Raw genomic sequence first — 72089 nt, forward strand, 5'->3', positions numbered from 1 at the left:
TACAATAAAATTACAATATCAATTGGATTGAATAACATAATAATATAAATCAACATTACAATCATATATTTTTATCGATATACATTGAATTTTATTATCATACGAGATTAATTACGGACTATATCATTACAATAATAGATTTAAGGAAGCTGTTATTATAGCCAGGGTAAAGTAAAGAAACGTCGATATGAATTATACACTTCAATCAGCTCAATGAGAGCTACAAGACAAAGCGATCATTCATTTTCACCTTCGTGTAGATCTATAATCCGGACATTGACATTGCAGACATGTCAAACATTGATTGAAGCTTGTTTGTACCGAACATTTCATAAGAAATTGAGATTTAACATGCAAATCTTAATAGAACTAAAGATCTGGTCTGTTTCTAATGGTGAATACATCAATTCATTATTTAAAGGTATTTTTGAAAGTACGAACAGAAACTTACGTAAATGACCCACGTTCAGCTAATCTTTATGATATTAACATTTAATCAGATGAAAGAATTTTTTTTTAATGTTTTGTTAAAGTGTGTTTCTTGTATATAAATGTAGGTACAATCTTCGTTGCTTGAACGTGTTGCACATAACTTCAATTAACTTATTAACACTATAAATCAAAATAATACGTTTGGTTTCTTCTCTAACTATAGTAAAATTTTATCGAATAAAACGGCCTTATACAAGACTATATTTTTAAACTGTTGATGACGTTCATGTAGCAAATCAACCCAAAGTACAGTCACCGATATTAGAGTGTAAGAGAAAGATCAACAGTATCTATATAAGTAGATAGTTGATTTAATGTGTATTTATATATTATTTTTTAAATGAAATAGTTAAATAAACATTTTATATTGAACATCTACATGTATATGACATTGAAATAAACAACACATATTCTTCTCTCAGGGAACAACCATTTAACTTCAAAAGGGGGGAGTATAGTTTTATTCTTAATGTTCTGATCCCCAATTTGATGAAACATATATTGTGGTCAAGCAGATGGCAAAAATAACATTTATCATGCCTTATAATGTTAGATAAAAAAAAAAATGATTGATAGCGTCGAAAAACTAAAATATAATATTTCTGACTCGGTCATTCAAATTTAACACCTCCCATTGATAAATTGTTGCTCCCTAAACATGGTGTTGCGATGTAACATGTTGTTTATGCTGTCTCACCACTTTTTATACAACGAAATGGTTGCCAATATTACATTGATGCCTATTCCAGACGTAAAAATCTGGCATTGCAGAGTGGGTGTTTTTATTCGCAGACACGTTCAGACGATATTGGGAAGTTTTATCAAATACCTCGTCTAGGGCACACTCGGCGCAGTCTAAGGCGGTTAATAAAACACTGTTTTCCCTTAAAGAATTTCTTTTGCATTGGAAAACTGCAGCTTCTTTGCAACATATATAACCTGTTTCCAGTGGCAGTTTCCATCCTTCCTCTTGTTCCAACTTTATGTATTGTAAATTTGTTTTAAATGCATGAACTATTTGCCCCTTCTTCTCATGTGATTGTATACACTGCAATTTCAAGTGGATGTTTCTTTTTCTACATTTCTATGTGGGCTTGATCAGTAAAAGGAATTTTCGATTTAAAGTTTGTTTTCAGTATGTTATTTTAGATAGCTGAATATTAAAGAGGACGAAGGATGCAAACAAATGCTTTCCCAATTGTTTGTGTTATAAAGGAAAGACAGAAATAGTATGATTTTACGGAACGGGGAGATTTGTATACAAACCTATTCCTACCAAATGCAACTGCGTATTAAAACAACGTGTGCTCACAGGGTACAATGTAAGACAATCCTGCTCTACCATGGCTACTACCAGGAGAATTGTACATTGTCAGAACAAATTTCGGTGTTTTTAATTTAACTATTTTGTTGTTTTTAAGAATAGGAGATAAAAGCGGACTCGCTGATTGAGTCAATATTAAAAAAGCCATTATTCTATATATCACTGAAATAGATCTGGGTAGTAAAGATTACTGGACTTTTGAAAGTTCTGTGGGATTTACTTTAGACAAACCGGGAAACAAATAGCTTTATTATGATACAAATTATTGCCAAAAAAGGCACGCAGACTAGTAGTTTTCAATTTGGATGACAGTGATGGAAGCGTTAGGATCAAGAATAGCCTCATCAAAGCAAATTATGTCTGTACACAATACATAGATACGACTGTGGTAAGGTTATTATCTCATCAATGAATACACCCACATTTTGATTTCATTTGGGATTATTTCTTTTATGAATTACCTTAGATGATACACATACCACGTGACAGTGACATACGTATAGTAAGTAATTATATCGGTTGACAAACATTCGTTACAACCAGCTATCTGTGGATGAGAAGGCGGTCAAAGGGTAAATGATTACACATCTTTTAATTTTGAGGAGGTACCCAACACTTTCACTAAAATTAATTTGACTCGTTTAATTTTCATAAAATTTTGTCAAAGTATTACTTTGACTCTTTAACAAAAATATAAAAATTTCAAAAATTTTGAACCAACCGTTTTGTCCGAAAAATTACACTGGTTATATAGCAGTTTGACAAACACCAATTTTGATCATTGAGAAGCTTAATATTCCCTATACAACACAATGTAATTAATTAAAAACGTTTAGCTGATTTTACAGAGTTATCTCCCTGTAGTGTTAGGTACCACCTTAATGAATGTGTAGGTATACATTTGTATTTGTCATGCCGTAACACCTTCTAGTCTATAACTGACCATCTCTCATTTTCTGTGCACAAACAGGAAGGGAGTGTGATAAGTATCGATCACTATTAAACACAATATATACTGATTTATAGCATGTACATGTACACTATTGCAAATCTTTATAATATATCCATAGCCTCTCATTTTTTTATTTTGAATATCCGTTCATGCGACCCTCGGCTCAAATTTGATTAAAAAATCAGATCTATCTTGACTCGCTTATACAATTTATAAGCATAGCGAAAGCATATTTCTTTCTTTAAGTTACTTCGACATATGTGCATGTGCCGGTCCCAAGTCTGGAACCTTCAGCGATTAATTATTGTTTTCTAGTTTAATCACATTTTAATGCGGGTGTAATAGAATCTAGATATTTAATATGTAAGAACTTGACATACCGCTAACCAATTTATTTTCGCGGATTCTTTTTCAAACTAAGTTTTCTCGTTTGAATTGTTTTACATTGTTATATCGGAGACTTTCATAGCTGACTATGCGGTATGGGCTTTGCTCATTGTTGAAGGCCGTACGGTGACCTATAGTTGTTAATGTATGTGCCATTTTGGTCTCTTGTGGACAGTTGTCTCATTGGCAATCATACCACATCTTCTATTTCATATTGGTGTATTAATTAAATTGTGGTTTGAATTATTCACAACTTTGTGTTCGCAAATGTCGTGTAAATAAACACACAAAATATCCAATCATTTCAACTAAAATCAAATATTTTTCAAAAAATATTACCAAATAGCTATTTGACTGATTTATATCAAATAAATACCATAAGATTAAGAAATGTTTAAAGTTTTATTGTTTATTGGGCATAATATCATTCATGCTTATTTTAATTTTCTGAAAACAAGTTTGCTATGTATTCTAACCAAATCAAAATCGTAAAATTTTGCATGTTTGTTTCACAAATGAGATAATGGAAACGAACCTTACAAAATGTATGGCTAAATAAACAATAAAACTTCAGTCAGCTCTGCATCTTATGGTACCTCTTTTAGAAAAATCGCTCTTGAAGTTATTTGGTAATATTTTTTTGAAAAATATCGATTGTAGTTGAATGATAGGACATTTTTCGAGTGGGAACTCACTTTGTCCTTACACTGTACATGTCATTTTCGAGAAGAAAAAAAAACCCGGCCTGTGATTTACAGTATTGTATTAACACCAGTATATTGTAATATCTCTCCGTATATGTCACTGCTCTACATTCTTGTGTTGTCTTGTTTGATTGCTGCTTTATTGACATATACTCTTCATCTTCTTTTAATCATTTGTCAATTTTTTTTAACTTTCCCTATTACATTTTGTCTAATTTTATATTTTGAATGTGTTTGGTTGATCTATAAACGATCATTGTACAAGAGATGAGTACCGATAAATCTGAAAGAATGTTGTAGAGCAACTAAAGGTAACACATATTTAGAAACTTCTGAATGGATTGAAATTTAAAATGCATAAATAGTATTCTTGTAATAGGGATTACACCAGATCTTGTTTATTCCTAGTTGACAAAATATATCTTGTGGGGTCTCACTCAATTGTTCCCAGTTTAACACTTTGTTTTATATTATATTCCAAAACTATATTTGATTAATTTCCTTAATATTACTGTTCCTTTCCAGATACTTTGAAAACAAAAAAGTACTTACATTTCAACATATATTATTTTTGGTAACCTCTTTAGAAGTGAAATAAATCGACACTGCTTTAAATTGCACAGGATAGTCACGTTCTGTCACAGATTATGCAATGCTATCGCTTATCATCACATTTATCGTTAATTTCAATTCGAGTAAGTGTATTTCATCAACAATTTAACCATCATTACTATTTATTTGCTGATTGTGTAGAAACTAAATTTGGAATAAGGTGGCCATCTCATACTCCATTCCAACAAGATGTTTTTAACTTCCATTGCGATCGATACTTTGACTTCCATCCTAATTCTTTTGACTTACACCATGACGCTTTATACTTTCATCTGGATACATGTTTAAACCATAACGATGAATAAAACAACAAACATGGAAACTTCAACATTTTGATACGAATGGCCACTAAAAGTTTAGTAAATTCAAAATTCCAGTTTGTGTCTTGGGGGCGATTACTTAAAATCAACAGGCCTCAAGAAAACATATTTTGCCACACAATAATTTCTTTGAAGTTGATGATTATTTTTGTAAATGATTACCTGGGAAAGAAAGTTTTGTACTAATTGAACAAAGAGATACAAGGCGATGCAATTGTTAAGTTTGACAATAAAAGACTAGCCCATCGTTTATAAGCGTTTCACTTATATAACCGTCTTTCAAGTCAAAACACAGAAATGCTGACTAAAGGTTTTGCATAGAAAAGACACATAATAAATTTGAATATCAGATTAGTTTTGTATTAGACTTACTCTCAATATATTATCATTTTAAGGGAGTGTTAAAGTGTAATGCTAAATTTGCTAGCGCCAAGAGATATCTATACCTAATTTACGACAGTCATTGTTTAATAAAACATACAAAAATAATTAAATAGTAATAAATGACAATGTTATTCAAATGAATTATGCAATGATAAAAGAATAATTTCAAAAACTTTGCCAAGGGAAATGTTTCGGTCACAAACTAGGTCGCAATATTGTTTTCTATATATTAAAAAAAAAAAACTCCCTAACGTCTCTTAATTTTGTTCTGTAGTATTGTTTGAAATAACCCTTAAAAGACAGTTTCAAGAAAATCATTGTCATGCACATATCTTTTTTTTGTCTATGTTGAGTTCAATGAAAGTTCGTGTGTATTAATAATGATTTCTTCTGACAGACCTGCTCTAAATATATATATAAATAAAAATGTGGTATGAATACCAATGAGTCTAAAGTGTGAGTATGGACGGATGTTGCTTGACCGCTTCTAAGGATATGCAAGCTACAAACGAAGTTAGTTTTATCGTCTAAAAATTAGAATAAAAAAGCGAAATAATGCGTTGAATTAAATATACTTATCATCATATCTCATAAAACTACGTTCACAAGTTTATTAAAATAAAAAATCAACCCACAATATGGATACCGTTTAGGTAGAGATACCCTTCCTGTTTCTGACGGTGACATGATAAGAATTCACTTCAAGCAAAAACAACTTTGAATCAGGTCGGATTTTAGTAAAAAAAAATATGGGTTATTTCGTGGCGGCCAGTTTTAATTGGCGGAGGAAGCCGCATTGCCCGGAGAAATCCACCGACCTTCGATTGCAAAACTGACAATCCTAGTCAATTACAATTGAAGTCGAGTGCACCCACACGAGCGGGGTTCGAACTCACAACCTCAGTGTTGACTGGCTAGTGATAACTACTTAGACCACTCAGCCACCGAGGCCCCAAAATTAATGTTAAAAAAGTAGTAAATACTCGTCCGTGCATGATGGAATTGTAACTTATTTCATCATTACTTTAGGGAATTATTGGATATAGTTTGCACAAACAAACACAAAAGTAAGAATTTGTATTTATGCCAAAATTGCTAGCCTTCAATGAAAATTGTATTGCTAAAATGGATTTCAAAGTTGACAATATATTTCCCTTTCAAGATCCAACCAAAAAAAGATGGCTTCAGCATAATAACGTCGCTGTAAGGTGTCAAAACAATATAGCATAATTATAGCTTTTCAAGATGTCATAATTATTTGAACTAGTCGGCTTTGAACAAGGTTGACAATACACGTCTATACAGCTACTTTCAGGATATGTTTTCTTATTGAGATTTAAGTGTGATTATGATGGTCCGAAGCAGTAACAACAGTACCTTACTATTCATGGCAGGTCTAGAATAAACTAGGGATACTAATCAGATCAATATTTTCTCTTCCTTATGTACATGCTATATTTGGCACTGGACATTAATAACTTCACTTTTGAAAGATTCATTTTCTACCAATTGTTTTAAAGCTCAAATACATCGAACGAATAGATGAAAACTGTCACATTCCTGACTTGGTACAGGCATTTTTTTAAGTAGAAAATGGTGGAATAAGCGTTCAAACTCAATGATCAAAAACAAACTCACAACGCCATGGCAAAAGAGGAAAAAGACCAACAGAAAAATAATACACACAAAACACAATATAATAAACCAGGAGTGATCTCAGGTGCTCTGGAAGGGTAATCAGATCCCGCTCTACATATGGCACCCGCCGTGTAACTTATATCATTACAATCCTGACAAATTCTAATTCGGTAGGTCATATTTGTGAAAAGGGAACGGGATTGTAGTTATGACATACGGAATAATCCGAAATAATCTGTAAAACGGTTTTTTTGGTTGGGTTCGTGTTGCATTTCTATGTTGTGTCGTATGAACTATTGGTTTTCTGATTGCCTTTTTTTTTTAGACACGGCGTTGTCAGTCTATTTTCAATCTAAGAGATTGACTGTCCCTCTGGTTTCGTTCGCCCCTCTTTCGTAACCAATGTAACGGTCAACCAACTTGTGATGATTTCAACTTCACTATTTGGAACTCTTGGTTTAATAGCTTTCTTGAGCATGTGAGCAGCAACACTCTCACAGGTAAATCATGATAGGAAATACAAGCCCGGAAATATCGTATCAATTTGGAGATATATACTCCGTATGCAGGCGATGCTGGAATGTTGCAACATAAAAGTTTAAAATTCACAATTATGACAGTAGCATAAAATTTCTTTATATTGAAAACGATGTGTGAACAAAACAAACAGACATAATAGGTAAAAGAGTCCATTTAGGAGCATAGCACTCAATATTGTGTTTAATCTTAATAGCTATACAATCAAACAAATATAACAACTATAAAAAAAATAAAAAAAACATTTGAATTGGCAAAAGAACTAAAGTCAGTTAAATAACTGATTGAAATCTTTGCATTATAAATCATAATTTCATGTATATTTCTAATTTTATACAGGCTAAGCCAATACATTTCATAGTATAAACAAAACCTTTTATTTTATTATCATCTTCAGAAAAATTTCCAAACAGCTAGTAGATTCACTTACGAAATCTAGACGTGATTATAAAACAATAATACTTTATGCCTTGGATAGATGAAAATATACTGTGTACTATATATTTATTTTCATTACAATAAATAAATTTAAAATTGTTGTTTAGATCACATTCTGATTGTATTTAATGAGGATTTTTGCTGAGATAAACTATAGATTGATGGAAATTCTATCTATATTGATGTTTTAATGTTTTCTGAAAATGCATTTAATCTGACATGATAATTGAAGTTAATCCCAAGATAATAGTATAAGTATAATATTTGATTCTGTTTTCGAAATTTCGAAAGCTAAATGGTTTTTCAAGGTTTTACAAAATCTTGTATCACTATTTGATTTAAGAAAGCTAATTCTTTTCTTTCTCTTTATATACTGGTTGCTTTGTCATAGAGTATTTGTTACAAACCTGTTCTCTTTAACAATTAAGATATAACTCTATACCAAATTTCTCTAGAATTAATCTATATTTACAGAAGTAGACTATTGTATGTAATTAATATACTCTGCATACCATGTCATGCATATTCCTATTCAAGCATGATATAGCGAAATTACAATTGATTTAACTTTTCCTTAGTATAACAAACAGTTTACTTGTAACGACAAATATAGCTTGATTCGTTCTATTTACTTTTTTGAAGAGAAAATACGATTAATTTTAAATCATATGACACATAGGTATTTAAGAAACAAAAATGTTTCTGAATCCAAAAAATACAGAAATAGATATCAATTATTGACTTTTAATAAGACCGATACATTATATATAGACATGTACAGACTGAACGGACCGAGGACGAAATAGGAGGTTAAATATCATATAACACATTCATATATAACGTTTTAACTGATCGAAATTCCTTTATTTATAAATTACATATTTAAAAAGTTTATTATTGAAATATTCACCGTCAATGTATATTTTACATTGTATTTTGGAAAATATTTGATATTGACCATCAAAGATGTTTCACCTTAAATTTTGTAAAACATGTTATATTGAGCGAAAGCATACGTCTATAAATAGAAATATACATAAAACACTCTGAATTATGTGATTGTTATAATAAATTAATAAAGACGAATGGTCAGTACACCATATGTAATATTGATAAATATGAAAAATACACTCAGCGTTATTATACTATTGAAGATACATGTTTTAATCGATTAATATCAGCTTACGTAAAAATATATTTAACGGTTCCTATGAACAAAATTTCTGTTTATACAACGACAGTAGAGGCATAAAGAGAGTAAAAAAGATATATGCGTCAATGTGCTTGTTTTCGAGATATTAGCAATTGGAATTTGGCAGGAAAATGTTCTCTCTTGATTTTTCATAGCTTTATCATTGAACAGTTAAAGTTATCAAAAACTAAAGATTTTATAAGACTTTTTACAAATGGCTTATAATCTAAATGTAAAAGATTCATAAAACGAAAAATGGGGTCCATGGGCAAAATCTTTTAAGGCATTCAAATAAAACCAGAGCATTTAAAAAATCTGACAAAAATTCCAAAACATGACAAACACACATCCTTAAGTCTGTTCGTCCGTCCATCAGTCCATCCAATATCTGGTTAGTCTTTTAAATTGAAGTTGTTTACGAAGGATGTGCTGTCATATCAGCTTACAACTTAGTAAAACAATTAATTTTGAATTAATTTCATAAAAATGTGTACAAAATTAAGTTCAAGATTAAAGTTTCACGCTCCACTGTTCAGGCTACTATACATGCTATATATTTTGTGTAAAGTAGTCATCGTAAAGATGACCTCATCTTGAAAGTAAATACACTTGATAAAATCAATTGATATAATTGTTCCCATATTAAAACTTTGCTATCAACATTGATAAAAATGAGATAATACGAGTTCGCCAACATGTAAAATCTCATATTTCTGTTGATACTATATGAATAATGTTACGCACCTGCATATTAATATGTTTTTTTTTCTATCAAATACAGTTGAATGCTTTATAAAACTTGTTGTTCGTTGTGAGCCAAGGCTCCGTGTTGAAAACCGCACTTTGATCTATAGTGTAAATTTATACATTTTGACTTTTATTGGGAGGCGCCTTATAGGCACTCATACCAATTTTTCTTTTTTTTTTATATTAATGATTGGATTAAAGACACGACTTTGTTGCATATCACCTGAGATCATCACCGGTTTCTCATGAGGTTCATGATGCTTATTGGTGTTGTTTTTTAACATTCGATTTATGAGTTTGAATGTTCCTTTGGTAAATTTCACCTCAATATTAAGGGGGTAGACCTTGGTTCAGGGAGATAACTCTGTAAATCAGTTATGCGTTTGTAAAAGTCAAGTTCATCAATGTATTTTAAGCATTTACCTGAAACAGATTGAAAATAATCTATGTAACCTAGAAGCTTAGAATATATTTTTGAAAATGGTTGACACAAACGTACTGATGATTTTAAGAGTTATTTCCCTCAACCTAGGTCTACCTCTATAAATACAGTATTTACACATGATCTTGTACAAAGATGACAAAGTCACATGCACTTTGACAATATAGTACTGACATTTGCATGGTGTTGTTAATGAAATGATAGCAAGTTTGTAAATAGCATAGTAAATTACTTAATCAAAGAGAAGATGCTTCTGTTTCTGTTCTAAAATATACTTCATTATCAAATGTTATGCATTGAGAGTTCCGGATGAAGTTAATCCAGATATGCGCTTCAAAAACATAAAATGTATAACGTACTGTTTTATTTTGTTTAGAACGGATATTTCAGAAACGATTGTTGATTGGTTGTTTTTCCCGTTGTTTAGTTATATAATATTTTTTTTGTGTGTTGTGGAATGAAAATACAGAAACATTTTGTCTACAAATAATCTGATACGAAATTTATGATTCAAACAAAGACAACATCAAAGAAATATTGTTCTCGTAAGCTTTGAGATACATAAATTATCATACAGATTAACGTTTGTACTTGTTAATTAGAATTTCCCAGTAGTGAGTCACACTCGGTCTGGTACTCAAATACATTTTTAGATAAAAGTACACTTTGAAATTTGACAATCAATCTGCAAAAATTGGGTAAACATTTCGACATATTAATCTTTATTGGATACCAATGACGTAATATCATAATTTAAATTAACAATAGTAAAAGAACAAGGTATTAAACGCAATGTAGAAAGTCATGGTGACCATTTTAAATAACGCATACGAATCTTTTATATGCTCATACAAATAATTTCAAATAACAGTTTCATGTGCAAAGTTAAATTCTTATGATGAAAGACTGTTAAAATAACCGAATTATATCTTGCTACATCCATAATCATATATTTTAATATTGCTGATACATATGGCCCGAGACCACAATTAATTCCTCTATCATTTCTTTATAACGTTTTGTCGCATCAAAAAAATTTTGCCTATTCTTTTTGTCTAATTTTTTGTGTGTGTAATGTACAGTACTAGTCCAAAAATATATGCAATTTTCAGAAAAATTGCATCTTTACATCTTACAAATTTGACCAATACACATCCATATCCCTATAGGCAAGTCAAGAGATGTTCCGAAAAGTGTAAATATTACCTTTTTGCACCTGGCCTAATCACTCTTTCCTTATTAAAATTTTTTAAAATAAAACATTCAAAAGTTTATTTCAGCTCTATTCTTTCATTTCCACCCCAGAAAAGCTAAGAAATGAATGAGAAAGGGAAAGAAAAAAAATAAAGAAAAAATTCACTATAATTAAAGGGAACTATATTCGTGAACAACGAAAAGCGGGGTCATTAATTGTGGTCTTGGGCCTTATAGATTCTACCACTCCATCGAGTGTGATACGATATTTATCCACTCGAGACAGTTAAATTTTCAAATTAAAAACGCGAGGCTCGCCGATCATTTTAAGTAACTAAAATAACTGTCGAGAGTTGATAAATATCGTATTACACGGTATTTGGTGGTTGAATCTGTTTCTCTGATGATTTTCAAACAATACGCAGGCACAATTATTCCTTCTTTGCGACTGATCTGCAAAACATGTCTTGAACTTCTTATCACTGAGGTAGATGTGGTTGGGTAAGATATCTTGACATTTGAAAGTTCTGTGGCATATAATTTAGACAAACCGGGAAACAAATAGGTTCATTTTGATACAAATTGTTGCATAAAATGGCCCGCTGACTAGTAGTTTTCAATTTAGCATGACATTGATGGAAAAGTTAGGATTAAGAATATCCACCAATTCTCATCAAAGCAAATTATGTCTGTACAAAATACATAGACATGACTGTGGTTAGGTAATTGTAAAATCAAAGAGTACACCCACATTTAATTTCGTGTAGAATTATTTCTTTTATCAATTACCTATAGTAATTCATTCAAATGATACACATACCACGTCACAGTAATATACGTATAGTAAGTAATTATATCGGGTGACAAACATTTGTTACAATAAGCTATCTCTAAATGAGATGGCGATTAAGGGTAAATGATCACGCAGTTTTTTTAATTAACAAAAGAGTGGGTAGATACATTTCATGCCGTAACATATTCAAATCTATACATGATTGTAAAATAATATCATCTCTCATTCTTCCGTGCACAAATAGGAAGATTATATGATAAGTATGGATCGCGATTAAATACAATATATAATGAATTAGCATGTACTGTTGTACACTATTAAAAACCTTTAGAAAAAAGTAAAATCACAAAAATACTGAACTCAAAGGAAAATCTAATTGGAAAGTCCATAATCACATGCCAAAATCAATTGACAAAACACATAAAAAACGAATGGACAAAAACTTTCATATATAAGAATATATCCACAGCTTCTCTTTTTAATTTTTTTTTTATTAATTTGAGTGTATGAGATCCTCGACTCAAATATAATTTTAAAGATTCAGATCTAAACGGGGTTTGAAATATTCGCAGCTTTACGTTCGCGAATATCGCGTAAAGAAATACAAGTCATTCGCGAAAATATGGTAATTTACAATATTGTATCGGCACCATTATACTGTTATATCGCGCTAAACATGTTGTTGCTCTTCTGTTTGTGTTTTCTTGTTGGGTTGCAGCCTTATTGACATATACTCGACATCCCATTTTAACATTTGTCAATTTTATTAACTATTCCTATTACATTTTTGTTTCTGATTTCATAAATGTGTTTGGTTGACGTATAGATTATCGTGGTACACGAGTTGTGTACCGATACATCTGAAAGAATGTTGCCCAAGAACCATACTGTATATAAAGGGAACGCATATTAAGAAACTGCTGAGTTGATTAAGATTTAAAATTAAGGTATAACAGTACCGTAGTTAAAGATTTGCCACCGTCAATTGTCGATTTGACGGTCGCATATACAGTTTTACTGGCGACGCGTAGAGGAGACAGTAAAACGGACATTTGCGAACGTCAAATCAAAATTGACGCGGGCAACTCTTCAACTACAGTACTGTTATTCCGATTGTAATGCATTAGAAAAAGAAATAATACGTTAGAGCTTGACAAAATGTATAAATTTGACATACAAAAAAAGTCCGTGAATCGTCATGAATGATTTTGGCACAAAGACGTTGTAGCTAAACGTGACGTCATACAAATTAAAACTTAGAAACTGGAGGTTATTAAGTTACTTCTTCGATTCACATTCGGATAAAATCACATTAAATGGAGAATTCGAGGTTGGTGTTGTGATGTTTTCGATTATATTGCAGTAATCGAACATATGTTGATCTAATCAATTCAAATTGGCGGGTCCCTCCTTAGGTATGCCTGGTCAACTGTGAATTTGACGTTAATTTTAAGCCATGAAAAAAAAAAAAATTGTGAAGATTGCATTAAATGTACAATTGTCTTTTAATAGGGATCACAAAAAAATTAGTTATATCTGAGTTGAAAAAAAAATATATGTCGTGTCATAATTGATACTCGATCAATTGCTTTCCAGTTAAACACTATGTTTTGTACTGAATTTCATTACTATATTTGATTAGTTTTCCTAATATAAACGGCTTCTTTTGGGATCATTTGAAAACGAAAATATTTGTTTTTTAACACAGTTTTGATTATCTCCAAAGAAATGAAATAAATCGATACTGCTTTAAAATGCTGAAGACACGTTCTGTCACATATCATGCAATACTTATAGATTAGTACATGTCATTTTCCATATTGGCCCTGGTATCAGCCCTAGACGCCCATATCAAGCCAGAGGGCTTTAGCCCGAGGTTGAGAGCTGATACCAGTTCAATATTGAAAATGACATGTCATAATCTATTTATAACATTTTTTCATGCTGGAGAAAAAAGAAGGCATATATCAAATTATTTTTAATATTTTCAACACAAATAACATTTAACTAAAAAAAAAGTGTATCACAGTGCATTAACAATTTGTATCATAGTGAAAAAAATAAAGTGATGTGAATAATTCAACAAATATATAACAATAATCTTATTTTTTAGAGTTGTAAATGTTAATTGTAACGTTTCCAATAGAAGCTTGTCGAAGAATAGAAAATGTGGAACCTTTTCCACTGTTTATTTTTACATTTTTTTCTGCAGATTCAAAAATTTCTATTGTTTTGCAGACTTCATTTAATTCAATACTGTCAAAAATATCATCCTCAGGAATATCTGCAGGTTAGTCTTCAAACTAGTGTTTGAAGTTGGTTCTTCTGGTATTAATCCTCGGCTTCCTGAACCAATATCAGATAAAATATTAAACATAGTTTGCTTTTGCTGTAATGATGTTCAACTATTCTCCTTGACTGAAGCAACATTCTTATGGCCCGTCAACTGTATGACTGTAGTAGCCTCCACATTGGAGTGAAGAAGTGATGACACTGTAGTCTTGCGAACACTATGGTTAACTTTTCTTCCTGTAAAACCACCTTTCATAGACATTTTTTTGCTAAATTTCCTAGAGTATTTTTACCCAATGGCTGCATGGTAAACCGTGTTTGTAAAGCATTTTCACTGGCATCAGGTTGTATAATCCGTTTTATACTTAGATAAGAGCGACTGTCTGGAGTCAGAGCATCCTCAGGGCGGCGGCGAATATATTGCTTAAAAGCATTCACTGGACAGTGTGGATTACCTATTATAAAAAAAGGAAAAAAATCAAGGACATGTATCATGATATCATATTACATTAACACAATATTTACATTTCTAAAAAAAATATTTTAAGGTGAATTATCGTTAGTGATATATTTCTATTCTTTTCATTTTGTTCATGTTTCCGTTTTCTTTGACGCGGGTGGATAGATATTTATGGATATTTTGTGTTTTTTTTTGTATTCTTTTTAAAAGTACATGTAAGTTATATACATGATTTATGTATGAATTAATCTAGCATACTAGTGTTGTGGTTCCTGTATTTATCATTTACTGTCAATTTTATATCAATATTTAATAAATTGATAGAAAGTAACCTCGTGTTGCAATCATTTTAGATGCAAATGCTCTACTGTTTCTGTGCTGTCCTGGTTTTAGTCAGCCTTTCATTGAATTCCACATATTGCTCTCCACTCGCTGTTGTCATCATATTTATGTCTCCAAATAACATGTCAGTGTGCTCCTTCCTTCCCCTCCAACCAAAGTGCAAAGTATTATTTAACCATATGGTATTAAGTAGTGCCTCAGGGTTGCCTAAAAGTAAGAATTGAGAGTAAAGATTAGGATGATAAAAAAAGGTACACAATATAGCTAGAAGTTGTTTACATTCAATAATGACACTATATAGAAGACTGAAGCACATTTTCCAAAAAAAAATATACCAGTTCACTGTCTTGAAACATGCATGACAAATTACAATGTATATTGATGTTTTCTAACATGTCTTATTCTGTGAAAGCTAAATGATATATTTTTGAAGCTGATAACATTATTATTTTATGTACATGCACAGTCACAAGATAATATTGCATAAACCTACCTGTTTCTAGGAGATTCTGTTGAAATATCATATCTATTTCAGAGGATGAGAATGAATCAGCTTTCAGCTTTTTGTTTCCCAGTCCCTGTGACTTCAAGTGCTTTCTTTTTGCGGATAATACCTCTCTACTGTGGTGAAATTCCTTATCTTTAAGAATATTTATTCCACTCTTTTTCATCAAGTGCCTATTAATTGATGACTGAATTGACTTCAGGCTGTCCGGCTTATACTCCTCATTTTTCAGAGACAGGACAAACAAATAAAATCTGGCTAAGCTAAGTACTGATTGAGTTCAAGAACAGATATATCCTCTATTGTCCGTAATTCGTTTTCTCCTTTAACCATTCAGTTAATAATTTTACGTCACTTTTAGTTTTTCTCTTTGTGTTATCATTTTCCGTTTCTTCAATGAAATTCCTGGTATCATCATTCGATACTGTGATAAAACTCTCATTGTCTGCTTCTGTTGCCATCTTGTAATTAGTATTTGATTGACAGGTTACTGGAAGTCAAACTCGGGGCAAGATATGAGTTTTTGGGGGGCTGATAACAACCGTTGCCTTCAGGCTATTATTGGCCATGCAAAAACGTACATATCAGTACACAATATGTGATGATATTGTTTATTATCACATTTATCATTCTGATATTTTTTTGTTCAATTAGAGTTCACTGCATCGACAATTACACTAGCATTAGGTCTACAATTTAAGTGCCGGTTGTGTAGAAACGACATTTGGAACGAGGTGGTCTTCTCATAATCTCCGTTCCAACATAATGGTGTTGACTTCCATCATGATACTTTTTATTTCCATCGCGATACTTTTAATTTCCATTGCGATACTTTTGACTTCCATCATGATACTTTTGACTTCCATCATGATACTTTTGACTTTCATCATGACGCTTTTGATTTCCATCATGACTAGTTTGATTTCCATGCGATACTTTTGACTTCAATCATGATACTGTTGACTTCCATCATGATACTGTTGACTTCCATCATGATACTGTTGACTTCTATATGATACTGTTGACTTCTATCATGATACTGTTGACTTCCATCATGATACTATTGACTTCCATCCCGATACTTTTGACTTCCATCCTGATACTTTTGACTTTCATCCTGATACTTTTGACTTTCATCCTGATACTTTTGACTTCCATCATGATACTTTTGACTTCTATCATGATACTGTTGACTTCCATCCTGATATTTTTGACTTCCATCATGATACTTTTGATTTCCATCGCGATACTTTTAATTTACATTGCGATACTTTTGATTTGAATCATGATACTTTTGACTTCCATGTTGATACTTTTGACTTCCATCATGACGCTTTTGATTTCCATCGCGATACTTTTGACTTCCATCGCTATACTTTTGACTTCCATCTTTATACTTTTGACTTCCATCGCTATACTTTTGACTTTCATCGCTATACTTTTGACTTCCATCGCTATACTTTTGACTTCCATCATGATACTTTTGACTTCCATTATGGCGCTTTTAACTTACATTCGGATACTTGTTTAAAAAAAAACAACAAAGATGGAAGCATCGATATTTTAATTGACACGAACAACAACTAAAAGTTTGGTAAATTTCAAATTCCTTTAGAAAATTCAGGAGGTAAATCGGATAAATATGTGAAATGTACTAAACGGGTATTAAAAAAATAACGTCCATCCATAGTTAACCAGACACTTCACCTGGATAATACAATGAAGAAAGAGGCTAAAGAATACATTAAATCAATAAGGAACGACCATTGTACTTCGATGGAGTGATGGGGGTTATGCTTTTCTCCTTAACAGATATGTTGATTCCAAATTTCATCTTACAAAAACAAAGAATGAAAGAGTGGACGTTGTAGTGTATTTGTATATCCCAACATTAAAAAAACATAAGGTGCTGATCTGAGAATACTCGCAGTTACTGTAATCTAGCCACTAACAAATAATAAAAAAATCATGCATCTTAGACTAAATTATCAGTAAGAACACATCCAATATCCAATGGATTTAGTGTAAAGACGTCATAAATAGTCAGAGAAAAACATGATTATGTGTCGTGCCAAGATACGTGTGTGTATCATATATACTAACCCTTATAATATATCCATAGCCTTTTATTTTTTATTTTGCATTTGCGTTCATGAGACCCTCGGCTCTAATTGAAAAAAGAAAATCAGATCCACCTTAACTCGCTTACACAGTAACCTCCCAAGAAATGAGAAAAATCGATACTGGTTTAAAATGTCGAGGACACGTTCTGTCACAAATTATGCAATAATATTGTTTATCATTCTACTCATCACTCTGATATCTTTCTATCTCATTTAGAGTTCACTGCATCAACAATTTTTGCACAATCAGGTATACAATTTACGTGTCGGTTGTGTAGAACGAAATTTGGAACGTGGTGGTTCTCATAAACTCCGTTCCAACATGATACTTTTAATTTCCACCATGACGCTTTTTTTTAAACTTTTTTTTCATCGGGATTCTTGTTTTAACAATTTTGATTGATAAAACAACAAAGATGGGAGCATCGATGATTTGACACGAACGGCCTCTAAACGTTTAGTAAATTCCAAATTCCCATAAGGGTTCCGAAGGTAAAGCGGAGAAATATGTGAAATGTATTAATCGGATACTATAAAATCAACGTCCAGCCATAGTTAATCGAACACTTCACCTGGAGGATGCAATGACATAGGGCCCTTGAAATAGGAGGCGCAAAATACATGACATCAGTAAGGGAACGGTCAAGCAGATTATCAAAAAAATATTCTGAATCCAGATTTCCCCTTTCTTATAACGTTTTAATAATTTTTATAATAATAATTTGATTGAAAGAGTAAAAAATAACTAACTGAAAAATATTTCTTATCAGAAAAAAATACCATAACCGCCTAGCCCCTTTTGACGTTAAATTTTTGTTCCCTAATATTCGGTATAAGTTTTAGGAAATTTTGCTAAACAATGCAGGGATCAGGACTGTTACAAAATATTTAAGAAAGTATGAGTGGACTGACAAATGAACAGGCGGGATGATTTTCCCATTAATGGTTAGACAGTGTTTATGTGGGGGACTACTTAAAAGAGAAACAGGCCCCAAGGATTTGCCACACAATAATTTCATTGAAGTTCTTGATAATTTTTATAAATAATTACCTGGGACAGAACATTTTGTTGTACATGTTGTAATAAAGCAAAAAGATAGAAGACGACGCAATTGTTAAGTTTGACCTTGATAGACTAGCCAATCATTTATAAGAATTTCACTTATATAACCGTCTTTCAAGTCAAACACGCAGACTTTACATAGAAAAAGACTAGCTTTGTATTAGACTTATTCAATATTTAATCATTCTGTGAAAGTGTTAAGGTGTTATTCTATATTTTCCAGCGCCAATGGATATCTATACCTAATTTACGACAGTCATTGTTTAATAAAACATACAAAAATCATTTAATAGTAATAAATGACAATGTGATCCAAAGGAATTGTGCTATGATAAAAGAATAATTTCAGGAACTTTGCCAAGGGATATGTGTCTGTCACAAACTAGGTCGTATAATTTTTTCTAAAAGCTATTTACCCCAACGATTCATAATTCTGTTCTGTAGAACTTTTAAAAGACAGTTTCAAGAAAATTATTGTCATGCACTTTTTTTTTGTCTAAGTGGTATTTCATAAAGTTCATGTGTATAATAGTTATCAAAGGTACCAGGATTATAAGTTAACATGCCAGACGCGCGTTTCGTCTACACGAGACTCATCATTGACGCTCACATAAAAATAGTTATAAATCCAAACAAGTACAAAGTTGAAGAGCATTGAGGATTTAAAATTCCAAAAAGTTGCGCCAAATACGGCTAAGGCTATAAATAATGATTATCAGACAGTCCTGCTCTAAATATATACAAAAAAGATGTAGTACGAGTACCAATGAGTCTTAAGTTTGAGTATGAGCTTGTTTTTGCTTGACTGTTTCGAAAGGTAGACAAGCCACACACGAGGTCAGTTTGATGGTCTAAAAATGAGAAGCGGAATAATGCGTTGAATTAAATAATCTTATCATATTTCATAAAACGACGATAACAAGTTTATTAAAAAAAATTCAATCCAAAATTTGAATGCCGCCTAGGTCGAGATAACCTTTCTGTTTATTAGGTGTCATGATAAAAATGCACTTTAAGCAAAGAAAATTTTGAATCAGGTCGGATTTGAGTCAAAACAAATATGAAGTCTTGAAAGGTTATTATACTTTTTGCTTTGACGTTTCACAACCCATATTTTCAGCTTAACTTTCTTAGAGAATTTACCGCTTTATTCAAACGTTTAGCTGATTTCTACTAAAAATGCTTTCTTTTAGTAGTATACAATAGATTTTTGCCGGATAATTTAAAACAAACGTTCAAAAAATTCGGGGCTGTCAAATTTTACCGAGTTTGGTGCAAAACATTATTCATACAAACAATAATAGTTATCACTAGGTACCACGATTATAATTTAATACGCCAGACGCGCATTTCGTCTAAATAAGACACATCAGTGACGCTCAGATCAAGACAGTTTAAAAGCCAAACAAATAAAAAGTTGAAGAGCACTGAGGACCCAAAATTCAAAAAAGTTGTGCCAAATACGGCTAAGGTAATCTACTTTTGGGGGTTAGAAAATCCTCATCGTATTAATTGGGAGATAAATACCCCGTATGCAAGTGCTGCTGGAATGTTGTTACTTAGAAATGGAAAGTTCACATTTGGAAAGCTGAAATCATCTCTTTTGTCGTAAAGTTTTGCTTTCAACCAACCCTCATTGCCAATTTCTAGATGTAAGTCAAGATATGAGGCCGACGTAACTGTATCTACAGTATCCTTTATCTCTGGTTCGATGGGATAGATGCTTTCGACATAGTCACCATTTTTTAAATTATTTAGTGAAAGCACATCACCTATATAGCGGGGAGTAGAGTTAAAGGATATTGCTTACTTCTTGTCTTTCTTCTTAAGAGGTACCTGCATGAAGTCAGCCTCATAATAATAAAGAAACATTCGGCAAGTGGAATGCCGACAGTCTGTTGAAAAACACGTCCTCCGAACGTAACAACTATGTTGTCAATCAAGCAATCAAGCATCTTGATAATATCAGTTTTAGAGGTTTTTTTGTTTGAATCAGAGTGATCCTTTACAAAGTAGGATTTATCCCTCCCTAAGACAGGATACTTGTATCTACGTTGGTCATTCTTTTTTATGAAACAAAGCAATACCAACTCTTTCAATTTGTCTTTTAGTTTGGAATGTGGAATTCTTGTGTAAAGAGTAGAAAAGTGAAATATTTTAATTCTGTTACAAGATGAAAGAGAGTTAGCTTCGGAATTGATAGACCCATTCAGTTTCTTAATTCTGATTTGTATCAACGACCTCACTGCCTTAACTCATTCGGAAAGAGTGTCTACGTCTTCCTTCTCGCGCTTAGCTCATTGCCTGGCATAATCCTCGACTGAATCCATCAAAATTTTAAAGTGGTATTTCCAATTGATGGATTTAGGCTCACGATATTTCGGACCTTTCGATAGCACATTTTGTAGAGAAGTGATATTAACAATGTTGAGGTCACCGGTAATAACGTGGCCAGCAGCATTATATGTGAATTGGGAACTAGCACAAGTGCAATCAGGAGGTTTAGACTTGATATATTTTGCACAAACAAACACAAAGGTAAGAATTTGTATATATGCAAAATTTCTTGCCTTCAATGAAAATTGTATGGCTAAAATGAAATTTAAAGGTGAGAATAAAATTTCCCTCTCAAGATCAAACAAAGATGGATTCAGCATAATGACGTCGCTGTAAATCTTCAAGACAATACAGCATAATTAAAGCTTTTCAAGATGTCATAATTGTTTGGACGAGTCGGCTTCGGACAAGGTTGACAATGCACGTCTATACTGCTACTTTCAACATAAAAATAAACTTCCCATGAGCTTTTGATTACACCAAAAAACTTCATCTGTTTTCTTTTTGAGATTTAAGTGTAATTATGATGGTACAAATCAGTAACAACAGTACCTTAATGTACATGGTAGGTCTAGAATAAACCAGGGATAATAATCAGATCAATATGTTCTCTTCCTGATAAACATATATTTGCCACTGGACGTTAAATCTGCCCTTTTGAAAGATTTTATTTTACTACCAATTGTTTACAAGCAAAATGTAAAAAATGTAAAATATCAAAGATACCAAACGCCAAGGAAAATTAAAAACGAAAACTTTTAAACTAATGGCAAAATCAAAAACTCAATCGAGTAGAAAATCTTGGGTTACACCTTGTTTTGTAGCTATCTAAACCTTTTACTTGTATGACAGTCGCATACAGCTCTATTGTATTGGCAACAATTTGTGACCTAAACAAACAGACAAAATAGGTAAACATGTACAAAAAATAGGGGCACATCACTCCAATATGATAATATTAAGTTCTATAAAAACAAACAAATATGTGAACTTAAGAAATTGATTAAATTATTTCTTTATTATATACCACATGAAAATCTCAAGTGTCTTGTTAATTTTAAATAGTTCAAGTTAATAGTATTATAGCATAAAATAAAACCTTTCATTTTATAGTAATCTTAAAAAACATTTAAAACAGTCAGTTGAAAAACATGATTCACTTATACAATCTAGACGGGATTATAAAATAATAATTCTTTGCTCCTTTGAAAGATATAAATAAAACGTTTTATAAAAGTGCAATCCATCAGGCATGATAATTGACGTTAATACGCAATTTAATAGTATGCATATTTGGTTTCTGAATTAGAAAATAAAATGATTTTACAGCATCTTGTTATCACTGTTTGATTGCCTTTGTACTGGTTCCTATTTGATACAGTATTTTTATCAAATCGTTTTCTTCCATAACTAAGATATCATACTATATCAAAAAGTAAATTTAAAATTATATACCGAACTCCGAGGTAAATTTAAAACGGAAAGAGTGTAATTGAATGCAAAAATAAAAGCTCAAACGCATCAAACGAATAGATGAAAACTTTCATATTTCTGGCTTGGTACAGGCATTGTTTTATGTAGAAAATGGTGAATTAAACTTTCAAATTTATAGATCAAAAACAAACTGACAACGCCATGGCAATTGCAAAATAAGACAAAGACAGACGGACAAATTATAGTACACAAAACACAACATAGTAAATCAAAAAGACCACACCAAAAATATGGGTTGATATCAGGTGCTCTGGAAGGGTGAGTACATCCTGCTCCACACATGGCACCCGTCGTACAACTCATATTACAAAATTGGCAAATAGTCTAATTCGGTAGATCATATTTGTGAAAAGGGAACGGGATTGTAGTTATGACATACGAAACATATCCGAAATTATCTGTGAAACGGGTTTTTTGGTGGGGTTCGTGTTACCTTGTTTATAGTTTTCTATGTTGTGTCGTCTATACTATTATGTATCTGGTGGCCTTAAAGTGTTTAGCTTTTAGCTATGGCGTTGTCAGTTTATTTTCAATCTATGAGTTTATGAGGTATCTTTCTCCCCTCTTTCGTAACCATTGTAATGGTCAATCAACTCGTGATGGTGTCCGTAAAATTTACGAAGGGAGGATTTCAACTTCACTATTTGGAATTCTTGGTTTAATAGCTTCCTTGTGAGCATCAATCCTCTATCATAGAAATCTTGACAGGAAAACGAAGCCCGGGAATGTCGCATCAATTTGGAGATATATACTCAGTATGCCGGCGCTGCTGGAATATTGCAACATAAAAGTTGAAAGTTCACAATTATGACAGTAGCATAAAATTCCATTATAATGAAAACGATGTGTGAACAAAACAAGCAGAAATAGTAGGTAAAAGAGTCCAAAATAGGGGCACAACACTCAACATCGTGTTTAATCTTCGTAACTAAACAATCAAACAAATATAAAAAATATAAAAAATCAAATATAGTAAAATAACTGATTAAAATTATCTCTGCATTATAAATATAATGTACATTTCATGTATATTTCTAATTTTACTGTATTTTTTTTTAATTTTACTCATTTTTAGCTAACCTGGCCCAAAGGGCCAAGTGAACTTTTTTCATCACTTGGCGTCCGTCGTCCGTCGTCGTCGTCGTCCATCGTCGTCGTCGTCGTCGTCTGTCGTCGTCGTCGTCCATCGTCCGTCGTCCGTCGTCGTCGTCGTCGTCGTCGTTAACTTTTACAAAAATCTCTAAAACTACTGGGCCAAGTTTAACCAAACTTGGACACAATCATTATTGGGGTATCTGATTCAAAAAATGTGTGGCGTGACACGGCCAATCAACCAAGATGGCCGCCATGGCTGAAAATAGAACATAGGGGTAAAATGTAGATTTTGGCTATAACTCTGAAACCAAATCATTAAGAGCAAATCTGACATGGGATAAAAAAAATTATTAGGTCAAGATCTATCTGTCCTGAAATTTTCAGACCAATCGGACAACTGATTGTTGGGTTGCTGTCCCTGAATTTGTAATTTTAAGGAAATTTTGCCATTTTTGGCTATTATCTTGAATATTATTATAGATAGAGGGAAACTGTAAACAACAATAATGTTCAGCAAAGTAAAATCTACAAATAAGGCAAACATGACCAAAATGGTCAGTTGACCTTTCTAGGAAGTTGTTGCCCTTTATAGTAATTTTTTACCAATTTTTTGTAAATTTTTGTAATCTTTTACAAAAATCTTTTCCTCTAAAACTTCTTGGCCAAATTTAACTATACTTCGCCACAATCATTATTGAGGTATCTAGTTTAAAAATGTGTGCGGTGACCCAGCAAACATACCAAGATGGCCGCCATGGCTAAAAATAGAACATAGGGGTAAAACTTATAACTCTGAAACCAAAGCATTAAGAGCAATTCAGACATTGGTTAAATTGTTTTTCAAGTCAAGATCTATCTGCCCTGAATTTTTTAGATGAGTCAGACAACCAGTTGTTTGGTTGCTGCCCTGAAGTGATAACTTTTAAGGAAAATTTTGCTGTTTTTGGTCATTACCTTGAATATTCTTATAGATAGAGAGAAACTGTAAACAGCAATAATGTTCAGCAACACATGATGACCAAAATGATCAGTTGAACCCTTAAGGAGTTATTGCCCTTTATAGTCAATTTTTAATAATTTTCATAAATTTTATAAATTTTTGTAAATTTTAACAAAATATTTTCCTCTGTAACTAATGAGCCAAGTTCATTATGCATAGAGATAGTTGTAAGAAGTAAGAATGTTCAGTAAAGAAAGATCTACAAACATATCACCATCACCAAATCACAACTTTGACATTAATCCATCTGTGCCCTTTGTTAAATATGCACATAGACTAAGGTGAGCGACAAAGGCTCTTAAGACCCTCCAGTAATTGATGTTATATTTGTTATTCTTTTCATCGGATTTTGTCAAATGCTTAGTTCGTTTCTGTGTGTGTTACATTATAATGTTGTGTTTTTGTTGTGTTGTTGTTCTCCTCATATATTTAATGCGTTTCCCTTAGTTGTAGTTTGTAACCCGGATTTGTTTTTTTTTTCTATAGATTTATGAGTTTCGAACAGCGGTATACTACTATTACCTTTACTTATATATGCTAGTATCTAATAGTATAAACAAAACCTTTCATTTTATTATCATCTTCAAATAAATTTCAAAACAGCTAGTTGAAAGATGTGATTCACTTACGAAATCTAAACGTGATTATAAAACAATAATACTTTATGCAAGATAAAAATTAAACGTCTATTCTGTGTCCTATATATTTATTTTGAAAACAATAAAATAATTTAAAATTGTTTTATAGATCACATTCTGATTGCATTTTATGAGGATTTTAGTTGAGATAAACCAAAGATTTGTGGATGCACTATCTATACTGATGACTTTATCTCTTCTGAAAGTGCATTCCATCTGACATGATAATTTTAAGTTAATCCCCAAGATAATAGTATAAGTATATTTGATTCTGTTTTAGAAAATTAAATGGTTTTACATCATCTTTTTATCACTGTTTGATGTAAATAAGCTAATTCTTTTCTTCCTACCATTATACTGGTTCCTTTGTTATAGAGTGTTTTATCAAATTGTTCTCTTCCATAAATAAGATATCATACTACATGTATTATCAAAAGGTAAAGTAACCGACCATACCGACCTTCGAGGAAAGTGTAAAACCGAAAGAAAAGTTCGTAATCAAATTCAAAATTTAAAAGCTCGAACACATCAAACGAATGGACAACAACTGTCATACTCCTAACTCGGTACAGGCATTTTCTTATGTAGAAAATGGTAGAATACACCTGGTTTTATAGCTAACTAATTATCTTATGTGTGTGACAGTCGTAAAAAATCCAATATATATTGACCACGATATGTAAACAAAACACACAGACACAATCAGTCGAATTTTTAAAATTGGGGTACAACACTCAAAATTGTGTATAAATCTTAATTCGTGATTCACTTACGAAATCTAGACTTGATTATAAAACAATGATACTTTATGCTTTGTAAGATGCAAATGATACTTCTATACTGTGTCCTATATATTTTTTTCATTACAATAAAATTTAAAATTGTTTTTTAGATCACGTTTTTTTTTTTTAGGATTTAAGCTGAGATAAACTATAGATTTATGGAAACACTATCTATATTAATCAATTTATGTTTTCGGAAAGCGCATTCCATCTGACATGATAATTGAAGTTAATCCCAAAGAGAATAGTATGCGTATACTATTTGATTCTATTTTCGAAAACTAAATGGTTTTGCAAGGTTTTACAACATCTGTTTATAACTAGTTTTTTTTTTTTTTTTTTTTTTTTTTAAATGTCCTGTACAAAATCAGGAAAATTAGTACGTTTCGGTGTGTGTTACATTTTAGTGTTGTGTTTCTGTTGTGTGGTAGTTCTCCTCTTATATTTGATCTGTTTCCCTCAGTTTTAGTTTGTAACCCGGATTTGTTTTTTTCTCAATCGATTTATAAATTTCGAGCTGCGGTATAAAGTAAAATCACAGAAATCCTGAACTCCGAGGAGAATTGAAAACGGGAAGTCCCAAATCAAATTGCAAAATCAAATGATAAAACAAATCAAACGAATGGACACCAACTGTTATATACATTTGTACCTGACTTGGTACAGGCAATTTCAAACGTAGAAAATGATGGATTAAAACTTTTTTTTTTAGCGATAAACCTCTCACTTGTATAACAGTCGCATCAAATTCCATTGTATTTACAGCGATGCGCAAACAAAACAGACATAATAGGTAAGAAAGTCAAAATATGAGTCTAGCAGTCATCAATGTATCACAATCTAAATAAAAACAAACAATTATTTAACACAAAAGCACAAAATGCATCGATCAAATTAAAAAAAAACACATGCATTGGTTGCCATGTTTGACGTCATAAAATTTAAACGTCACGTAAGAAGAAATATAAAATAATGTTGCCATTCAATGTTTTTCCACAAAAAAAAGATTTAACATTTTTACCAGTATTGCCTTTATTTGTAAAAATTTAGCAAATGTAGATTGATTCATAACTTCTGACTTTTTTGATGAAAAAAAACGAAACAAATATATATCTATTAATTATTGACTTCTGACGAGGTCAATACTTTATATATAGACATATCCGGACTAAATGAACCGAGACGAAATACTAGGTTCAATTATTTTTAATTTGATAATTATAATTTTGGACTAATACTTATGGTATATCTCGCCTCTACTTATAACTACAGTATTTGACATACAAAGACATATACTTTCAAAGAAGCTAAATGATCTATATGTAAGATGACAAAATCACGGTCACTTTTCCAATATGGTATTGCGTGGTGTTGCTATTGAAAAGAATTCGACTTTGTTCTAAAGCTTTTGAATATAAATAACTTAAATAATTACTACATTAAAGAAAAGATTCATTCAAATTTGAACTCTTCAACTGTTTTGGTTCTATCATTTACTTAACTTTTGAATAGTCTGCATTGAGCGTTCCATATGACGTTACTCTAGCAATGTAAACTGTTTTATTTTGTTGAGAAACGCAATTTCAGAGACAAATACTGATTGGCTGTTTTTTCCAATTGTTTTGTTCAATAATATCAAATTTTACTTTTGTGTTGTGGAATGAAAATAAAGATAACATTTTGCCTACAAATAATCTGATTTGAAGTTTATGATTCAAACAAAGTGAACATCAAAGAAATATTGTACTCGTAAACTTTGAGATAAATAAATTATAGTTCATATTAACTTTTTTACTTGTCAATTAGAAATTCCCAGTAGTGAGTCACACTCAGTCTGGTACTAAAATACATTTTTAGATAAAAGTACACTTTGAAAATTGACAATCAATCTGCAAAAATTGAGTAAAAATGTTCAACATATTAATCTTTATTGGAAAAAATGACGTAACATAATGATTTAGATTAACAATATCAAATATACAAGGTATTAAACGCGATGTAGAAAGTCATAGTGAACACTGAAACAGATTTGAATCTTTTATATGCTCATACAAATAATTTGGAATAACAGCATTTCATATGCAAAATGAAATTTATAATTTAAAAACAACACCAATGAAAACCTGTTAAGATAGCCAAATTAGATCTTGATATACCGAGTTCCTGCTATAAGAAGTCTATACTAGATCAGCTTCGGTTGTTATGGGCCGAATCCAGACTTAATTGGCAAGTTTTGGTTAAATTATGTTGGCCTGTCGGACAGATTTTTCAAGCCTTTGTTGTTGTAACTCTGGTTAAGCTTTAATTTTTACTACAATGTATGTAAACAAACCTTTAATTGAACAGGTGAACTGGCAAAGCCGAAAGAAATACTTATTATCGGCGAGAGTTTCATACAATATCAATGAGGTAAAAAGAACATTAATGATTGGAGGAAAGTGTAAACAAAAAGGAAATATACTGTCGAGAATTAATACTGAAGTGCATCTGCACAAAGTTAATACAAATGGAAATAAAAATTGGCAACATAAGTTGGGTAAAACTATTTTCAAATATTTGGACAGGGTCCATTAGAATATCGATACATGATAAAAAGTAACCGATGCAATTTATGTTTGTGTTTTTTTCGCACAAGTGAAACGTATACATCAGTTTTTCTCATTTTTTTCTATAAATCTCAAAGATTCTGTGTAAGATCTGGCCTAACTATATGTTTCAGTAGTCTTGTCTCTAATGCCCTTCAGCTTCGTACAAACAAATATGTTTTTTAACATTTTGATTCGATCGTTACTGGTGAGACGAAACGTGTGTCTAGTGTATTAATCCTGGTTCCTATAATGAGTTAATTTTCCACATGTACTATAGATTCTTTAAGTGAAATTGCCTGCTGAACTTTTGCGCATAGCAACATTTCATGACTTACATAGTTACTTGTACTTAGCGTTTAACTACTTACAATTGTTCACCTGATACATATTCTATATGTAAATCCCATGCACATATCGAAATTAAATCTAAAAATACAGTTAGTTAAAATAGTTATCAAAGTACCAGGATCTGAAAGAAAGGATTCACCCACATGTTCGCATACATAATTCCTTTTAAAGGTAAAGATACGATATTTATAATGTGTCATGCTATCTATCTTAAAGGCAACAAAATGTTAAATAGTCTTTTTAGATCATTGTGTTTATAGCATTATAAGCATTTTATTAGAGATTCAGCTAAGATAACTATTTATATTGATGGCTTATGCTTTTCTTAAAGTGCATTTAAAATTTACATTAACACAGGGGGTAAACATTTTATGAGATCTTATCCCTCTCCTATACGTCTAGCCAAAGTAGAAAGTAAACGCATTACAATACGCACATTAAAATTCACTTCAAGAGAAGTCTGAGCCCGATGTCAGAAGATGTAATAAAAGAAAATAAACAAAATGACAATAATACATAAATAACAACAGACTACTAGCAGTTAACTGACATGCCAGCTCCAGACCACAATTAAACTGATAGAAAGATTATGTCTTTATCATATTAATATCGAGCACAATCCCTCCCGTTAGGGGTTGAGTATCATACTATTATAAAATATATGAGAGGAACATAACCCGTGTCATGCGAAAAACTGTTTTTAAAAAAATAAATGTGTTTAGTTCCGATCCAAAGACCCAATAAGTGAATCAAATTAATGCCAACATATGCAATCTTTAATGATCTGACAACAGTATAGTAACTATATCCCTTTTTAACAAGTCTGTTTACAGGTTTTGCAGGTTTATAAGGTGAATACTGACATTTTTGTGCTTTGTAAAGAATATTACCATAAAAGATCGGATGTGAAATACCTGAACGTATTAGATGTCTTCATGTTGAATTATATTTACGAATTATTTCCTTATACCGATGATAAAATTAAGTATTAATGTTTTGACGAGTTTGTGATATCGAAAACCCTGGTGTAATAATTTTTCAGTAATAATTGTTCAGTAATAAATAAATTTCTCTCGCTAAAATTTAATACGTTGTTGCATACACGAGCGAATCGTACAAGTTGAGATATATAAACACCATAAGATTGTGACAAGGTAACGTCACCATCTACAAATAGATTATTAACGATAGGAAATGACAAATCATGTCTTTTATCATAAATTTTTGTATTAAGCTTCCCGTTAATGATATGGATATCAAGATCGAGGAAAGGACAGTGGTCATTGTTAGTATTAACTTTATTCAAAGTAAGTTCAACAGGAAAAATTTCTTTAGTATACATACTGAAGTCGTCATTATTGAGGTCCAAAATATCATCCAAATATCTAAAAGTACTGTTAAATTTTTGTATCAAATGTTGTTTCGATGGGTCTTTGCTAATTTTAGTCATACATTGTAACTCATAACATTACAATAACAGGTCCGAAATAAGTTGTGCACAGTAAGTCCCCGATGCAATTCCAATAACTTGACGATCTACGGAATCTCCAAAGCGAAAAAAAAAATGTTATCATGGGTAAATTATAGCGCAGATATAGTATAAAAGCATGTCCAATTGACATAGTTCTTTTGTTTATTGCTACTAAAAAATTACCTAAAAGAGTTTGAACATTTGTACCCGCATTCTGACTATTTAAATGCCCAGTTGATAAGGGATGTGCAGTTTTTCTTAATACGAATATGAGGCAAAGTGGTATATAGGGTAAAAACATCAAAACTTTGAACAGATTCAAAATCACCAATATATGCATGCAATTTATCGACGAGTTTTTGACACTCCAAAAGTAATTATTCCACTATTATTAAAGGCCTTATTTGAACAATTTATTAGCAGGTTTTTTATTATACCAAGTGACTAGTAAGTAGAATAGACAATTAAGTAGTGGAACATGTGCTTTAAGATGAAATAAATCTCTATTTGTAAGGTGTTTTGTGTATTTTCGGAAGCCAGGACTTAGTGGGTACTTTCATTGTATTTGGTTCTGTTTGTAAAGAAGTAGCTAAAAGTTTGTGTTTGTTACAGATGTCGTTTTCTTAAAATAAAGTCAGTTGGAATGATGGTCAATTAGTGAATAAACTCATCATAGATACCAGGACTAAATTCTATATACATGTACACGCCAGACGCGCGTTTCGTCTACAAAAGACTCATTAGTGATGCTTGAATCCAAAAAGGTTAAAAAATAAAAGCCAAATAAAGTACGAAGTTTAACAACATTGAGATCCAAAATTCTTAAATTTATAAATATAACAAAAAGTGCTGACTACTGGTCTTGTCATACCCTCGGGGAAACAAATCTCCACCAGCAGTAGCATCGACCCAGTGGTTGTAAATAAACTCATCATAGATACCAGGACTAAATTTTATATACACGCCATACTTGCGTTTCGTCTACAAAAGACTCATCAGTGACGCTCGAATCCAAAAAGGTTAAAAAAAAAGCCAAATAAAGTACGAAGTTTAAGAGCATTGAGATCCAAAATTCTTAAAAGTGTAGCCAAATACAGCTAAGGTAATCTATGCCTGAGGTAGAAAAGCCTTAGTATTTCAAAAAATTCAAAATTTTGTTAACAGTTAATTTATAAATATAACAATGTCAATGATAATTCATGTCAGCACAATAAGTGCTGAAAACAGGGCTTGTAATTTTTCTTTTGCACAACCTCAATATAAAATTAACGTCAAACAAGAATGATATTATTAGCAGATTTATCAACCGGGACAAAAGTATTTTTTGAATCTGATTTCAACACCTGAATTGCTTTGCAGCTTTTTTTTTTATCACTGTTTTAAATGTGTCATTTATTACATTTCTATAATATAATATATGGTTCATCTTTGTCATAGAATATTTTTGTCCAAGTTTCCCTTTCTTTACCTAAGACATTATTCTTTACCAGATATTTTTAATTACAAATCTCCATTTATCTAATTACGAATTTAATTTAGATTACTGTATGGAACTTATATACCCTACAAAAAATATCATGATGCCGCCCAATTCAAGCATGCACAGTGAAATTACAATTGATTTCACGATGCTGGTAACTATCAAAAATGTACTTGCAACAAATAGATTAAGTCGCGGTGTTGTGGATACTATGCGACGTGCAAACGGTAGTGTTGGGGTATATTTTTTAAAACTGAGACGACTCTCCACAAGAAACCAAAAGAAATAGGTCACAATACGACCTTGAACAATGAGCAAAGCCAAAACTGCATAGTCAGCTACAAAAGTCCCAAAAATGATAAATGTATAACAATTAAAACGATGAAACTAACGGCCCAATTTGTGTACAAAAAAATGAACTAAAACAAATATTTATTTAACATATAATTACATGGCACTCCAATATTATACTCATTATATATGATAAAGATATAACAGCTATGACACCAAAGAAAATGTTAAACAATGAATAGAAAAAATACAACAAAGTTTTATAACACTCTTAATTAATGGCAGCAAAATACAATTATTTTAGCCGAATGTTCCCTTTTAAATGTTTATTGGGTTGAGCGTGGATCTTGCGCACTTTTCTCTTTTAGCATATACCCTTTCACAACATATTTTTTTGTCACAAGTCAATAAATATTTGGTTAAGATTAAACTAAAAGATGGTTGTGAGATCTACACGATGGAAAACTTATGGAAATGTCATGTTATTCGCAGATGTTTTCGTTGACGAAAACTTGTGTCTAAAGGTACATTTCAGTGTACAATAACTCACCCGAACAAACAATACACATGAAATGCCTGATTTTTAAAATTACTGGTTTTGACGACCTTTAAAGACACGTTGTGGTCTTTGGTTTAGATGACAATGTCGCTGTCACTTACAATGAATTTTCGGTTAAGGTCACACCAATGGATAATTGGTAAATCGAAATACGAAAGAAAGTATATGGAAACGGCATATTTTTCGTTTATGTTTTCTCTGTCGAAACCGTTTCTGACTAAAGGTACATGAGATTTAAAATGTTTAACTCATCGGAAGACGAAATACAGATACCAAGGCCTTCATCTTCATCCTCACAGATTGCATTACTGTATTTGACATATACTGACGACGTCCTTTAAAACTGCTTTATGCTCTTTGATTAAGATGGCAAAGTCAGTGTCACGTTAACAATATGGTGATGACAAGCGAGGTGTCTGACAATTACAGGTGTACTATAGACTTGAGTATACATGACTTTTGAGTACAGAATTTAATACTTTTAAAATAAGATGTACTTTGTTTGAATTTTAGGCTCTACAACTGTTTCGGTCTTTCAATATAAATAATTAGATGATGTTTAAATGCCAATGAGACAACTCTCCATCCGAGTCACAATTTTTAAAACAAATAAACAATTATATGTCAGAGTACGGTCTACAAAACGGAGCCTTGATTCACACCGAAATACAAGCTAAAAAGAACACCAGAATGACTAGTGTAAAACATTTCTAACAGGATAATCAACGGTTTAATCTATATGAAAACGAGACGCGATAACACGTATAAACCCTAACATCAAACAACCAACACTGAACAACTCGCTTCTGACTGTACATAGATGCATACACATGCTGAGTGTTTCAAAATGCTAACAGGCGCTAACCTTCACCCTTTCCTGAAAAAAACACTGTATAATATAATAACAATTGAGAGGGCTTTACTAAAGAAAAAAGAAATATAACAAAAACAAGTAAACATACACTGAACAGATACGCCTGATCTATAAAACAATGTAAATAAAATATAAATTAAAAAAAGACGCAGGAAAAATGTCAATATGACGAGTCTGACCTGATGCAAAATGGCAAGAAATAAAATATATCATGCACAGGTAAATATAGATATAATATCATCATGTTGTCTTAAGGGAATGGATTTTTTTTACAAATTAGATAAATTTAATGTTTTCAGTACGAGTACAGCAGTGACAATATATCGTCAGACTGAATACTAATCAAAAGTGTTACATATAGAAAATAGTGAGACGAGATATAACACAAAATAAGTAAACATTAAATTACTAATTGGGTCAACAGGTCAAATTAACACGAACATGTATATTATATACTTGGTTTTCCCATTGTCTGCTTTGAGCGATCCTAGTGAAGGTAAATCTAGAAATGCACTTCGAACGCATGAATTTCATAAGATTTTATTATTTATCTTTTTTTATTTATTTATTTTTTATTAAAGAAATATATTTTGGAAACGATTAGTGATTGATTGGTTTTATTATTGCTTTTTATATATATTGAAATTATTTGTGACGTTGAATGAAAAGTTAAGATTATTTTCGCTTACGAACAGCTGATTGGAAGTTTATGATTCAAATGATCTAAACATCAAAGAAATAATTGTCCTCGTAACATGTTCATGATGAAATGATTATTCCGATCAACAATTTACTTATCAGTTAGAAATTCTCATTCTTTACAGCCAGTTTGACGCTCGGCTATATTTGATACTATGAAAATTCAATATGCTTTGATATTGGTAAAAATTCTGACAAAATGCCGCCAAATAAAATAACGTACACAGGTAAATAAAATAAATTTGTTGTAAGGTATACATGGAGGTTGCATTTTGGTAAATATTGACAATGCAATTTCCCATAGGAACATCCTTTACGGCTAAAACTGTACCACCTTTTCTATGAAGTTTTGAAAAAAATTTTATCCTAGAATTGAAAGTTCATATGCACCACATTTTTTTTCAAAGGTCAAAATATAGGGCTGTGCGGCATATTTTTAACATTTATATGCCTTGAACTTCTCAGAGTTTAAACTAACACTAATTTTCTTAACTACCCATACATCGAATGAAAGGCTACCATAGATTTCAATGTAAACAATATGCACATTTATATTTACTGGTAACATTCCCAAGTTATGTCTCTGTGAACACAGAGAGCATAACTGGGAACCAGTATGTACACACAATTAATTTTCTATGAATATTCAAGATCTCCCCAAAAGAGGCGTATTTAAAAAGTGCAACCTATAGATAATATTTTGATATAGTAAATTATATTTATAACATGTAACGATAAAAATTATCGAAAATAGTGCTGACGTTCATATGGACCATAAAAACGAATACGAATCTCATTTATGTAAATTATAATTAACATATAAAAACCATTTCATATGCAGTGTAGTGTTATACTTTTACGAATTATGTAATATTTCAAGACTAGTAAGAAATAAATTATATCTTGGTTGAAACAGTTCTTGTTAAAAGAAGTCTATATGGGATTTAAGATAAATAGGGTGTTTTTCCTCAATTTGAGATTTTGAAAAAAAAATGCATAACAATTGGGTTAGATATTATTCCATTAAAAAAAAACTAAAAAAAAAACTATGATATAGTTTTCTTTATATCGCACAAAGTTGGGGTTTCCCTGCATAATATATACAAATTATTACAATTCTGCAGAACCCGTAGCGTACGTACGAAAACGCCTCGGTGACCAATAAAGAGAGACGAAAGATACAAAAGGAACAGTCAAACTTATAGGTTAAAAAAAAGAAATCAATAATTTATTCTAGAAAAAAGAAACATAAAGTAAACAATATTTTGACTAATTATTAAGAGACTCTTTTGATTTTGATGTAGACACCCCCTAAACCATCTACCTTAAAAATGGAAACTCTGAATGTATATCGCTTTAAGTACACGTATCAGCGGAAATTATTGATTTATCTGCCAGTAAAAATAATATAATAAGTGGGGCTATAAGAACAAATATGTCTATAATCATACATACTGTTTGAATATTTGTAAAAACATATTTCGTAAAACTAACAAATATGTTTTACTGATAAGTTCAAACTTGTCAAACAATTAAAAATGAAAAGTCTTATAAATAACGTTACAGATGGGTGCGATCCTATCCTTGACAAAAGTTAACTTGTTGGAGCAGACTTGTTGACTGCTTTCTAAGTTAACTTGAGAATTTGTAAGCAGACTAGCAAAGTGACTTCTTCGTTTGTGGACCTACGGTCTGCTTTTTTTGGACTGCTGCAGACCTATCGACAGGTAACCTCCAGACCAGACCTGTGGACAAGTCTGCTTTTAAACAGTCCTGAGGACAGTCCTGCCCAGACTAGACCTGTGGACAAGTCTGCTTTTGATCAGTTCTGGAGACAGGTCTGACCAGGTCAGTTTTGGTCGATGTGGTCTAATGATTTTGATTCACAAGTCAGCATGAGTTATCAAAACTACTGACATTTTGTTACGTATCAATATTTTGAATAAAAGGAGGACATGCTGGCACCTTAAATTTATGCGAACAAAAATGTGTCGGTATTGTATTGCAATATTGCTGTCCATTGTATTATACATTGAATCCTGACACAAAAAAATGGCTGATTTACTATGCGGGTATACAAATTGAATGTATGGTCAGTTTTGGTCCATGCAGTAAAACAGTTTTGTTGTACAAGTCAGCATAAGGTATAAAAACTACTGAAATTTTGTAACGTATAAATATTTTGAATAAACATGATGAAAGGAGGATATGCTGGCACCCTAAAATTATGCAAACAAAAGATTGTGGGTATTGTATTGCGATATTGCTGTCCAATGTATTATGCATTGAATTCTGAAATAAAAAAATATGGCTGATTTACTATGCTGGTATATAGATTTACAAATTAAAGTGCACATATAATCAGTTTTTGTCGATGCAGTCAAATATTTTTGTTGTACAAGTCAGCATGAGGTATCAAAACTACTGAAATTTTGTTACGTATGATCACGTATGAATTTTGAATAAAAGGAGGACATGTTAGCACCCTAAATGTAGGCAAAAAAAAATTTGTAGTCATGCGTTTCAATGATGTTTTAATTTTTTTGGCATACATTCTATCCTAAATTAGAATATTGATGATTGTGGCTACATGAATCAAGGACGTATAACTAGCATCTTATATACGTCCTTTCATAGATATACATAAAAAAGCGGAAATAGTGTTGATTTAGATAGGTATTGGAATACATATTCAGTGCCCGTTCATTGTAACCAAGATCTTTTTTAAATTTATAGATTGGCAGATCACATATAAATTTGTGTTACAAGCAACGTTTTATGCGTACTCTATTTTCAGATATTTGTATTTAATACTGTTTATTTAACAGAAGTATTAATTTCACTTTATTTTCGATGTTTTTACTACGAAACAAAGATATTAAAAAATATTTTGAAAAAATCGATGTAGAGCGGTCCTGGTTACAAGTTAACTTAGTGTTGAGCAGACCAGTCAAAAGTTAACTTGGGAACAGGTCTGGTTTCGATCGGATTTGTCAAAGCAAAAGTTAACTTATGTTTACTTTACGGCAGAACTGGTTTCGAAGTTAACTTATGTTAACTTATAACAGAACTGGTTCGAAGTTAACTTATATCAATAGCAGACCTGTTTCCAAGTTAACTTTCCAAGGCAGACATAAAAACAGTCCTAGGATCAAGTCCGCTTTTCAAGTTCACTAGATTTTGGTTCTAGGACTGGTCAGAGCAGTCCTAAATACGGTCACAGGTTAACTTTGACCAGTCCAAATGACTGGTTATCAAGTTAACTTGCTGTACAGGGTAGGACTGCACCCATCTGTATATGTATTAAAACAAACAAAATTAATAGTATGTAGGCAACCAGCAGAACACAATCAAATCACAAATTTCAATTGATGTTATTGGTGCGTAAAACGGGGCGATTATTTCACAAACTAAATGATACCAAGTTTAAAAGTTTGTATGCTAGACGTGCGTTTCGTCTACATAAGACACATCAGTGACGCTATTATCAAATAAGTTTAAAAATGCCAAATAAATTAGAGTTGCCTCATTGGTAAGCATACCACATCTTCTTCTTATTTAAAGTTTTAGGAGTTAATAAATAAACTTATCATATAAACATGGAATTTAAAATCAAAATCAGCGCCAAACGCGCGTTCCATCGACACAAGATTCATCATGGACGCTCAAATTAAAACATATTAAAAGCCCAAATAAATTACATGTATATGTGTACCTCAATTTTGTAATACATTTCATATAATTTATATTTACTATGGCCAATATTTTCAAAAAAACTGCAATGTTATTTCATTTGTGTCTATTTAACATTGCATAAATGTGATATAAAAATGTTTAAAACCTGCCATCATCATATATAAGTAGCTGTTATTGAAACCATAACAGCGGCTTATGCTTATATTATCCTATGAAAAATTATCGATGAAACCCGAATGTGACAAAAATGTCCAAAGGCAGTCACTACGATACTGGCTCGTGACTTCGAAAAGGCGTATTCATAATATGAAAGGGTCAATCAAACTCTGAGTGCTCAAACCGCGCGCTAACCAACGACAGAGGTGTTAGAACACAACAAAAAAACACGCAGTAAAAAAAACCGAAAGGGTTTGTTCGTAGGCAAACAAACACCGAAACAACAAGCAAAACACAAAATATACAAAGTCCTGAACTAGGAGTTATCACAGTTTGTGTCATCTAGTTTGAAGCCGATTTCAACTAAGAAATAAACCATGTCTCTCCAGACAAAATATCAATATTAATAACAGTACATATCAATAAACTCATCATAGATACCAGGACTAAATTTTATATATACGCCAGACACGCGTTTCGTCTACAAAAGACTCAAATGAGTGCAGTCTATAAATACTCATAATAGCTGAAAGGGGGTTTTATTTTTGTCTCATTAAATTATTGTGTCAAACAGTTAAATTCTTTTATTTATTCTTCAACACAAAACATTTACGTCAATAGAAATGTTTTCTCATTTCCCGGTTCTTGGAATTATAGTTTTATTGGAAATATATGTGTTCACTTTTACACGACTACAATTCAGTTATTAAAACATAACGGGATCTGGTTCTTTGACAGTTTAACAGCTTATTGTTATGAATACTATATTTGATGTACAAATATTCTTTGTCAATAAAAAAAAATTAAACAAAATATCAAAACTTCCTCGTAAATATAAATAAGCACTAACGTAAGAATACAAAACTGTCAAATAAATTTGAAGGGAGCTAAAACATCAGAGCAATATTATCAAAAAATAGACAGAGTACAAGATAACTCACAGGCCCTGAAGCTAGTTCATAACTATAACAACTAAAACACAACAATGTTTCTCATGAATTTCAGTGTCTTTCTCTCCGACCACCAGATTTTCTAAATTGAATTTCTTTTCATCTGTGTGGTTTTGCCAAATGAATTGATTTGATTCAACAAGACAAATATAATAAACGTTCTTAATCATCTTAATCTTTTCTTGGTTTTCAATAATATTGGATTGTCTCTGGTATCTGTTTATTAGTAGAAAGATCATAAGAATGATTAAGTTTATTTCCTATCGGTCACTTTCTCTGATCCTTTAAGTCAAAAGATAATTACTAGTTTGTAAAGATATAAACCTTCGGATCAATACGTATAATAGACAGAAATATCAATCATAACATGACGTCACAATTAGCGAAAATAGGTCAGGTTCAACTGTTGACCTAAAACAAGAATGAACGATATATGAACAATTAACATAATTACAAAGTGTTGACGTGCACAGGGATATAATTTATAATATGGATGTCCATTGTAGTTAAACTTGTTAACTCATCTAGTCAACAATTTTATACCTGCTTTCTAGAATTTGTCGTGTTATCAATCTCTGGTTTACGATTTTATTTATCTGCTGTTTGAATTTTGAATTTTTACAAAGTAACATTTATATTAATATGTTGAAAGAAGACAAGTTGTTACAAAGATAAAAGTATAATTTTCAGCACAGAGTATACCTTTTTTCTCTTTTTTGTTGTGTAATCTGATGTGAATTGCTTAAAATATATTTATGTGTCATGGAATATTAGAGAAGTTTTAGAGAACATCATATTGAAATAAGAAATAACTAGTATGCTAGTAGCAAAATGTCTAGCATCTGAAAACGATATAAATGTATCTACCAATAAAATTTTATTTTTCTAAATATAAAGGAGTAATATTAATATTTAGAAATACATTAGATTTACATAATATCACCAGTGCACAGATATTTCATACAGGTTCCATAGTTTTCATTGTATTTTGAACAACCATGTGGTGTTATAAACTGCTTTATTATGTCAAATGAAACACAACATTTACAACTATACTGGTTTTCCGTCACAGCTTTTTTTTATCAGTTTAATTGAAAACAGATTTTGCAGTGAACCCTGTTTTCTGAATTGGCACTGCCTCCCACGCGACACGTCGAAAAACGGGAGCAATGATCGGGTTTTAAAATAGATTGGTTAAAATAACTAGGCATAGTAATTTCTTGAAATATTATCAAACAAACGGTCGATTTAACTGGAGAATAATTATTTCCGGATAACATCATCGAAATGTGTTAATAAAACTTTTCATTGTCACTTTCTTTGCAGTTTATAGCATTGAGACAAACAAAAAAGTGAACCATTCGCAAAATGGCTTTGTTATAACGATGATTGCAAGGTGTTTGAGCTTTCGATTGTGCCATTTGATAATGGTCTTTCCGATTTCAATTTTCCTTAGAGTTCAGTATTTCCCCCCCCCCCCAACCCCCCCCCCCCCCCCCCCCCCCCGTTCATTTTATTTTACACTTTAAAAGCTTCGTGTACAACTTGTTTTCATTTCAGGAAAAAAATGAATAAAACCTCAAATCATTCTTTAGTTATATGTATCGTGATGCATAAAACTTTTTATCCCCTGCTATTCGATTGGATTGAACGTTATAAAGGGGAGAAATGTGAGAACTAAAGTTTTTTTTTTTTATGTTTATTTTTTTCATATTTACAAAAATAAAAGACTACTTTCAAAAAAGAAATATTCCCGTACGTAAAGATATTTCACCATAGATATATTGTTAAATGTAGTTTAACTGTGTGTATAATGTTTGTTTGTTTATTCTACATTGTCTCGAGGTACACGGAAAAAGGTTTAGATCTCACTAACATGTTTAACGCCGTCGCATTTTTGCGCCTGTCCCAAGTCACGAGGACCTGACCTTTATTAGACTTGTATAGGTATTTTTTTAATTTTTAAACATTTATATGTTTAGAAGATGAGTATAACGTCCATTTTCTTTGAACTAGTACACCTGTTTATTTAGAGGCCAAATGAGGCCCAAGTGAGAGTGCGGAAATTTCTTATTTAAGACATATTGGTGGCCTTTCGATTTTTGTCTGCTATTTGGTCGGGTTATTGTCTTTTTAACATATTCTCAATTTTCATTCTCAATTGAAGAATTAATGACACAATCATGATGTAATAGGCATACATTGTTGCTTATTTCAATTAACCAAATATTTTTTCAAGGATTCACACTGATATCCTGATACAATGTATTTGCGTTAATTAATCCTTCTGCATTATATTTTAAAAACGAATGTGCGAGGATAAATCCTATTGCATTATATTAAGAATAAATGTGCGTTTATTGTTCCTACTGCATTGTATTTAAATTGTTCGTGCATTTATTAACCCTACTAATGCATTTTAATTTTATGTGCGTTGAGTAATCCAGCTGCATTATATTTGAAATAAATCTGCGAGTATTACCCCAACTGCATTATATGTAATCTACCTTAGATAGAAACTTTATTGCTAGTCTCCTATTTTGACATTGCACACTTACATACTAATTGAACAAAAGCCATAATTGAACAAAAGCCATTTGAATTATTTGATGGATGTAATGGAAGAAGGAGCCAAATGCATCTGCGAACAAAACAAGAGATAATTTTTAAGATAAGTCAATTAAGTGTCACTGAGTGATTCCTAAAACAACTTGGCAATTTCATTACATTTTTATTTGGCTCCTGTGATGTTTGAATCAAATTACACAATTTATCACAATATATAATTGTCTCTGCTACCATATTTATTACCTTTTTATTGACCTGCATGCATCTATTTCTGTTTTAATCTTAAATGATTCAACATTAAAGTCTTATCAGTCCTGTATTATAGTTAACCATTTTCTGTTTGATAGGCAACACATACAAATGACAAAACTAATATAAACTCACACCCTTTAGTTTTGCAGTACTATATGCATATAAACGGACTCAACGTTACAATAGATCAAACAAATTCAACATAGAAACCAGGATTGAAATTTTGTGTTTACGCTAAACAATGCTTCGTATTCAAAAGACTTATCAGTGACGCTCGAATAAAAAAAAAATAAAAAGCGAAATAAACGCGTTTAACTATATGAATATTTAAATGTTTAAAAAAAAAAACATTTCTTGCATGTTGATATTAATCAATATCTAAATATACAAGATCATTTGCCATTATAATGTTTGAATATTTTCCCTTTCTTTATCATCATTGTTCATTTTTAATTACCTTTTCGTTTGTTATACTTAAACGGGTTCTTTTTCCAAAGAAAGCAAAATTATCAAAAATATTTCATAAAAATCCCCAGATAATTATCGTAATTTGGTAGAGATCGATTATAATCTAAGATAGTTAGTTGCTTTGAAATTACTGTTAATTGACAATCTTTCAGTAGCATCTCAAAACATCTACATGACGCCACTTGGAGAGGATTTTTTTCTGACTACCATAATAATTACCCTTACAAATAATCTCCCCATGTTAAATCAAGCCAATCATTATCATTAATTTTTCAATCAAATATCAGGGTCAATACTTGTAATACATTCAAGATTTAGAATGTTAAGAATTTGTTGAGAAAAAGCATACTATTTTAATTTAAATCAGAAATTGTCAAGGTAAATCATAACACAAGTCATTCTTGTAGAGAATGTTGAGTAATCGTTTTATGCAAATTAAGACAAAATTTATTCTTATGAGACTTTTGTTACATTTGTTGAGATTGAACGCTTCAGTCATCATGTAAACTATCAAAAATAAACATTACATAAGGTTACTACATAAAGGCAACAGTAGTATACCGCTGTTCAAAACTCATAAATCTATGGACAAAAAACAAAATCGGGGTAACAAACTAAAACTGAGGGAAAAGCATTAAATATTAGAGGAGAACAACGACACAACATTAAAATGTAACCCACACAGCAACGGACTAAGCATTAGACAAAATCCGATGAGAATAACCAATATAACATCAAAACCTACCTACTGCAATTTTAATTGTTTTATGTCTGTGTTATAACGATTGTTTTCTATTCGTGTTAGGTGTTTGAGCTTTTGGTTTTGCATTTGATAATTGATTTCCGATTTGAATTTACTTTCCATTTATTTTTACTTTTACAATTTTCCGGTATTTGTGTAAGACAAATATGCTAGTATGAAAATTGTTATAAAATGATTAGCATTTGAATACGTTATTGATATCTTTGCCACTAACATAATAATTTTCTTAGTATCAGCGTTAATAACTAGAAACACATTTGATTTACATAATATTAACATTTCACATATATTTCATACAGTTTTTAATGAAATTGGTTATACCAAAGCACATATTTCAATAAAAAAAGGTTGATTTAACTCGAGAATTTTTTTCCCGGATTTCATTATTGAAATGTAGTATTATAACTGTCGAATGGCACTATGTTTGCAGTCGTATGACATTGAGACAAAATAATTTATAATCGTTCACAAAGTGTTAATATGAAGTGCCAACTCGGGATTTCTATAACTAGCTCCAGTGAACGCTTCAATTACTCTGCAATACTATCAAAAGAAGCATATTCGTGTACAACTTTTGTTCATTTCAGAAAAAAATACATAAAACATCTTATCAATCTTTATTGATATGTATCGCCATATGTAAAACAGTTTTATCAAATGCTATGTGATTAAAATTGAACATTATAGAGAAAAAGTTGCGAAATGTTGAAATAGCTAAAATGAAATATTTATAAAATTTGAATAATTGAAACATATCGATAGGTAAGAAATAAATTTTATCAGTTATTTTTAATGGATTTTTTTACATATTTACAAAAAGAAAAAAAAAACAAAGTTTCAGAGTGAATAAAACTTAATCCGTTTATGAACATTGTAAACGGAGTATACATTTATCAGGTATACAAAGTAAGTATTTGTATGTTCTTTGGTTATTTGTTTCCCAAAAAACAAACACAAACTAATCATGGGATTCTTCTTACATCCAATACAATATCTCATTTGTTGGTGAGGTTTTGTCTCTATATCCGCACGAAGAGATACTTCTCGTAATACATTAAACAGATTACGATAGGAAAAGGTGACACAGAAATGCAGTACAAATCTTACAGTGTAGCCTGATTTAGCTAACAAAACGTATTCTGAATATTCACTCTTTGAAAGGCTGATAAAATGTATAGACATTGATTAACCCTACTAAATTATGTTTCAAATACATGCACGTTTACTAACCCAACTGCATTATATTCAATCTGTCTCAGATAGAAGCTTTAATAGCTAGTCTCCTATTCTGACATTGCACACTTACATATTAGTTGAACAAAAGCCATTTAAACTGTTTGATTGGTGTAATGGGAGATGGAGCCAACGCATCTGCGAACAAAATAAGAGATAATTCTTAAGATAGTCAATTAATTGTCACTGAGTGATTCCTAAAACAACTTGGCAATTTAATTACATTGCTATTGGGCTCCCTTGACATTTGAATCAAATTAAACAATTTATCAGGATATATAAATGTCTCTACTTTCATATTTATCACCTTTTTTATTGAATTGCAAGCATCTAGTTTTGTTTTAATCTTACAAGATTCAACTTTTTAACAAAGTGTTATGAGTTCTGCATCATAGTTAAACACAGTTTCTGATTGTTAGGCAACACATTCAAATGACAAATATGAACTCAAACCCTTTAGTTTTGCAGTACTACATGTATGTAAAACGGAGTCAATGTAACGATAGATTAAACAAATTCAACATAGATACCAGGATTGCAATTTTGTGTTTACACCAGACAAGCTTTTCGTCTTAAAAAGATTTATCAGTGACGCTCGATTAAAAAAAACAGGAAAGCCAAATAAACGTGATTCAACCATATGAATATTTAAATGATTACCTCAAAAGAAAAACAAACATCATCTCATTGTAGAAGAGTTTTCATTTCTTGCATATTGATAGACTTCAATATCTAAATATAAAAGCTCATTGGCCATTATAATGTATTGTAATTGGCCCTTTTTTATCATCATTGTTTATTTGCAATTACCTTTTCGTTTGTAGTACTTGAATGTTTTTTTTTTCCAAAGAAAGCAAAATCATCAAAAATATTTCACAAAATTCCCTAGATGATTATCGTAATTTGGAAGAGATGGATTATAATCTTAGATAACTAGTTGTTTTGAAATTACTGTTAAGTGACAATCATTCAGTAGCATCTCAAAACGTCTGCATGACGCCACTTTGAGAAAATGTTGTTTTTTTTCTGACTACCACAATAATTACACTTAGGTATAATCTGCCCATGTTAAATCAGTGCAATCATAGCCATTTTTTTTTATTAAATGTCAAGGTCAATACTTGTAATACATTCGAGATTTTGACTGTTGAGAATTTGTTGAGAAAATGTTACTATTCTAATTCAAATCAGAAATTGTCAAGAAAAATTAGAACACAAGTCATTCTTTAGAAGAATGTTGGGTAATTGTTGTATGCAAATTGAGAACAAAATTTGTCTTTTCAGACTGTTGTTATATTTGTTGTGATAGAAACGCTTTATCAGACTTTTTACATTTGTTTTGATTGAACGCTCCAATCACCTTGTAAAATACCATAAATAAGCTTTCAATAAGACCTGTTGGTGACCTTCTGCTGTTGTTTTTTCTATGGTCGGGTTGTTGTCTCTTTGACACATTCCCCATTTCCATTCACAATTTTATTTTACTACAATTTTACCTTTTTATGGCTGTGTTATAACGAGTGTCTTCCATTCGTGTTAGGTGTTCGAGCTTTTGGTATTGCCATTTGATAATGGAATTTCCTATTTGAATTTTCTTTAAAGTTTGGTATTTACAACCCATTTATTTTTACTTTTACATTTTTCTGGTCTATGTGTAAGACTCTCTAAAAAAAGAAACAACAAATAAGCTAGTAGGAAAACTGTTATAAAATGTTTAGCATCTGAATATGATATTAATATCTCAACCACTAAAATAGTATTTTTCTTATTACATAATATTAATATTGCACAGATATTGTATACAGATTCCATTGTTTTGATTGTATTTAAACCTTTTGGTGGTATTAACTGCTTCATTATGTCAAACAAAACACAACATTAATAAAAATACTGGTTTTCCATTTTTGTAACACAGTTTAATTAAAACAGATTTCGCAGTGCTCTCGTTTTCTGCAATGGCACTGCCTCCCACACGACACGTCGGAAAGCAGGAGAGATGATAGGTTTTTAAATGAAAGAGGTTATAACAAAGCACATATTTCAATAAAAGTTATCAAACAAAAAGGTCGACTTAGTTCGAGACAATTTTGTCCGGATTTCATTATTCAAATGTAGTAGTATAACTTTCGAATGCAACTATGTTTCCAGTCGTATGACATTGAGACAAAATAATTTATAATCGTTCACAAAATGGTGATATTTCGTGCGTACTCGGGCTTTCTATAAAAAAAACTGCAATGAACGCTTCAATTACTTTGCAATACTAACAAAAGAAGCAAAAGCAAGGTTTCATCAATTTAAATTTTATTATGGCTGTGTTACATATATTATAGTTGATTTTTGTCATACGTATAGAAGAGGGACGAAAGATACCAAAGGGACAGTCAAACTCATAAATCTAAAACAAACTGACAACGCCATGGCTAAAATTGAAAAAGACAAACAAACAACAGCACACGTGACACAACATAGAAAACTAAAGAATAAACATCACGAACCCCACCAAAAAACTAGGGGTGATCTCAACTATATATAAGGTGTTTGAGATTTTGATAAAAGACTTTGCGATTTGAAATTTCCTTACGGATTGGTTTTTACCTTCCATTTGCTTTACTTTATACTACTTCGAGCTTTATGCAAAACTTATGCTAATTTCATTAAAAAAACATCATATCAATCTTTATTTACACGCTTCGCGATATATAAAACAGTTTTATCCCATGTCATGTGATCTTAATTGAAAAGGTATAAGGAAGAACGTTGCACAATGTTGATGTAGCTTAAATGAAGTATTTATACGTTTTCAAGAATTGAAATATATACAAAGGTAAACATTAATATTTTGTTGGTTATTTTCAATTTTATTTTTCATATTTACAAAATTAAAAGATTTTTTTTCAAAATAAATAGATCTTTTTTCATTTATTGTAAATGGTACGCGAAGTGTTAATTGAATAATTATGTGGACGCAGTTTGACATTTTATGTTCTTTGGTTACTTGTAACCAAATTGCAAACACCAAACTAACCTTGTGATTCCTCTAGCAGCCAAAACAAACTCTTCTTTTATAGCTGAGGCATGGTCTCTTTGCCCGCACGAAACAATATTTCTCATATTACACTAAACAGATAGTGATACAAATAAGTGACACAATTATGACATAAAAGTAATGCAGTGTTGCCTGCTTCATCTAACAAATCATTCACTTCTAGGATTCACAATTTTTACTCTGATAAAAAAAATGAATGCGCGTTGATTAACCCTACTGCATTATATTTAATTTGTGTGTGCGTTGACTAAAATTACTGCATGACATTTTATAAATCTTCTGTGCCAGAATTAATCCTATTGCATTATATTTTAAATGTGAGGCAACAAATACAAATGACACATATAAAGTCAAATCCTTCAGTTGTTCAGTACTATGCATCGAAAACGGAGTCAAATAAACTCACCATAGATACCAGGAATACAATTTTGTGTTTACGCCAGACGCGCCATTCGCCTTGAAAAGACCCATCAGTGACGCTCGAATAAAAAAAGTAAAAAAGCCAAAACAACCTCGATTAATATTTATTTCAAAAGCAAAAAATAAAAAAAAACAACATCAAATCATGAAAGAGCAAGAGCTTTCATGTGTTTCATTTTAATTATGATCAATATCTAAATGTAAGAAATAACAGACCAGTATAATGTATTGTAATTGGTCTTTTCTTTATCACTTTGTTCATTGTTAATGATAAGCGGGATTTTTTTTCTAAAAAAAACAAAGTTATCAAAAATATTTTACAAAATTCTCTAGATAATCATAGCAATTTTGGAGAGATCAATTATAACCTACGATAGTAAGTTGTTTTGAAAGTTCTCTACACTGACAATCAGGCAGTAGCATCTGAAAAGTCTGCATGACGTCACTTAAGAGATTTTGACTGCTGACTACTATAATCATTACACTAAGGAATAATATTCCCTTGTTAAATCAGTCCAATCTATTAGCAATTAGTAATCTATTAAACAGCAAAGTCAATTTTAGCAATTCGTTCGAGAAAAAATGTATTTGAACCGAGTTATACTACTGTTGCATTCTCTCGGATGACCATAGAAATTAAATGTGTGGTGATTAACCCAACTGCATTATATAGAAATTGTATGTCAATGATCAACTCCACTGCATTATATCTAATTTATCTTAGATAGCAAAAAATTGAAAACAACACATTTAACTATTTCTTGCGTCCGACGGGCTTTTCTGGATTTACCTTCATCCGGAACGCTCAAAGCCAAACATTTGAAATCCGAAGATGTATAAATACCGAAACCGTTGAAGAGCTATATGTCAAAAATACATAAAATAAAAAGCCAAATTCATCTAAAGCCAACTTTGCCTGAAGGATTTATAAACGGACAATTTTAGTAAAGTTTGTTAAATCATGCCAGTAACAAAGTACTGACTACTGAGCTGATTATATCCTCGGGACTGATAGTCCACCGGCAGAGGTATCGACCCAGTGTATCTTTTAGAAGCTTTTATAGCTAGTCTATTATTTTGACTTTGAAAACTTAACAACTACTAAACTAGTTGAAAAAAGGCCATTTTACTTATTTTATATATGTACTGGAAGAAGGCACAAAATGCATCTGCAACAAAACAAGATATAATTCTTAAGATAAGTTAATTAAGTGTCACTGAGTGATTCCAAAACTGCAGTAGGGTTAATAAGCACGACTTAGCAATTTCATTACATTGTTGTTTTGCTTCTGTGACGTTTTAATCAAAGAACACATATATTTACATCAATGTCTCTAGTTTCATATTTATCATTACCAGTTCGTAATTATTGTTACACATTTTCTGCTTATGACATGTATGAGGCAACAAAGGACAAATTTAAAATCAATTCATTTTTCTATTACTATTATCGAAGACGGAGTAAATGTTCCGACAAATCAAACCATGATTCAATAATATAAATATTTGAATGTTTACTTAAAAAAAAAAAGCATCAATTCATGTCAGATCAAGAGTTTGCATTTGTTTCATGGTGATAATATTTAAATATAAAAGTTCATTGGCCTTTATAACGTATGGTAGGATCGACTTTGAAGAAGGGTTTGACATCGACGACCCAGACCTACTGCGCACACCACCACACACATCGCCCGTCGTCAACGAAGACACCAAAGAGGTAATACAAGCAGCCATACTAGCAGCACGACCTGATACTCCGTACCAGCAACGCCAACGCAGTCGGAGTAAAATGAAGGCTAAAGGACAAACAGACTCCGGTCTTTAAAATAGGTTTTTCCAGTCCGCAATATCCAGCCAGGATAGCCGGACGTGAAACATCCACATATCGTCATAATGTATGGTAATTGGTCATTTCTCTCAATCACTACTGTTCATTTTTCAATTACCTTTTCTTCGTAGTACTTAAACGGTTTTAATTTCTCACACAAACTTATAAACAAACACAATATTTAAAAATCAATAATTGCTAGATGATATATACAGTAATTTGTTAAACAAATAAGTCTCATTGATATATACTTGTTTATTTCATTGCTGATAATTTGTGATTGAGCTGGTAAATAACTAATGTTAATCTATCATAATGATGCTTACCAAACAACAATCCTGGATGTCTGGTATTAACAAACTGGGACTTTTCACTGGAATGCTGGGCTAGTGAAGTACATTGTTAAAAGCAGAAAGTGCAAATTTTTGTTGAATAAAAATTAAAGAAAAAGAAGATAACACTCAACCACATCGTATGCATCAATTGCAATACTGTTGCTTTACTTTTGTAAAAGAATGTTTTAGTTGATTGTCTCTTATCGCCAACTATATCACACGTCTTCCTAGTTCGACTTGATATAGGCAAACTAAGCGCTTTTGTATTGTTTGATTTTCATTTGGGTGTGCATGCTTTTGTTAATTGTTCAAGTTTTATTTTTACAATGTATCCTTCAAATTGTTTCACCATTTCACTTTGAGACCATGTTATGTTTTAGTCTATTATTAAGAATGATTATCTAATAATTGGAAAGATTTTGGCGTCACAATAACTGGTTTTGTACATCAATTTTTTTGTGTAAAGGGTATGTGCCAAGCCACTAATGTAAGAGCTAATTGCCAAGTTTACCACTAATCATTTTGTTCGAGAATTTCAACATTAAAAACGTATAATTTGATGACCTCACACTATAAACATCTATCTTGGTTTTTTTTTACTTTATTAATATTTTTTTCTATTTTTAATATTTTTATACAGTTGTTGCGTGGTTCTTTTTCCCTAATCGCAAAACTCAAAGCAACAGTGTAAAAAATATTCAAAAATCAATATCTTAAGTACATTTAATACTTATTTAATAAAAAAGCATTTAAACATTTGATTAACATTTGCTTAATAAAGATATATAAAGTTATCTAAATTTGATATTTTTTATTCTAACTTAAGATAAAGGTATCATTACATAATAAAACTGAAAGCATTTCACGGAACATCAAACACTAAGTATTATATTTTGTACTGACTATGTTTTCTTTTTATTAGAATTCTTGAACTATGAGAGTTAATCTTTAGAATATTTTTTATAATCAACATATGAATAGATACTGAAAACTAAATATAAAGAATGAAATACCGGCAATGAGCTTATGTCGTTCAACATGTACTTGTAATAACTTTTGATTATTAAACTCCTCACATTGAAAACGAAATATAATATAGAACAATAGTTAATTGTTGTATGATATTCGATATTCATCTGTTTTTAATTTTTCATATTTTTGTAAATAACAGGACCGGGAGATTCTGATAAGAAGGATGACACATAAAATTAGAGAGACCGGGTAAATTACAATAAGAAATGAAGAAATAGAAACAACAATTCATCCAAATACTACATATTAATCAAAAATATGGTATCAAGTGCAAGGCTATATTGTATAAGCATACTAATTAATAAAAAAATAATTGACTAGGATTGTCAGTTTTTATATTGAATTTCGTTGGTTTTCTCTGGGGACTTTTTCTTCGTCCACCAATAAAAACTGATTATAATGAAATAGCACCAGATGACAATATAATTGGTACACGTTTACAATATGACCCTGTATATTTTTTTAATAGATTTTACAGACATGTGGGTGCATGTCTAACCCTAAATTGACGGTATATACACGGGCTACCTTGAATTCCTAATCAAATGGCAAAAATCAAGTTTAATCACATCAAACGATTGGAAACAGAAATTAACCGAACCAAAACCAAAATAATTTAAAAATTGTATATGCTTCTCAAAGTGACAACCTTCTGTCCTATGGTTTTGATGTTATATTTTTTATTCTCATCTGATTTTGTCTAATGCTTAGTCCGTTTTTGTGTGTGTTACATTTTGATGTTGTGTCGTTGTTTTCTTCTTATATTTAATGCGTTTCCCTCACTTTTGGTTTGTTACCCCGATTTTGTTTTTTGTCCATAGATTTACGAGTTTTGAACAACGGTATACTACTGTTGCCTTTATCTATGTTTAGTACATACTATCTATGTTTAGTACATACTTTAACGCAAAAAGTGACTTTTTTCCGTTTTGTATTTTTTTTTTTTTTTTTTTTTTTCACTTAACTCAGCTCTTACATTTGACTTGCAAGGTTTGCTTGGTTCTGGCACTGCTTGAAGCAATCGTCTAATTAGGGGGATTTTGGCGTCACAGAATCTGGTTTTGACCATTAATGTCGTTTGTGAAGTGCATATGCCAAGCCAGTTATGAAAGAGCTAATGCCAATTGTACCAATTATCCGCGTTTTACAAGATTTTCAACATTTAAAATGGATAATATGATGACCTTACAATGTGAAAATCTATATGTGATATGATTTACTATTTAAGTATGGGTTATCATTCCTAATGAAACAATACTTCTTGTTATACAATTGTTGCATTATCTGTTTTTCATAATTGAAAAAATATCTGGGTAACAATAAGAAATATAATTTATCTATAATAAGAGTGCTTTAGCACTTTAAAGATTAATTTAATTAGTTAAATACATTACAACAATTGATTTACATTCTACCGAGGTGCACGTGCTTTATAAAGATATATAAAGTTATTTTGTATTCCTAATCTTTTTTTGTTATTTAGGATTCTAACTTAAGATAAAAGTATCATAACACGATAAAACTGAAAGCATTTCACAGAACATCAAACACTAAGCATTATGTTTTGTACTCAATATGTTTTCCGCTGTTTATCAAAATTCTTAAATTATGAGAATTAATCTAATAAAAATATGTTTTACATTCAACACATGCATAGATAATGAAGACTAAATATTAGGAATGAAAACCTGGCAATGCCGTCGAAATGTACCTGCTATATATTTTGTATGATAAAACTCATTCAATATAGAACACTATAGGTACCGTATGGCCTTCAACAAAGAACAAAGTCCATACCGCATGTCCAGTAAGAATATGATCTCTTGTTAAGGATAAACCATACTCAGTGCGAGAACATTTTCAGTACGTCTTTGTAGGAGAAAACTTGAATCCACTTTACGTTTGTATCAAAGTTTCATCACGTTTGGAAATCTTGTGGGGACTAAACAGATTATATGCGTTGATATTTCAATCAATACGTCTTGCTGCTATTGGCAGAGATAGAATTACATTTGTAAGTTGTACAATCTGGTAGGACTTTGCTATGAATATATTTTAAAAAGTCTTTATGAAAACGATAGCTGTGTCGTAGAGTTGTAAACAACAAATTGCAACTAATGTTAAAATTATCAATTATAATATCGGGTTTGTAATTACATGAGAAGAACGAAAGGTGCCACATGTGCTACTGAATCGGCTTATAGAGCACTTGAGATCTACCCAAGTTTTTGGTGGGATTCGTGTATCTTAGTCTTTAGTTTTCTAGTTGTGTCTTATGTATTAGTAGTTGTCTGTCTATTTTTGTTTTTACCCATGTCAGTTTATTTTCAATCAATGAGTTTGACTGTCCCTCTTGTATAGTTCCCCCTATTTTATAAATGAAAATTTAACAATTAATCATTTTTATTTTTAATGTTATCAATTCTTATGTGGTTGTTATTTTACCTTTGTTGGGGTCAACCCTTTTCGAGGTATGGCATTTAATAAACAGATGTCGGAAGACCTGACCATTACAAAACGTCAAATTTAATAAAATTTTGTTAAGATTGCCTCGTTTTTCCATTGCTTCTATGTGACAAATACAATAGAAAGAATACAATAAGCGACAACAGAAGTTACTTAGACCATTATGATATTGACAGAGAGTTTAATGATTTTGACATTTTGTAATATTGACATTGTCAGTATATATTAGCCATCAAAGAATACCTAGAATGACTATGACGCTACAAAAGATATAAAAAAAAACATGCGTGGTTAATGACGTATAGTGTCAAATTTATTTATGATGCATAATCATAATAGAGTGAAAAGGAAGAATCATTTTCAAACAAGGTTAACATAAAAAGTCTGACTCGTGCAAACATGAATTCCATATTAACATGATCAGCTAAACATGATGGTTTAAATGAACGGGGGGTTTCATTTTTAAGGACAGCGACCTCATTTTCCCATATCCACGTCTTTACCAAATTATTTAGATTTGAAAATATATGACATGATAGAATTTCTAGTATGATACAAATGTACAATCAATCTATTTCTGATGTATCAGTTTATTTTCATTTCTGTCCATTCCCATAGAAACTTACATAACATGCAACCAATAGAAATTATCAAACGTATTGAAATAAAAAACCTATCCTTAATTCGGTTTCTAGTATACTGAATGAATGTGCGTGTTTTAACACAGCGTGTTACTTTTTCTTTTTGTTTTATGTATCATGCAATGTTTTTACCAAATTACACACTTCCATAACTTTGAATTGCAAACATAAATATACGGTTAAACAGTGCATCTCGTTGACATATTGATATTCAATTATTATCTATACTTTCCAACTTTAACCGGAAGTACAATTGATTTCTGTTTTAAAAGGCATTTTTTTCAACATAAATTGTTCTTATGGAAAACATGAAATAGTTATTAAAAGTCAGCAAGAAAGTGGCCACCGTTGTTTAGTTATGAATAAAAAAAGAAGGATGGACTATTACACCTTGGGATGATTATAGATAAATTTAATTTTCCTATATTTGACAATATAATAATTTGTCAACGTTAGACGTTTGAGGTAAACATTCAAATTAATCAAACCATTTACAGATTGCTGAACGGTGTTAGTTTTGTTCATTGTCCAAGTCCGTACATTGACCTAAAGAAATTACAATTCACGTCATTTGATGGAAATTTGTCTGGCTGTCAATCGTGGTATATATTATCATTTATTATTGTATGTAGAACTGATTCAGTTATTGCAAATCTTATGTTTCAGGACATAACGGTGAATACACTGATTTTAAGTTGTTTAGTTCTTAAATAGAAGAAATATAATCAATTTTACATAGTATAAATGCAGTATGTTTAATGTATGTCAAAGGGTTTATCTTCATTTTATTCTTATTAAAATCCATCTTGTAGTTATTCATTTATTTTCAATGTGATACACTATTTTTATGTTGTAAAACTTAATTGAATACCTTTATTATAGTAGGTTTGTTATGGAAAAATATGAACGCAGTTCTTTTCTAAATTATTAGTTTTTATAAATTTTAAACACATAGCAAAATATAAAATGTGCCCCAGAAGTATATTTTGAAATAGGAATTGCTGAACATACAGGGACGGACCAATATGAAAGTGTTTTATTGACAGATTTGTTTTGCCATGGGGTTGTCAATTTGTCTTCAATTATTATTTTAAACATCTCCTAGTAATCTTTAGCTGCCGTCTGTCTCTCTTTTGAACACCAAAATGTGGTCATTGTTAAATAAAATAGAACATTTTAACACGAAACATGCACGGAGATTGACAACTTTTATGGTGGAATAAAACAAATAATTACTTGTTACATGTGTATCGGGAAGTTTTTAAATATGTTGTAATAAAATCTGATAAAACAAGGTTATGCTTTTCACGTTCATACAAATGTTGAATTAATTCATTATAAAAGAGGGAAGAAAGATACCAAAGGGACAGTCAAACTCATAAATCGAAAATAAACTGACAACGCCATGGCTAAAAATGAAAAAGACTAACAGACAAGCAATAGTACTCATGACACAACATAGAAAACTAAAGAATAAACAACACGAACCCCACCAAAAACTAGGGGTGATCTCAGGTGCTCCGAAGGGTAAGCAGATCCTGCTCCACATGTGGCACCCGTCGTGTTGGTTATGTGATAACAAATCCGGTAAATAGTTTAATTCGGTAGATCACATTCATGAAAGGGAAGGGGTCTGTAGTTACGACGCAAGGAACTTGTATCCGATATCATTTGTGAAACGGTTATTCCATAACGGTCAACCAACTCGTGATGGCGTCCGTAAAATTAACGAAGCGATGATTTCAACTTCACCATTTTGAACTCTTGGTTTAAAAACTTCCTATATCAAGAAAATCATAATAGGAAATGCAAGTACGGGAATATCGTATCAATTGGGAGATATATACCCCGTATGCAGGTGCTGCTGGAATGTTGCTACTTAGAAATGGAAAGTTCACAATTGAAAAGCGACAACTAAACCAACAATTTACAATTACACAAAGGTCTTGAGAATATTTATATCATTCTTCAGAGATTACACATGTGTACACATTTTGAATTAATTTCCGAAGAAAAGCGACCACTACACTGACAATGTTATATTGACAATTATTTTGAGAGTATTTATTTATCTCTTCTAGATAACTCAATGGTATAATATTATAATATTGGAATCGAAACAATATGTAAAAACATTAAAATTACAGATACCTACTATGATTCTGTCTAAATAAAGAAATTTTCAGATAACTCTATATGTGTGTGACATGAATCGATATATCGATAAAAATGAATCATTTAATTTAGCATGTGTAATCTTAAAAAAAATACAACCCTCAAAATATTCCTTGTTCAACATTGGCCGTTTAAAGTAAAAGCGAGCTTGTGAAATGTTAAAATATTTGTTTTCGGTAATAAACATTATTATATATTGTACTGCTTCCTTTTAATGTTTATGTTTATATTACAAGTTATTTAGAAGTGCATCATACACCTTTATAAAATTACTACTTTTCCAAATCATTTCGTTCATGCATTTAACATTTTTAAAGTTTTTTTACACATATTAAGTGAATTGATTAAGTATTTATATTTGATAAGCACTAGCCTATATTCTTTGACTATTAATTTATATCCGGCCTGCTTTACTTCAAACATAAGTGACTAACGTAATCTTGGATGTCAAGAGCATTCGATGTCTCTTGAGATATGTCATTACCAGTTTAAAATGTATCTTGTTTCATTTCTCCACTACACCAGTAATTGATTTTTTAAGAAATATAGGGCTTTATACATGTTATGTGTGCTATTATGTAGGTTGACAATTATTCAAATTAAGTTTTTATTGACATTTTTGATACATGTTTCTAACATTTTAGAAACAAAATGTTATGTAAGGTTTGCTATTTTTTTTGTTGAGAAAAACCAGAAGTACAGTTGATCGCAAAATATACACCAAAAACATGCAGTTGCAAGATAAATTCTGTCTCCTTTTTTAATACTTATTTACTGAACAGATTTGCTGCAGTTTAAAGCGAACACCTGCAATAGAAATGAATTTGTCGGACGCTCAATCCTTTAAACAGACTGATTCAGAAAGGATGTAGTTACGATACTGTTTTCAGATGATTATAATATACACATGGAAAAAAGTATTGCAACACCAAATTGAAATTGAAATTAAGAAAACACTCTTTATTTTTTTTGTGATATAATTTGTTAAAATAAAACCAGTTAAACATTATTTAAATATCACCTGAGTTTGATCAATAATTATCGACTCGATAAGTTCTTATCTGCACATGCAGCTACTGTATCCGTAAACAGCAAAATAGGTGTTTTTATCCTCATTGTTTTCAACACTTTAAATAACCAAGTTTATAAATTTAGGTGATTGACACCTTGTAATGGGTTCTCCACAACTCTTAACCGCAGCAAGATGGCAGATTATCAGCATGAGAGAAGCAGGAATGTTGCTGTGATAACCACACGTATTGTTGGTCATCACCATTCCATTATTAGTCGTTTTGAGAATAAAAATCAGGCAATAAACGATGTTAAAGATTATATGAGATCAAAAAGACCCCTTATGCCATCTGCTGAAGAAAATCAAGCATAATGAAGCTTGGTCAGAAAGAAACCCATGGCATACAATACAAGCATAAAAAAAGAGATTGGTGGGCATACAGGAGCCTTTTAACAAAAATTGTTCGAGATCGACTCATCGCTACTGGTTATCGTGCGATAAGACCATTTCGGGGACCTTTGCTTACAAACAGACACACAGTTGTCCGTATCCAATGTAGAGCAGAGCTCGCCAAAGTTGGAAATAAGCATCGTGGAGGAAGATCCATTGTTCCAATGGAATTCGGTTTATCTTCCTTGGCCCGATCGTAGCCCGGATGTGACCCATATCGAGCATATACGGGACACTATTGGGCGTAATGTGCGCGAATGGACACCCCAGTCCAAACACGTGATGAAATAAACAATGCCCTTCATCAGAAATGGTTTCTGCTACCTTAGCAACAAATTAGTCGATTTATGTCAGGAATCAGAAGACGTTAAGTGGCGGTTAACCGTTTGAATGGAGGCTGCGCACAAAGTACTAATTCTTTGACGTATAATGATCAACCATGATGTGAACAATCATCTTAAGATCAATTTTGAAATGTCTGACATTGTAAAGTTCGACTACAGTAAAAGTTATAAAATGCAGTTTTTTGTACAAAAAAACACGTCATTTTGTTATTAAGATTGTGGTTAGATAAATCTTTTTTTTTTTCCAAATTGTTTTGTTTGTTAAAATGCCAATGTGATCATAAAGTATGTTACAATATTATTTTACAAATATTTTATCAAATTCAATCCAAAATAAAAGGCTGATTTTTCAAGTTTAAAAAAATCAAGGTGTTGCAATACTTTTTTCCATGTGTATATTTTATTTATGCACTTAAAATGTTTTTGCATCGATAATTTACACATTTTTGTACAAAATCAGGAAGATGACAGATGTTGTCTATTTGTTTGATGTGTTTTATCATTTGATTTTGCCATTTGATTAGGGACTTTCCCTTTTGGATTTTCTTCGGAGTTCACCATTTTTGTGATTTTACCTTTTAATATTGGTCTGGAAATGTCATGTCAGTACTTGTTAGTAGTCTTTTGTTATTTTATTAATCATTGTCATTTTTCTCAGTTCCTACTACTTCCTATTGTTACATCGGATTCGGACTTCTTTTTAACTCAGTTTTGTTATGTTTCGATGTATGTTTGTTTACCCTACATTCAAAAGTGGTAAAGAGGAGGGTCTAACTCTCAAAAGATATTTTCAACCCAGCGTTATTTTTGAGTCTGTCCCAATTCAAGGACTTGTATGCCTTCTTTTCATCTTAATATGGATGGTTTTGGTTCATTTATTTGTTTCATAGTTTAGTGTGCCATCCATTTTGTCAGTATACTTTATTGTTTTGGGCTGACTTGGGTCAGGGGTTGGAATTTCTCACTGTGGTTAATACCAATCGCTGACCACGTGCTGTCTTTTGCTCTTTGTTCGTTTTCTTGTCTCTTTGACTCACATATTAAGAATAATGACAGTTTATTCTATCAGCAAATTTTTCATGCGAGTCCGATGCAATATTCTTAAGCAAACATCCTAATCAATCCACAGTTCAGAGCCTTACATTCGATTGTTTTGGAAACTCTTTTGTGCCCTTTTTATCATATAAATTTTATTTAGTCAAGTAAACACTCTTTTCTGTTTTTATTTGTTGTTTTCTTTTAGACGTATGAAAACCCGTGACGAAAGTAAATCCATTGTAGTGTTTTCATTGCATTTGCTCTCGGTCGATACCGTTGCTGATAAACTGTAAGTCCCAAAGGATACATCAATTCAGTAATCCATTGTAGCATGATTCATAACATACTTCCAATTAAATTATATATATATATATATATATATATATTGATAACTCATTAAAAAGGTAAGGTTATAAAAGAGGGACGAAAGATACCAAAGGGACAGTCAAACTCATAAATCTAAAACAAACTGACAACGCCATGGCTAAAAATGAAAAAGACAAACAGAAAAACAATAGTACACACGACACAACATAGAAAACTAAAGAATAAACAACACGAACCCCACCAAAAACTAGGGGTGATCTCAGGTGCTCCGGAAGGGTAAGCAGATCCTGCTCCACATGTGGCACCCGTCGTGTTGCTTATGTGATAACAAATCCGGTAAATAGTCTAATTCGGTAGGTCATATTCATGAAAGGGAAGGGGATTGTAGTTACGACGTAAGGAACATATCCGATATCATTTGTGAAACGGTTATTCCATAACGGTCAACCAACTCGTGATGGCGTCCGTAAAATTTACGAAGGGATGATTTCAACTTCACCATTTGGAACTCTTGGTTTAATAGCTTCCTTGTGAGCAGCAAACCTCTATCAAGAAAATCATGATAGGGAATGCAAGCACTGGAATATCGTATGTCTTATAATTTCATCAGGCAAAGTTGATCTTAGACGGATTAGCAAATGGTTATTAATTGAATTACCTTATGATAATATAATTACATTACACGAGTTAAGGTATTTATACATCCTTGATCTTCAATGTTTTGGATGTAGACGTTCCCGAAGAAAGTGGTTCAACAACGCAACTCATTTATCAAGGTTGTTTTCAATCATAATTTGGTAAATTTCATTGATTTATTCCCAAAGATTTAAAAAAAAAAGGGGGGTTCGCAAAATATAATTTTGTACCAAAAACGCATCAAATATATATATACGTCTCGTGATTTTGTGATCTTGATTCGTGTGTAGTCTACATAAGAACCTTCAATCAAAACTGCTTTAAGGCTAAATAAAAAAAAAAGCTGTATATTTTTAAAAAAATCTCCTTTAAACAATTCATTCCCATTCAGGATTTATTTATTCAGATGCAATCTTGCTCTGTTATTATAGTCAACAAATATCTAATATTCATCAAATATACTGTCATTAATTATGAAATCCAATATAATGACAAAATAATCAACGTTCTACATTAATTACATACAGATTTTTCTGTCTTTATGTTATATGTTATATTATCTTGCAATAAAAGGCGGACAACCGTGTTTATTAATCACATGACCGATCCCTCAATTTAGACCAAAACTGTGGTTATATCATGTTATTATTTAACAGTCACATGTTAACTAATGTCATTAGTCGCACTGTGTGATAGTGACATAATGCGATGTATACGGGATTTGAATATTCCAGATTTAATAATAAAGGGACAAAATCCCATGGTACAGTAGAAAAATAAAAAAAAATCAACAATCGAGAAAAAATGTCCGAAATTTTCATTTTAATAATGAACTCAAAATCGTTAACTTTTTTATTTTCCGACTTCCAGCATTTGCGCAGAAATCGACTCCTTTTTCCGATCTAGTTTTCATGAGACTGAATAAAATATAGGAAGGAACGCAATACTAATGTAATTTTTTATACTTCCTTGATATGAAAAAAACATTATCTGATGATTGCGTTTCTTTGTTAACATTATATATTTCGTCATAACTAAAACAACGTCACAACTAAACTCCCTAATAGAACCAAAATCGGAATCGTTACGGTATTTCTGTTTCTTTTTTAGCAGATTTTGAAGATAAAATATGTTTGAATTAAAAAAAAATCAAATAAAAACACACATTGATTGATTTTATACTATACGTACATACCTTGCAGGAGATAACAGTCACGATGTTTTGTGGTGTGGCTTTTATATTTCTTTAATTTATTTTAAATACGGTAATCAATGGTTTAGAGATGCACTCGATTATGTTATAATGTTATGTGATTTTGGTTTACTCGTTTATGTTATAATGTTATACTATGTATTACAAGTATTACATTCTAGAAAGATGTTCCTTTTTTTAATTCATTGTCATATAAAAGAATATAAAAGAATATAAGTATGATTACACGTGTGCTATTTTTGTCTGGTAATACAGTGCACTTTGTCAGCCTCCTGCTTCCCGGACAGTTGGTTTAAATGTAAACAGGAATCCACAGTTTGCATCCTGGGCAACAGAGGAAATTGTAAAACAGGAAATATTTGCAATAGACAAGTATCAATTAAAAAAAAAATCATAAATACTTCGTCTCCTTTAACGGGTAATGCCTACTGCTTATTCCAAACCCGAATGTCAGTATTATAAACACAATTTTGACTACGTATTACGATTCTCTGGTTGTGTCTGTTCTCCATGCTAACACATCATGAGTTATCACTTTCTCTCTCTCCAAGTAGATATGATTGAAATTATATAGTTTGTCTAAAAAAAAAACTTTAAAACGTGTTAATCAGTTTCAGAAAAAATATTAATTAACAAAAGAATACAATTTTTATGCAGACAAAGTAACATGTGTCTAAAAAAAAACGACAATCAGATGTCCCAATATACAACATTTTATGGTGTCAGACGAAAGATCTTTCTTTTCTTTCATTTTCAAACGTAAATCCTTCTCTGTAATAACATAGGTGTTATTTGTTGTCAACCAGACAGTCGTGTATGAAGTTTTTGATTTTTATATTAAACGTCGCATAGGGTTGGGAAAATCATTGACGTAATTTATAATTATTGCAGGTAACTAGTATTTTCAAATCCAACTAACAATAGAAGATATTTTTTATTATCTGTTCAAAATAATAATCTCTACAACTTTCATTTTTCGTTTTATATTATTTGCTGTAGTCTAGATAATTCAAATACACGAGATTAAATGAGGGTATTATTTATTTTTATTAAATGTTTTTGAATTAAATACACTCACCGTGTTCATTTTATCTTTTGAAATTTTCGTTAAGCCAAATATGTCAAATGTTAAATAGGAGTGAAACGTTTGAAAGGAATAAGTTAACAAGGCAATCAACAAGAACTTCCTTCCAAAAAATCAATCAGGATCCGAACGAAAGCATTTGTATTGAAGAATTTACTCAATGATCGCTCCGTTTCTCCTGTTTTTAAATATATTTTTTTTAAAACAAAAATAAATATAAAAAAAATAAAGATCAATTGAAACAAAAATGTGAGCCAAATGAAAATAACAATTAAGGTGGTACCTAACACTACAGGGAGATAACTCTGTAAAGTCAGCTAAACGTTTTAATTACGTTGTGTTGTAAAAGGAATATTAAGCTTCTCAATGATCAAAATTGGTGTTTGTCAAATTGCTATATAACCAGTGTAATTTTTTGTGACAAAACGGTCGGTTCAAATTTTTTTAAATTTTTATATTTTTGTTAAAGTGTCAAAGTAAATACTGTGACAAAATTTTATGAAAATTAAACGAGCCAAATTAATTTTAGTGAAAGTGTTGGGTACCACCTTAACCAGCAGGTGAATTACTTTTGAAATCATGCAAAAAACATAACCAAAAAAAAAAAACACTTCAAGGACAATTATTTTGAATTATTGTTAAATTATTTTCTACATTGTAGTCATTGACATAGAACATGAAATTAATGGCCTGAAGCGACAATAGTTTGCCTCACATGTTGAAAAGTATGTCAAAATTGAAAATAAAAGCATTTTGAAGCTAAAATCGTCAATTATTCAAAACAAATCGTCAGAAATTTAATTGAAGATCATTAACGTGCTTTGTTAACATCATTTATAATGACTAGAAATTATGTAATAATATGTGATTTGCGTGCTGAGTGTAATTCATTTTCAATAAATGGACGAAATGCCTTGTCATTTTATAGTTTAATTGCTTAAAACATTTAAAGGGTGTCTTTTGTTTTGAAACAAATGACGTATGTGGATATGCATTTTTTAAAGAATAGTTATCAAGTATCAATGTTACGTATCTTGCATCTTTCCAAATCACTTGATTGCAGCTATCAAAATATGCAAAAAGTCCTAATATCAAATGACAATATCTGTATGCCTTTTTTTTTAAATTTAATGTTTTTTTTTCATACATAAATATATCTACTTAGAAAAAGAATGAAAGATACAAAACGGATATTCTTTCTGTTAAAATTTTCTACTTTTGTTTGTTTTTGTTTGGATTGTTTTCTTTTTTGTCCTGGTGTTGTGTAATTTCTTTAATTTGAAGTTCTTATAAATCTTAAGTTCTCATCATTAAATAACAATCGCAATTGATTCTAGCTTTCAATTACTTAAGACAGAATATAAGATGATCTGGCTGAATCCGTAAGTTAAATGCTTCAGAAACCCTTTTCATAATTTACCTCCATTAGGAACGCTTACATCCAAATACGTGGAACTGAAACGTAAACGACCAGCACCCTGAAAGAGCATTTGTGACCAATATTGAACAAAGATTAAGTATTTATTTCTGTGAGGAGTATACAAAATGTATATGATAATAAGCTGTTAGAATAACAGACAAAAGATTTTCATTTGTTACGAATGCTTCGTATTGTATCCTTTTCTAATGAGTAAGTTAAACGATCGCCGCAAAAAGGAAACCAGTTTATCTCATCTGCACTTGATGATAAATACCAATTAACAGATATAGTTATTTTGACCATACGAAGGTAACAAAGGCTCGTTTATTTTAATTATATTTTTGATCAAATTATAATACCTTTGATACATACGTCTATATATTAATCAACGACCATTTTTAAAAGGATCGTTATGAAACGTGAGTATGCATATAATGAGTAACTATATAAACACCTTAAAGGTGAACAAAACATCGCCAGTATATAAAAACGGAAACAGAAAATATAAAAGGAATACATTGTTCAATAAGTAATGATATACGGATATCCTTCATCAGTATGATATAAACCATTAATCATATTAATAGGATCTGATATAACAATGTATAACTAATACGAACTAAAACGTAATACAAATTAAAAACCGAATCAAGCAAGTATAACTTTCGTCAACAAAATTTGCCTAGATATGATTTAAAATATATAGCAGTGCTCAATTTGAACTTGCAATATATCATATTACAAATAAAATTCACAATGTATTTATTATTTTGTTTAATTTTCTATACAATCAACTGTATCAGTGTATAGTATTAATTTTCGGTCATTACGATCAGTTTTAGCTTTGCGTAACGAACTGTCTCTATGACTTAAGATAGATATCCACTTTTAAAATCTGATAAAACTTTTCTTTTTTTTTCTATTATTCACATTTGATATAGATATGAACTTGTTGATAATCTTTTTTGTTTAGTCTATATCAGTACGTTACTTGTTACCATTTGGGTTCTTTTCTATCTTCATAAATATTTGCTACTTATTCGTGATTTTCAGATGTCAGATTATTATAAAAGCATACATTTTAGGTCTGTTTGGATATTGATTATAAATAATTTCAGGATTAACAAGTTCCTGTGCTATTTCATACCATCTTATTGTCCAAAAATCGAGAAATCTTTCTAACCAATATATGGAACTTGTGTGTATTTCTTGTGGCATACGTATATTGTACGTTTTTTTAAAAGTGAGGTCAAAAGACCCTATATCACCGCAAACCGCTGTAGTCGACGCATTTTATTATATGCGTTGTTCTGAACCAAATTTAGTATATATTTATACTTTTGAAACAGTCTAACGTGTGTAGTTTGTTTTCACTCGGGTCCTGTGTTTCGTTTATGTATGGAGAATACAAATTTTTCTGGAAGTTTCTAACAAATGCAAACCTTTTGATAGATTTTGTAGTTCGAATTTTTAATGCATCATTTCTGTCAAGATCTTACTCTACTAGTTATCTGTATATCACATACTTCATGTCAGTCACCAGTCTGTGCATATTCTTTTTAATTACGATATTAATTGTTCATAACTTCTCATCCCCAAAAAGAGTCTGAATACTTCACTCTTAAGGTGTAACACCACTAATTCGGGCCCGGCCAGAAAGCACATACCAGAAAGTAGTACATATTTAACACAAAATAGTTCCTACGCATGAGTGTAACTTTCAAAATATGTAGAATATTTAGGTATTGTTGGTATCAAATGAAAGGTTAAGGACTGGTGAGCATTGTAGAACACTTTTGGACTTTTAATTTTGAATATTAGAAAAACTGCATCAAATTTTAAAAAGAGGGTACATTTTGTTTGTTTGTCAGATCTGATGTACCTGTTTTGGTACATCCTAATTTCCGGGAACCAGTTCTTTCTTATATGCAATTAAAGGTATGTTGATTTTTTCAGTACAAGACACCATAAAGTGTTGCTTTGAAATGCAATAATTGCCACTTTATTTGAACTTAAAACAAAAGAGGTGTGCCTGCTTGAAATGGAGGAATTTAACATAGAAAGCAATGGGACCATGAATTAGTGGTGTACTTACTTAAACTTCTGTTTCATTCGATTACCATGATTAATGTTTGCATTTGTTCATGTTAATGACACTATATCGTCATATCAGTCTTAATGTTGAAAGACAACTTTATGTGAGCATAAAATATGTTTGACCACTTTCTACTCATGGGATTTATTCTAATAATAGATCTGTTACGCAACTAATGTCTGATGAAAATTATTCAACTAATCATTTGACATCCTCAATACACTAGACATGTCCTAATTGTCGACAAAAACGTTTATTTTATAAATGTTATAGTCATTCCATTATCAATAGTAGCTGAAGTCAATTTGCAACGCAACTTTCTAAATCTTTTGAAGTAGACTTTCAAATTACATGATTGTGTTTAAGTAATCGGCATTTTCAAATTATGTATGGTCTATATTTTTTTTTTTGTTTAATTGAAGATTGCAAATAATGTCATTGTAGTTATGGCTTTGCAGTACTATTTTCGATTGCGATTAAATAAGAGATGATTTAAACGCAATTTGGTGGCTACAATCGTTATCAATTGCCATTGTTATGTAAGACACTAGGAGAAAAGCAGTTTCAATTAATGTGTAGTAAAAAAATATGTTAATAAAACAATTGCAATTCAAAAATGGGGAAGACAATACAGATATGTATGAGCAAAAACAAACGTTCTGTTAACCCAATCATATCCGTCCTGTTATGAATTTTTTTTAATTGGTAAACGTACAATTGCAAAGCGTTCATTAATATTCAGGACTACAACATATTAGCGAGTCAAAATGAAATAATTGTAGTTTGAAATTGAAAATATTCCGGAAAGGACAGACATTTGGTATTGTAACATATTATATCATGACTTTAAAGATGGTAAATGCAAGACTTTTAATTGTACAGAGGCTGTGATACTCGTCCTACACGTACATGGGAAGTGTTAGCCCTATTTCAACCGGCTACACATTCGAAACAGTCAAACGAACGCCAAAATTCAGCAATTTTATTGTCGGCCTGAAAATCGTCAAGGTATATCGCATTGTTGAATACAAACAGTACGTTTGAAAAGTTTGGCAGATTTCGATGTTTTAAAACCTAGTTTACCATAAACGGTATAAGAAGCATTCTATGAGATTATTACGATTGAACATTTCAACGTAATTAGTTTTATACATATCGACCCAGGACGACAACATATTTGCAATTGAATCAATTTGTGATAGACGCGTACGGCAAGGATGATAATTGTCGGACGTCGCTGGAAATTAATAATACATTGGACATACATTTTGTCTTGTAACAGCTGATAGGAAAGTTATTGCAAATGCACAACTGTTGCGTTGTACTCTCCCTAGACACAGTATCAGATTCACGACTGGTAAAGTATTCACACATCCCTAACAGTTAAAAGAATGCAACAATTTAGCAATTTTATTGTCAGACAGAGATAAAATAAAGGTATATCTATAATTTATTACCAAGTCAACCTTCCTCTTTATTCAAACAAATGCTTCAAATTGTAATATAAATTATTGAATGAAATTCTTGAAGACTACACAATACATATAGGTTGATAAAACAACTAAATTTTCGAACATTCCAGATTTCTCAACACATTAAAACTGATCAAATGAACGAAATTAAAAAAAATACATGAAAAGCTAAAATATATTGTAGAAAAGTAAAAAAAAAATCCTAACATATCAACAGAGGCAAAAGATAGGAAAGGGACACTACAAATCTAAAGTAAAATGAAACCGACAAATCAGATTGGAGACGAAAAGACGAACAGCAGTCTACAACAACACTAGAATAGCATGGACATCACATGAAAATTGCAAGGTGGTATTGCGATCTTCACTTTCTTTGCACTTTCTTGTTGAATGATGGTTATTAAAATCCATTAATAAAATAGGTGTGTTTTTAATATACTGGCATCTTGAGGTAAGTATAACTCTGTTATTGTGAAAGAAAAATTGAATCGAAATATAAAAATTTTGCCGCCTTTAAAAAACTACGAAAATTTTGAAAGAAATTATATATTGTAAATTAGAATTTAACCATAGCAAAATGTCTCATTTGGTAATTAAAATATCATTGCGGATGTTTGTTTCTGTATCATATTCATGAGTAATTATCATTGCTACTTTGTTTCTATGATCATAAAGAAATGCAATTATTTCACATGTTGCAGCAATTATATTTTAACAATAATGTGTTCACCTTCAATTGAAAACATTTCACGATCAATTAGTTTAACGGCCTTTGTTAACGGTGTACAGTGTGTGATAACGGTTGTTAGTATGAAGGTTTATATTTGAGAGAATTTTATAACTAATAATTCCCAGGGTTATGTTTTTTGTGTCGTATTTCACAAAGTATATAAGAACAATCATCAGACGTAAACCTACGTGCAAGAGTCATACATCAATTCAGAAAAAAACCAAATCCGGGTCACATACCAAATCGAGGGAAACACATCAAATATAAGAGGAATACAACGAAACAACAGAAATACTGAACTACTACAGATGGGTGCGGTCCTAACCTTGGCAAAAGTTAACTTAGATTTAACTTGTTGGCTGCTTTTTAAGTTAACTTGAGAATTTTTAAGCAGACCAGCAAGTTAACTGCTTTTTACCAGTCATGAGGACAGGTCTGCCCTAGACCAGAACTGTGGACAGGTCTGCTCCTGACCAGACCTGTGGACAGGTCTGCTTCTGACCAGACCTGTGGACAAGTCTGCTAAGCCTATTGACCAGACCGGGGGACATGTCTATCGTTTTTGCGACTTTTCATATCAGTCTTGAGCTTTATTAAAATATGTATAAACAACATTCGCATTGTTCTTCTCCAGAAGCCCTCTGATAGCAAATTTCTTTCCTCACTATACTCTACTAGACATTATTCATAGCAACGCAATTCTTTCTTTTTTTTTATTTTATATATTCTTATATACATGAGTCAATTACATAGAGCTATCATACCTTTTTAATTAGAAGGTGGATAAAAGGTTATCCAACGCATTGGAACAACATTTTTATATCATGGGATATCAAGATCTTCGTCGACGTTAGTTCGTTCCCCGTTGTTTACCTGTCTCTTCCTAATTTTAACTTTATGCATTTATACATGCATGGATATTTTATTGTTATTCTACTTGTTTGGGTTGGATTTACTATTCTTTTCCGCAGAATATTCTAACGAAAATTGTACAGTTGAACAGTGTCCGGATATGTACGATGTGGTAAAACTACCAACAATCTCGTCAAATTCGTCAGATTTGTCGAGAGATTTGTGCACTTGAATGAAATAGTTGTCACTTGACGTTTAACTACAAACAAAATCAATCAACCGACATAAAAGATTAACAGTATACTATTCCCAGACGAGAACCTTATATACATTTCTTTTATTAAAAAGCACAAATGAATTCAGACATGTCAGTGTTGGTACATGTACTTGGATGATGCGGCCTAATAGTTTTGTTTTACACACCCTAGTGACTGTTCAATATTAAAAATACAGAGATGAAACGCTGACATTCTCAATTTATGCGGAAAAAAAAATTGCATTAATTGTTTTCCTTATTCCTTATGTTAACTTTGTGGCAGGACTGGTTTCGAAGTTAACTTATGTTAACTTTACGGCAGGACTGGTTTCTAAGTTAACTTCTATTAACTTATGACAGGACTGGTTCGAAGTTAACTTATATCAATAGTGGACATGTTTCCAAGTTAACTTTTTGGCAGTCATAAAAACAGCCCTAGGACCAAGTCTGCTTTTCAAGTTAACTAGATTTTGGTCCTAGGACTGGTCAGAGCAGTCCTAAATCCGGTCACAGGTTAACTTTGACCAGTCCAAATGACTGGTTATCAAGTTAACTTGCTATACGGGTTAGGACTGCACCCATCTGTACAACAACAAATGCCAACATACATAGAAACGGGCTATTTCATAAAAATTGTCATATTCCTGACTTGGTAAATGACATTTTAAAACAAACGATGGATTGGACCTGGTTTTATGGCTACACTTCGTTCATTTTTTCTGTTTTTAATAGCTTTTTAAATTATTACTCATCTGTATTTATTTTTAATCTTTTTCATTTTGAAAATTTTAAATTTGCCCTTAATATCTACAACAGGGAATATTGTAAACTTCCAATTATATTTCATATCCAAATTCATATATTTCATCTGTAATATAAAAAATGATCCCAGATATCATGCTTTTAATCTTTTTAAGCCAGGTTATTTAATTTCACTTTCAGATATATTGATGATGTTCTTTCCATTAACAATCCGAACTTTTCTGATTGGGTTCCATTAATATATCCACCAGAACTAGAAATTAAAGAGACAACAGACACGGCTTCCTCCGCCTCATTTTTTAGACTTATACCTCGAATTTGACATACACAGTCATCTTAGTACCAGAATCTATGACAAACGAGACGATTTTGATTTTGAAATTATCAATTTCCCTCACCTAAGTAGCAATATACCATCTTCACCTGCATATGGAATACACATTTCCAAACTTATGCGGTATTTATGAGCTTGCAGCTCCTACTCAGACTTTGTAAAACGTCACCAGTGTCTGAGCAGAAAGTTGATGAACCAGGGGTATGTCAAAGAACGTCTCATGCTTTTTCTAAAAAGTTCATCGGAAGGTACCCAGAACTTGTTGATAAATATTCCGTATCAACTTCACAAATAATACACGATGGTCTTGAAGTATAGATTTTGCGTACTGACGTTGTTTATCATCTTAATAACGTGTTATATTATTCTTTAATTTGTCTTTATTAATATTAGGTAGGAATAGTTAAGAAAAATAGTGTTAGTTTAAACTCTGAGAAGTTAAGGGCATATAAACGTTGAAAATTTGCCGCACAGCCCTATATTTTGACCTTTGAAAAAAATTGTTGTGCATATGAACTTTCAATTCTAGGATATTTTTTTTCAATCTTCATAGTAAAAGTGGTACAGTTTTAGTCGTAAAAGGAGTTCATACTGGAAATTGTATTGTCAATAATTACAGAAATGCAACCTATACAAACAATGATAGAAGTTTTCAATCTTTTGTTTTAATCCGATTAATCATCTCATATGTTTTACAAACAGCTAAAATACTATTAATAGAATTAAGAGGTAAATTTCGCAAATAAACCCCTTTTTCGAGTGTATCGATTTACTGTCTTAAGAAATAAGTTGTGTAATTAAAATTTCAAATATCATACATAAGTTTTTTTTTACATTAAATCTGTCTTAAAGCAATGTACGTCCGGATTCATGAGCTAACAAAATTGTATTGCAATTAACTTTTTGTCAACGTAGTGCATGTGATATGCATAGTGTTACAAAACAAAACATGCGAAGACGTATTATTCATACGAGTGAAACGTTATATACAGCGCTATCACAAGTTAGTAGTGAAAAATGTATTTCATGTTATAACAAGTATAAATGCATATATAACTTCAGCAACCCATTAGAGAAAATTAAACGACATTTTAAAAACTGTAATAATCTCATCATATATTCCAGGACTGAAATACTGGATGCCAGACGCACGTTTCATCTACAAAAGACTTGTGTCGAGGTGTATTAGACTAATACAAATACGCTTGCTTTATATGCTTTGAAATTGTCTTTAAAGGGTTTAAAGTAAACTCAATTCTTACTTTATAGTGGATTACATGATTGTTTAAAATAGACGTACGTAGACATACCAGTGAAAATACTCAGATAACCTCCTTATCATCTTATAGTTTATTGAAAATGCTTTATCGAAAATAGGCATCAAGTGGAGTGGAAATCCATTGTTCGTCTCTTTTAATATGCTACGCAGGAATTA

The sequence above is a fragment of the Mytilus galloprovincialis genome, chromosome 5 (assembly GCF_965363235.1).
Source record: "Mytilus galloprovincialis chromosome 5, xbMytGall1.hap1.1, whole genome shotgun sequence".
NCBI classification, from domain to species: domain Eukaryota; kingdom Metazoa; phylum Mollusca; class Bivalvia; order Mytilida; family Mytilidae; genus Mytilus; species Mytilus galloprovincialis.